A 69,718-nucleotide genomic window follows, 5' to 3' on the forward strand; every position below is an offset into this window, starting at 1 on the left:
ATTTTCCCTCAAGCTGGGGAGGAAATGAGGCTGGTCCTTTCTTAAGTGTGTGATGAATCACCGCATCCTCCTTGGGAACCAGCTTTACCCTGCACGTTATCTTTACTGAAATCCTGCTGAAGTCCTAGTACGTAAATATGTTGAATGACTCATTATTTACCTGTAAACAAGAGACGACTCTCTGGCTCCCCCAGGAGACCATTGAGAGTCATCGTAACCGAAGGAGAAAGTGACACCAGCAGGATGATGAAAAGGGATTTCAGTCTCTGAAGCTAGAAACCAGCTCTAGGACATGTCACCTGGGTAGCTGGAAAGGAGATAAAAGCAGATCAGAGCTCAAGAGATTTAGGTCTTCAGGGTATTCAAAGTAAAAAAGGCTCAGCTCTGAGCGAAGGAAGCCATTCTGACAGCCAACCAAGGGATCTGCATCCTCTTCATCCCTGGCCCACAGGATCTGAGACCTGGACAGGCAGAGTCAACTAGTGAACTGATCAAAGTTGGACTCTGTATTCCCTGTGCCTCTAATGACCTCCCTAGATCTCATTTAAGCTCCAAATGCAACATGAGGTAGAGGAAACATCTTGGGGACGTGGAATCAAACAGACCTGGGTTCAAATCAGAGCTCTACTCCTTGCTGGTTTAGGAAGCCCTGATCTTCAATTTTCTCATCTGTAAGATTAAGAGAAGGATTAGGATACCTCCAAATGGTTGAAAGATGCATGTTGCCTGATGCAGACAACTCTTACAAGTGTGGGCTGGGTTTTGGACTCGAGGGAAAGCCTGTGCCTGCAGCAGGCTGGGAGATTTACAGTGGGATGGGATGAAGGGTGGGGGCTGAGGGAATGACACACGAGAAGCATTGCCAAGCCATCGATTCATAATAGCTGAGGATGAGAATTGGCTAAGCAGCTGGTAGAACCTCATTCTATTGAAATGAGACATAAGACCCCAAGATGCCTGGAGGACAGCCAACGTGTCCCAGCCAACCTCCTCTTCCCTCTTCCTTTGCCATGCCCTGTCATCTGAAGATTCATTTTCAAGACAATTATCCTCTTTGGATTGGCTGTGATGGAGTGCCTTAAGGTGAGTACCTAGGAAAGGAAGAAATAGAAGTGAGCTAACAGGGAGAAGGAGCCTGAGACAAATCAAGCATCTGTGTCCCATCACCATTTCATCAGGGTCTAGTGATGTAATATCTTTGTTATTATTCCTGATGCCGCAGTCACACAATTCAAAGTCAGCGTTGGGGTTCTAGCTTCCAACAGAGCATCAGCTGCAACACTGTATTTGTGGGAGAGTATTGGGTTTTTTTTAATCTTTCCACATTTAATGAATCCTTTTATAATATTTACATAATGGTAAATCAAGTGGTAAGTGTAGCATGCATTCTGTGAACATTTAGAACATATGAAAAATTGCTATCGCCAACTAGTTGTTCACTCTCAGTTTTTAGAAGTTCATTGAGAGGACTCAATATAATATGTACACATGTCAGGATTGGAGGGAGTGAGCCCAAAATGGACACATGCCCACAGGCACACACGCAGCCTCTTTTCTCCTTTTCTTTCCCTTTCTGTCCTTCATGTCTGCCCCTGGGATTTTTATTGAGCGAGTGAAGGGAGGGAGGCGGAGGGTGGCCCCAGATACAGGGCGAAGGGAGCATTCTTGCTCTTGATGAGACCACGTCATCCCTCCATTTGGCTGGCAGGCTTTCACACCAGCTAAGGCTGTGTGGGTCCTGCACAGCCCATGAGAACCGACGTAACTCATCCCCTGCATTGGCTCAGTGTCATCACCATGCATGGAGAGCAACGTGGTCTTCCTCCCGAGAGATGGCACAACAGACTGGAGGGCGAAGAGACATGTCAGCCAGATCGGGGGAGCCAGCTGGCTCCTGACTCTCTGATGGTTGTCGCAACTCAGTAGCTTGGAGCAACTTCCATATGGCTTGTGCCTTAGAAAAATAGCTCCTCACTCTCTGTCCCCATCTGTAATATCGCTTATTCATTCAATTCATTCAAGTCATTCATATATTGAAATATGGATGAGAATATGATTCCTCTACTCTGTTACAGCTGTGGGAGGAACGACCATATCTCTGGCCCAGATGAGGAGATGTCCGCCAGACAAGCTGAACTGAAGGCTGGCTTGAACTACGCTCTGCTGTCTCCTTGCCCTTCTGGGCACTTTCTTAGGTGGGTGCCTGCCTCTCCGGCAAGCCTCCCCTCAAATCCTTTTGGTACCATGTTGGGTTTCTCTCTCCTCACTAGATTCTTAATGAATCACTACTGACAGGATAAAGCTTTATACGTGAAGAGAATGACAATAAATTTAACTCTTCTCTTTTTAATTTTAAAACTGAAATCTAACCCTAAATGATGAATTTGGAAGACACCTGCAGGGTCTATCTGTTCCTCTGTGAAAGAGCTAAAAATTACTTTGGCTACGGGAAAGGGAGGAGGGTCAGCCAAGGAGGGGTTCCTGCATTTTCCTGATCTCTCTTTCTCTGTGTCCTGGCCTCTATACCCTGATCAGTAAAAGAAATGAGAGACAGGTGTAGAATCAGAAGCTCAGAGGTTCTTGCAGAGGAGAGTTATGCTAATTTCCAGGGTGAGGAGAGCCAGGTCCTGGGTCCCTACATGTCACTCATACCAGACCGGTAAGGAGAAATGGCTTGTGGGGGTGCCTGGGTGGCTCAGTCATTAGGTGTCTGCCTTTGGCTCGGGTCGTGATCCCAAGGTCCTGGGATCGAGCCCTGCATCGGGCTCCCTGCTCGGCGGGAAGCCTGCTCTCCCTCTCCCTCTCCCCCTGCGTGTGTTCCGTCTCTCGCTGTCTCTCTCTGTCAAATAAATAAATAAAATCTTAAAAAAAAAAAAAAAAGAAAGAAATGGCTTGTGGTAAGCAGAGTAATGCCCCTGCCAAGTCGTCAACATCCCCAATTCCCAGAACCTGTGAGTCTGTTGGGTTACATAGCAAAGGGAAATTAGGGTTGAAGATGGAATTAAGGTTTCTAATCAGCTTTGTTTAAAATAGGGACGCTATCGGGGCGCCTGGGTGGCTCAGTTGGTTAAGCATCTGCCTTCGGCTCAGGTCGTGATCCTGGAGTCCTGGGATCGAGCCCCGCATCGGGCTCCGTGCTCAGTGGGGAGCCTGCTTCTCCCTCTGCCCTCTTCCCTCTCGTGCTCTCTGTCTCTCATTCTCTCTCTCTCAAATAAATAAATAAAATCTTTAAAAAAAAAATAGGGACACTATCTTGGATTACCCAGGTGTGCTCAATGTAAGCCCAAGAATCCTTAACTATGGAAGGGGAAAACAGAAGAGAGAGAAAGATGTGGTGGCAGAAACAGAGTCAGAGAGATCTGTTTCTGGCTTTGAAAGGCAGAAGGGAGTCATGAGCCAAGGAGTGCGGATGACCTCTAGAAGCTACAAAAGGCAGGGAAATTATTCTCTCCTAGAACCTCCAGAAGGGAACACAACTGGGCTGTGACCTAAATGATGTTAGCTTAGCAAAACCTGTGTCAAACTTCTGAACTATAGAACTGTAAGACAGTACATGTGTGTTGTTTTAAGCCATAAAGTTTGTAGTAATTCATTATAGCAGCAATGGAGAACAAATACATGGCTCGACAATGCATCTTGACAGAGAGACCTGAAATAGTCTCTCAGGAACCCCAAGGCACTCAGGATAGATTAGGAATAGCCATGCTCTCATTCATGTGAAAACATCAAGCCTGAAGAGACCTTCTGGTTGAAATATGAAAGACATAGAGCATCGTGCATGGATCAATAGGGACTGAAGGACAGACAGACACACCTAAGAGGCAGCAGGTATAAGTGGGGACAGAGGCTGAAAAGCAGTATAAATGAGAATTCTGAAGAAAAGATAAACAATGACCAAAGACCAAGTACCCTCCCTGCCAATCCCTTGACACTTCCTAAGCTCCCCACAGAACCAGGAAGATAAGGAGAAAAGCATTGTCTGAGAAACCTGAGAAACCCCTGAATGAACCACGTGTACCCCAATGGGATGGGAACTTAAAAACAAAATGATACTAATTATAGAAAATAAAATTATTTTGCCTACCCAATATCTGAAGCCACAAATTTCATATCCACTGACATGCATGTTAAATCCAACAGTAAGTAGGGGCTATGGAAAACACACAAAAAAATAAGATGTGATACTTGCCTTCCATTAACTTATTATCCATTAAGTGAAAGGTGGGAAAGTCATTCAGATAGCAAAGGCTAAAGGAGTCTGGGGACTTCTGCTTCCCACCGTGATGAAGAAACTGGTATCCAGTTAGTCCTCTGTCTTCGTTTCCTTGAGCCACTGTAACCAAGTACCGCACCCTGTGTGGCTTAAAACAACAGAAATGTATTGTCTCACAGTTTTGGAGTCTAGAAGTCCAAAAGGAAGGTGATAGCAGGGCCGTGCTCGCTCTGAAACCTGGAGGGGAATTCTTTCTCCCCTGTTCCTACGTCTGTTGAGTTGCTGGCAATGTTTGGCATGCCTCAGTTTGTAGGTACGGAACTCCAGCTCGGCCTCTGTCGTCTCCTCACGTGGCCGTCTTCCTACAAGGACACCAATCATATCAGATTAGGAGCCCAAGGGACTCCAGTATGACCTCATCCTAACCCAACTAATTACATCTGCAATGACCCTATATCCAGTGAAAAGATCTTTCAAAAACCTTGGAAAAACTTAAATAACCCACCACCAGGAGACACACACTACAAGAAATGTTAAAGATTATCTTTCAGGCAAAATTAAAAAAAAAAAAAAGTCCAGAGGGAGTTGGTACGACAGCTGTTGGGAAGAGGTGGGGGGCTACGATATAAAAGGGGGAAAAAAAGCTTGGATGTATAGCACTGACCAGTATCATGAATATAAATCTCTCCTCCATGGCCAGACTCAAGCTATCAACAGTTGAACAACGAGGTCAGGATATTTCTGAATATATAACAGCTGGGTCTCATGAGCTGCTATAAGCCAGCTACAGAAGATTACTGATGGAATATCAATAGTAAATATGTGATAAATATAAAAATGACACTTTTAATTTTTAAGATATTTTTTTAAATAGCTGATTTTCTACTTCCAACCAAAATGAAGTAAGGGACAAAATATATAAAACAATAGTGGTTAAGATGTTAGACATCATGCAAGGAAGGACAGGAAAAGTCAGGTGAGTTTTATAATTGCCTTAGCTGCTCCTTTAAGAGAGTTTCCAGGCTGTGGCACACCGAGGGGAAACCCAGGTAGAGACCAGCGAACCCCTTGAGCTGAGAGAGGAGAGAGCTGCCCAAAAAGAGAATTTTAGAAATCTTTAGATCTTTAGTATTTAGCAGAGTGCCGATCAGAGCACGGATGCGAGGAAACTATCTGAGGCTGGAAAAACCACCACTCAAAAGGATTAAAGAGAACAGTGACTGGATTTCACATAGGGCCAGAAATAGTGCATATTCTCACCAGCCAGACTAGAAAACCTTAAAATTCACAGAGTATTGTGTAGAGTACTCGAAGTGCTTTGCCTCAGGCAGGGAAAATAATTATCCCTAGCCTAAATGCTGGTCCGGTCCCACCTAACAAATATTTAAAGGCAGACACAAAAGGATCAGATTGTTTCCAAGGAAGCTAACTGTGTTCTAAAATAGAGCCCAAGAATATTTATAGGAATATAAAAGTCCCAACACAAAAGTAAAATTCAGTGTGTGGCATGCCATAAAAAATTACCCGGCTTGCAAAGAAGCCGAAAAATATAATTCATAGTGGGAAAAAAATGAATCCATCAGAACTAACCCAGAACTGACACAGATACGAGAATTATAAGACAAAGACCTTAGCATGATTATTATAAGTGTATCCCATATGTTCAAGAGGCTAGAGGAAAGATGTTAAATATAGACATCGAAGATATTTTTTAAAACCCCCAAGTCGAATTCTTAGAGAGGAAAACTACAATGTCTGAAATGAAAAAAAAAAAATTACCCTGGATTAGATCAATGCTCTATGAGACACTGCAGAAAAAACTATTTGTGAACTCAAAAGCATAGCATTAAAAACGAACCAGAATGAAATCCACAGGGAAAAGGAATTTTTGAAAAATAAACAGACCATCAGTGAGGTATAGGACAACTTCAAATGGCCTAATACACTTGTTGTTGGAGCCCCACAGGAGGAGAGGGATGGAAAAAAGGGGAAAAAATTAGAAGAAATCATGACTGAAAAGTTTCCCCATTTGATAAAACTCTAAACCCTCAGATCCAAGAAGCCTGACAAAACCCAAGCACCACACATACACACACGCATACACGCACACACCCCAAAGAAGACCACAGTCACATTGCTCAAAACTATTGTTAGAGAGATCTTAAAAGCAGCCAGGGAATAAAGACATGGTTTGTACAGGGGAACAAGATTAAGGAGGCAGAAGTTTTCTTGACAAACACAATGCAAGAGGGAAGAGAGTAGAGCAACACTTTCAGGGGAATAGAAAAACGGCGTCAATCTGTGATTCTATACCAAGTGAAAAGCTTTATAGAATCTTTCTTAAACATGTTTGTTCTTTTGCCAAACTTCCACTCAGGATGCCAGCTACCTTTTCCTCCTCTTTCCACAGCCACTCCCATCCTCATTACTGCCCCAGACAGTTCAGCTCTTGAAGAGCACGGCCAGCAAAACCAAAGTGGAACAGTGGGTCAGCCCTGCTGGGAAAGCAGTTCCATCATAGCCTCGTTTTACGTAAGCTTCATTGTATCTGAGGTCACCCTCTCTCCTACACCCCCTCACTGAAAGTGACTCATAAAGTAGACAAAGTGAGTCTCTATCTAGGGAGAACTCTGCTAGTTAGAAAATAAGATTCTTCTCCCTGGTGGTACCCACAAAAACTGGTAAAATTACAAAGATCGTTGGGGAGGGTGGTGATCAGTGTAATTTAGGGCTCAGATCTTGCAGTTACAGTGTCCCAATTCAGCGGAGGAAAGTCCAAGCAAAAGACAGGGGTTTTCATGAGATATCAGGCCTGATTTGGGAGTCCTTGACACAGAGATAAGGGTTGAAATGTTTGGAATGGATGAGATGTCCAAAGTGTAGGAAAAGAACGAAGGTCCAAAAACAAGAATGGATGAAAATCCATACACTTTTGGGCAAAGGAAGGAAAAAAAGCTTGAGAAAGAAAGAAGGTAGTCCTAGAAATAAGAAGAGAAGTGGGGTGGCAGCTGGGAGCTAAGTGGAGACGATGACCAAAAAGAGAGGGTGAGAATATTTAAAAGGCCATAAAAAGATCAATAAAATCTGGAGTGTGTGAAATCACTGGTATTGTTGATGGGAGGCGGTGAGAGCCACGGATGTGGCGCACTCTTGTGACAAATGGCAGGTGGGTGGAGAGACCAGAGGGGAGTTAAGGGGGACAGTAGGGTTGAGGCAAGTCTTTTTTCCCAAGGAAATTGCAATCTGGTTTTTGTTCAAAAGGCAAGAAGAGGAAATCTGCAAAGACAGGAAAATGAAAGATGCCAAAGAGAGAAGGTAATTGGGAAACAAGGGAAGCAGGAAGAAATTAATTCTTGGGCACTGAGAGAGGGGGAAGTTCTTCCTCTGAAAGAGGAGAAAAGAAATTTTGAAAAATGTCGCAAGGATAGACTTGCAGTGAGGAGGGCCAAGAGGCATATTGAAAGATGCCGACTCTAACTTGTGATCAGGGAAAGGTGAATTTAAAACAAACAAACAAACAAACACCATTTCACTCATCAGGTTGGCACAATTAAAAGAATCAATAATCTCTGATGTTGGTGAGCATGTGGGGAAATACATACTCAGTTTACACAGCTGGAGTGGAAGTGGCAACAGTCTTTGTGGAGGGTAATCTGGCAATGTTTATTAAAAATGTACATAACAGGGGTGCCTGGGTGGCTCAGTCGGTTAAGCGACTGCCTTCGGCTCAGGTCATGATCCTGGGGTCCTGGGATCGAGCCCCACGTCCGGCTCCCTGCTCAGTGGGGAGCCTGCTTCTCCCTCTCCCTCTGCCTGCCGCTCTGCCTACTTGTGCTCTCTATCTCTCTGTCAAATAAATAGATAAAAATCTTTATAAAAAAAAAATGTACATAACATTTACTGAACAATTCTCTTCAAAGAAACAATTCCATAAAAATACATGTACATGCAGGCAGTCAATTTTGCTAGGATTTATGTTATGGCATTGTTTATAAATGGCAACGTGTAGGAAACACATAAATACCCATCAGTAAACGGATGGAAAATAACTATCCATAACATACCGTACTAGGCAGCGGTACTGTTGAATGAAATAAAGCAATTTGTGGTACCATGGAAATATTCCCAAGATATGCTGTTAAGTAGAAAAAACCAAGTTGCCAAATAATATGTATAAAATAATACGATTTATATCAAAACATATTCGCAAACACATACACAAAGCAGTTTATGTATATGTGTGTGTACATGGGCTCACTCATTCATTCTGCCAGTCCTCACTGAGTGCCTGCTATCCATTCCCACGTGGCTTATTTTAGTAAGAGATGCAAATAAAGAGAGAAAAAAGGGGCTGGAAAAATGCACACCAGATTGATACTAATAGTTATTTCTGAAAAATAAAGCAGCAAAAAATGTCAAGAGAGCCTTTGTCTGATTTGCAGTGTTTGTATTTTTGGAGCTAGATGTATTTGTATAACACTATTGAGTACCATCCACTGCGCCCGGTCTCACTCCCCTTATTTTGAGCAGGTAACTAAATGAATTAAAGTCATTAGGCTCGAACCCCATCTTCTTTTCTTCAGTCCATAGTAAATGCCTATTGAGAAAAGCATCTAAAACGGTGCCAGAATAGTTCAGACTCATAGAAAGTCAGGAGGTCCATCTGCAGATGTATAAGTGACAGAAACAAGGAATGGCATGAGTGAATGGTCCAAGACAGGGAGAGAGAGAATATGTGGATTGGAAACTCTGAAAGAAAAGATGCTGAGAACGAACTGTCTTGTAAGATAAAGGCACATTCAGTGCTTGGCCCGAGGGTTGTGGGATCTAAGACCTTGTAGGGTTAAGGAATCCAGAGACTGAGCTCCTACCGGGATGTGGGGCAGGGCGGGGGGGGAAGCGGAGGCGCTCTGGAGATAGCGTAGATCAGCTACTGAATCATTCTAGGAGGTGATATGGGTCAGCAGAGGAATCGAAGCTATCCGTTTCAAGAGGGGTGTGGACTTCAAATAATGAGGAGCGAGGAGCGCAGGAAGGGTGGGAGAAATGCCCCAAGCGTACTCAGTCCGGGCCGCCACCCTCCCCGACCCCTCCTTCGGTGCCCGCATTGGAGAGCTCCCAAGGGGAGAGAGAAGCACGAGGAGCAGTATCGAAAGAGAACTAGACAGGGCGAAGGTGCCGGTTCAGAAAAAAAGGTGAGAGAAAAAGACAACTATGTACCACCGAGTAGACACGAGCTGCGTAAAGTCAATAGCAACGGGACGAGCCCGGTGCTACCAACAGGATGGAGTGGGGACCAGGTCACAACGCAGCGCTGGTGGAAGCCGGCGCGCGGAACTCCGGGGGTGTGGCTCCCAGGATCACGGAAACCTTGGCAGGTGGCAAAAAGGACAGCCACTCAGAGGAAAGTCAGAAGGAGAACCGGGGCGTCCGGTTGCGGTCACTCCCAGAGCAAGGTGTTCCAAAGAGGGAAAATGAGGCTTTGGATGGGAGAAGCCAATGCACATGCACACACACATGCACCTCTTCTCTCCTACGCACACCCTAAGATTCCAACATAAGACTTGTGGTGAGTCACATCAATAGCAACGATTATTTGACCTGTCAGGGGTGTTTACTCCTGACTGCACTACTAAGATCAGTGAGGATGTGACAAAGCCTCACTTAGAACTCTGCTTAGAGGGCGCCTGGGTGGCTCAGTTGGTTAAGCGACTGCCTTCGGCTCAGGTCATGATCCTGGAGTCCTGGGATCTAGTCCCGCATCGGGCTCCCTGCTCAGCGGGGGGTCTGCTTCTCCCTCTGACCCTCCCCCCTCTCATGTGCTCTCTCTCATTCTCTCTCTCTCAAATAAATAAATAAAATCTTTAAAAAAAAAAAAGAACTCCGCTTAGAATCTTCCAGCGCTCTGTTCGAAGGCGGGTCCTCCATTATAACGGAGCTTCTCTCACTGGAGCAAGTTGAGACAGAAGCAAATTGGGAAGGTTTCGGGAAAGTGAAGAGTTACTGAAGAAAGCGTCTTATGAAAAACAATAAGCTGCATATGCAAATTGAAATGACAAAGAAATTCCCAAAACAAGTTTTAAAATTAGTGGATTAAAGAGATAGAAGGCACGGGCAATTTCTTTTTTCTAACAGAGAACCTGCTATTCTGTTCAGGTGCAATCTAGTGGTTTCCATGTATCATCGCCCTGAAAGTAAACCTGCATCATCCTATTCCAAGTCACTAGTAAGGGCATGGAGGCTTGGAGAGACTAAATCACCTGCCCAAGGTCACACAACACGGGAATCATCTGGGTTCGGTCTAATGCTTACCGACCACAAAGCTCGTGTGCTTAAGCTACTACACTACATTATTCCTCACCGGAGAGTGAGACAGCCAGGATTCACATTGCTGTGTGCAGAGAAACATGCCCTTCACCCTGACTATCTATTTGTGTTTACGCTTCCTCAGGCCCTGTTGTTAGTGTTGAAATGTTTAACAGCTCTATCCTGACGAAGACCCTATGCTCCAGGGGCTTTGATTATCAACCCCACTCCACAGATAAGAAAGCTGAGGAACAGATAAGTTACATAATTCTGCCCACGACCGCAAGATTAGCGGGTCCTTGAGCCAAGAGGCCAGCCCAAGGTCGTCTGGCACCAAAGCTTCAATGATGGTGGTGTGCCCGTTATCAAGGTAAATGCTTGCTTTTGCTTCCCGCTGTGGAGACAGAAACAAGAGAAAGCTCAGATGGGAGGCAAGAGATGAAATACTTTTAATTTTCCTCTTCCCAAGAGTGTTGAACAAGCAAAAAACAAAACAAGATTTTTTTCCTGTGGGCATATGCAGTTGCAGTGTTAAGAATTTCAAATATTTGGGGCGCCTGGGTGGCTCAGTCGTTGGGCGTCTGCCTTCGGCTCAGGTCATGATCCCAGGGTCCTGGGATCGAGCCCCGCATCGGGCTCCCTGCTGCACGGGAAGCCTGCTTCTCCCTCTCCCATTCCACCTGCTTGTATTCCCTCTCTCGCTGTGTCTCTCTCTGTCAAATAAATAAATAAAATCTTAAAAAAAAAAAAAAAAGAATCTCAAATATTTGAAAGACAAGGGGAATTTCACAAAAATTGGGACTTTCAGGAAATGACTCTTTGGATTAGAGTCTCCAAGGGAAGCCAGATACACACAAAGGAAGAGTGTTGTGAAGAGATCAGGGAATATGAGAAAGAGAGAAAAAAGTCCAGAGTTGAATCAGACTACAAAAATACTACTACCACTAATAAACATCTATTGAGTACTTATTTAAGGAAGCATAAGATGCAGCTAGAAGTCAGTAAAAGATATGCCCAGGGCCCAAGTAGGGCCTAGGGATATGCACTTCGATAAAGAACCTTCCTCTACCTTTTTCTCGTAAGCTAGAGGTCTCCTAAAGACACCATTACTTCATTTGATCACAGTAGTAAAAAACAGTGAGCGTAGTAGCTAAGTATGTCTGCGGAGACTTACTCATGAACGTATCTATATCTGAAGCATATTTGCTTATATTTCAAATATCTCTCTACCCATAAGGACGTAAATATTACATTTAATATGACCCAATGGTTGATGGAAGCAAGATGAACAATGAATAACTAGGAGCTCCTGCATGGCAAGGGTGTGGTCTTTGGAGGTTTAATGTTCCATCCTTTGCTAAGGAGTTGAAAAGTACACGGAGTTAAGGTGAAGTGAGGACCCCTAATGGATGCATAAGGTCATTGTCAGGAATACCGTCTTCCTCCTCCATCGCTCCTCTGCACCACCCCTCAGGTCCTTGGTGAAGTAGCTGAGGCAAGTTCCGCATTAGAAGGCTGTGTCACCATGTGGGACACACACACACACACACACACACCCTGAGAGAGAAAGGGAGAGCTGGCTTCCCCACGGTTCATAAAAGCCCTAGTTGTGGCCACTCCCTCTAGGCCTAATGAAACTATAATTAAGGAAGAAACAAACGTGAAGCAGAAGTCACCCCTATTGTGGTATTTTCACTAACAGCAGAGGCTTGTCTAGATCAGGTGAACTCCCATATTTCTTCCGAACAATGTCCCCATGTCCAAGGAAAGTGAAGGATAAGAAGACAAGGATAAAGAAAGAAGCTGGTACAGAACAACTGGTGTTCATTGGAATGAAAAACCGAGAAGGAAGGAATAGAGAGATATTTGTCATGTGTGTGTGCCATACTACTTAGAAATGGCACATGTCCAACATTTCTATACATTACATATCTAATGTTGTGAGAACATGAGAATCTGTTAGAGAGACCAGAAAGCAAATAAAGAAAGTAAAGAAATTAAGTGTAGAGAGGTAAGGAGCTTGTGAGACATTGGCTGTATTCTTTTTTTTTTTTTTTTAAAGATTTTATTTATTTATTTGAGAGAGAGAGAATGAGAGAGAGCACATGAGAGGGGGGAGGGTCAGAGGGAGAAGCAGACTCCCTGCCGAGCAGGGAGCCCGATGCGGGACTCGATCCAGGGACTCCAGGATCATGACCTGAGCCGAAGGCAGTCGCTTAACCAACTGAGCCACCCAGGCGCCCCGACATTGGCTGTATTCTTAAGATGTGCTCAATATAAGTAAGTTAGTGACTTCTGACACACATACAACTAGATAAAATGTTGCCTGAATGTACCAAATACAGATAGAAAGGGATGGGGGGGGGACGGAAGGATGGAAGGAAGGAAGGAGGGAAGGGGGGATTGATGGGAAGGAAGGATACGAAGGAAGGAGGGAGGGAGAGAGAGAGGGAGGGAGGGAGGGAGGAGGGGAAGGAGGAATGGGGGAGGGGAGGAAGGAAGCAAGAAAGCCGCAGGTGCAAATGAGACTGACCACACCAGCAGAGGGCAGAGGGCCAGGCCTGAGGAGCAGTTTCCAACTAAAGGCAGGGCAGCAGACCCAGGCATACAGGTGAAAGTCTGGGGAGTATGAATGATTATGAGGATCTCATTAAAGGAGTGGACTGGTCAACAGGGCTTATAAGAGGGAGGGCACTTGGCTTCTAACTTGGGTAATTATCACAAAGCATCAACTATTCTCTCTAGGATAAATAAACAAAACAATTACTGTCATTTTAAACCCTTGAATTGTTTATCTGTAAAAATAAAATCATCTCTTTAGTTGATTATATTGGGAATGTTGGTCTAGGTAAGTCCATCTATGAGCCCGTATCATTAATTCCCACAATGGGAGGTCTCATGGTTCACTAAGGTCAATCCATTATATTTATGGATGAAAATAAGGAGTCCTAAAGTTGTTCAGTAATTTTCATTACTCGACACCCATAACTTGGTAGTGGTGGAGCCAGGACTTGAACCCAAGCATTCACAGACTGAGAAACTAGGACCTGAGAACCTAAGATAAGGGGTATTTGGAATAGGAGTGGATGTCAGCGAGGAAAGAAAAGTATTCCTCCCTGGAAGGAAGCTTTGGCTACAAAGAGGCATATGAAGGGACTCACAAAATGTCCCAGAAGTACACAGAGAGAGAGATCAGTTGGTCAGTGGTAGAAGACAACTTCAAAGAAGCCAGCTTTACCCAGTTTTATGAGAGTGAGGGCTTAACTCCCTTAAAAAACATTGCATAGATGGACAGGAAGGAAGTAATAGAGGAAGGACATCTCCAGGAGATCTGCTTTGTTGACCACCAAACGATTTCTATGTGGCACCACACCCCTTCATGAGGTCATCGTGGCCCAAGATGCAATCCTAAGTTTTCCAGGCTCATAAATTCATACCAGCACAGAAAGGGCAAATCAGTCTCTCATGGTCTATCCAAGTTCAAAGGTTGCTTGACGACCTAGAATAAACAGTTTATAAATTTAAAATTCAATAATGAAAAATAAAATTGTCACAGGTTCTGGGGACATGCTCTTTAGCCCCAGCACATAGTTTCCTTGGGAGAAGGAAGGCCTTATAGGAAGGCAGATGATAACTGGAAGGTCATGTGGGGAGTACAGGGGGCTCAAATGGTTTATTGTATCCCATTCGGTTAATCAGGTGCATCTACTTGAACAAGAGGAATTCTCCTGCATTAAGGACCACTCATTCATTCCTTCCTCCATTCATCCAGCATATAACTTTTATATTATCCACTCAGATCACAGTGACATCCTCTTGTCTATCTTCTCAGTCCATAGAATGGCCCCCCTACACTTCCCTTCACCATTTGGGAAGGGACACCTCACCAGAGTGTTGTGGGATAGTCTTCACAGATGAATATTTAGTTCCCTTATCCCTTCTCTTAACTGAGCCCAATACTCCCACATAATTATATTATTATTTATAAAATTCTCTACTATTTATTTTTGTACCTCTAAACAATATTCACAACGGACACATCCTTACATCTTTATTTCTTTATCCCTTAAAAATCCATACCATCTCTTGACTCCTTACTTCATAATGTGATGTCATTGGTATCCTAAATTTCATCTTTGTTTCTTTTCCTTCCTTCCATGCATGAAATTTGTCATCTATAATTTTACTTATACATTGTCAAGGTTGACACCATTTACATTCTATTCTGTAGCATGACCAAGTATTATGTGCTTTGTCTATAAAGTTGACTCTGAAAGCTGAAAAGATAAAATGGTGTTTCTGTTATCATGACTTCACAAATAATTATTTTTCAAAGTCATAGAGGTATAACTACAGTTATTCTCTTGTATAACTTTTATTGGTTTTACTGGAATTAGAATTCTGTTTTTTTTTAATTAGTTGATAAATTATCATATTTTCAATTTATTTTCCCATGCTCTCTACCAGGTAAATTATTCTATTGTGGCAAAAAGTGCTCCCCAATATCTGTTCTCCACTCTTCTATTCTAATAAACCAAAATTAAATTTAGTCGGGCATATGAGGGGTGTCTGGGTGGCTCAGTCAGTTAAGTGTCCAAACTCATGACCTCAGCTCAGGTCTTGATCTCAGGGTTGTGAGTTCAAGTACTGCATTGGGCTCCACACTGGGCATAGAGCCTACTTTAAAAAAAAAAATGTAGTTGTGCATTTGGAAATTTGGAATTAAAAAAGCACTTTTTCCAGATTTGCTTATAGCTAGGCATAGCCATGTGACTTAGGGATGAAAGCTCCAGTGTGGTATGCAACTTTCACTAAAAGTCCTAAAAGGAAGTTAATACATTCATTCTGTCCTCCTTCCTTTATTCTGCTCCTTGGTGCCTGAGTGGGATGCCTTTGCTCAAGTTTGGACTATTAGTGCTCTGGGGAGCACAAAGCAGAAAGCTGTTCCACGTCCTAGACACTGTGTAGCTTCTACAACCACCCTGAACAACTGACATTCAGGCTTTTATGCAAAAGAGAATAAACTTCTCTCTTGCCCAAACCACTCTGCAGCCTTTTTAACCAGCTCTCTGCTGCCTCACTCTGGGCTTCTTTTATGTAAATGAAAACGTTTTATTTGTTTGTTCAAACCATGATGATTTAATATCTCCTACCTGCAGAAGAATGCATAACCTAATTGATATAAACTCCAAAAGGACACCCTTGTTTTTGACACTTGCCTGGCTCATTTACTTCACGAGGCAGCACATGGAAGATGCTGAGCTGATTTTGGGGCACACAAGTAGGAGACAAAGCAGGACACAAAGACCGTGTGAGTGGGTCTAGTGACATTTATTCCTAATCGAATATATTTTAGAACTGAACGTCCACGTAAAACAATGGTTTCATTTAACTGACTAGGGTGTACCCCAGGGCAGGAAAAGCCGGGGGAAAAGGAAGAAAGGGGGAAGAAGAAAATAAGGCTTTTTTTTTTTTTAAGATTTTATTTATTTATTTGACAGAGAGAGACAGGGAGAGAAGGAACACAAGCAGGGGGAGTGGGAGAGGGAGAAGCAGGCTTCCTGCGGAGCAGGGAGCCCGATGTGGGGCTCGATCCCAGAACCCTGGGATCATGACCTGAGCCGAAGGCAGACGCTTAACGACTGAGCCCCCCAGGTGTCCCGGAAAATAAGGCTTTTAACATAAAATGTTTTGTGTAGCCAATATTTGATCCCGAAGACCCTAAATTTACAGAAAAGCTCAAGGCAGAAGCACATCTGATCAATCGTTCCACCTGTCCAACCCAAATTCTTTGGTCTTTAAGTTCTGGACCTAACTTTCTAATAATTTTATACATTCATTTTTCCATATCTAAGATTGTCCCGTTAAATACCCACAATTTACTATGCTGGTTCTCTCATCTTTACTCTTTTCAAAACTCTGTCCCTTCCTTCCTGCCCACTGTTATCAAGACCCCCAGAGCTCTTGCGTGAACCAGAAATGTGTCCTCTCCCCATTCCTGGGTCATATTCCTATAAAGACTCAGTGGGAGTGGGGGTGAGCAGAAAATCACTTAGCCACAGGGATGCAGTACAGGGAGGAGACAATGGCAGTCTGGTGGATAAATGGCTCACACACAGATGCTCAGATAAATCTGTAATCAAAAGGAAATCTGAATGCTTGGCCAAGGGGAAGTAAATTGCCTGAGGTCAACCCTTTGTTGGTGTCTTTGATCTTCTTCAGAGATGGGTCAGTCCTACGACCCACCCCCAAGCTCAGATGCTGTGCACATGATTTGCTTGCTTTCCTGTGTCTGTCTAGGGCTTTGGGATTTTGATAACTCTTGCATTCAAGAAGCTTGGATTAGAAGAACGGAGAACAATAATACTTAGCACTTATACACTACATATACACCACTTCTATGTTTTTTCACATATATTATCTCATTTAATCCTCATAACGACCCTGAAAGACAACCAGCTGGTTATTTTCTTTTCTTTTCAATAATTTATCATTTTTAAAACAAAATTTACCATATATTCAGTTTGTGATGGGCATGTCCGATGTACATGTTTAGTTTTTACCAGACTCCCAATACCTAGACCATACTTTACAGTTGAGGAAACCAACGTGCCCAATTAGTAGTGCTTCTAGTATAAATAAATTGATAAAGATTTTTTTAATGATAATACGTACAGCTGATGGGCTTATACAACAGTATGGTATTTCTGGAGGGCAATTTGCTATACATATATAAAGTCCTAAAAAAAGCAAATACCCTTGAGTCAGCAATTCCACTTCAAGGAATGTGATCTAAGAAAATCATCAGATATTTAGCATCCCAGGCGCAAGAATGTCCATTGCAGAGCTGTTTATAATTGTCAAAAACAATACCGAGAAAAGCTAAATGTTCAACCAGAGGATGTCAGAAGATACATCAGGGTACACCAAATTGACTAATTTCCATATTTCAAAACTTGTCTTAGGAGATTATTTAATGATACAGAAAATAATTATATTGGCACGGAAAACCACTTATTGCTAAGTGAAAAAACATATAGCTTTTAGCTTAAGACATTAGACTGAAAAAAATCATTGACCTTTCCTTATTCTAAAAAAAACCCAAAAAACAAAAACAAAGCAATGAACTATTGAAGTATAGGTTTTGGTAAAGATGCCTAAAAGGAAAGAAATTAATGTGATTGCTGGATAGTGAAAGGGAAATAGCAAAACAAGACTTTATTTGTTTCTGAGAGATCAAAACTAGCTATGGCCAAAGTGATACAGAAATCAGAGCAGAGAGAGACACACCTTGGTACAGGTAGCAGAGAAAGCAGCAAGTGAGGGCCATTTTTCAGGGTTCCCTCCATCCACAGGGACATAGTCAGAACACGAGAAAGAACCCAACACAGTTGGTTGAAGAATTATATGTTCAATGGCTACTGGGTCAGAGTCTCTTTCTGACCGCCATATGTATGAGTATGTGTAGAGTACACGTCTATAAGGTGAAGCTGGAAAACACGTCTTTCGAAGGAATTAAACTGTTAACCAAAAGGGGCAGTGGCTTCCAGAGAAGAGGTTGCCAGCTTGCTTATCTGAGAGCAATGCCTTCCAGTGCACCCACCATGCCCACAAGCAGAGAGCGTGCGGTCAGTCTTCTCATGCAGGGAAAAAGCCACCACTTTGCAGAAAACATGAGTCAGTTATAGGTAATAATCAACACTTTTTTTTTCATAAACGTGGTTGGGAAACATTATCAGCAGACATTTGGTTTCAAAAAGAAAGCAGCTGTGGTAAAGAGAATGCTATCACTTTAACAAACCATTTTGTTATCCTCTTGGGACTCTGGGAAAATGACATTTCCCAGTCCCCTGGGGTTGAGAGGGGGCCAAATGACTGGTTCTGAAGAGTGGAATGTGAGCAGAAGCAGGTTTGGCCCCAAACTCCAAATCTCCAACACACGATCCTCCTCTCTCTCACCTTTTGTGTCAGCCTTGGGAAGCCTTGGGCCCTGGCGTCCTGGATCCCTGAGTAACATCTCTTAGGAGAGCCACCCCGGGGAGCTTCCTGACCAGGAAAATGTGCAATGGCCTTCATGTGAAAAGAAAACAAAACAAAACGACTTTTATTGGATTGAGGTATTAAAAGCTAGAGGACTGTTTCATTAATTACCCTTACTTATGTAGTAACATAAAAGGGAAAGACCAAGGTAATCCAACGGAATATGGACTTTGGGGAACAGAGATAGTTCAGGGAAAAGACAAGGACATTAATTTAATTCCAAGTGTCTTTTTTCTTTTCAGAAAAATCTGAGGACATATTGTGCTCATTGATTAGGAAAAAAGATATAGTCAAAACAAACAACAAAGAATAAGAAAGAGTTTGTGGTTGTTAAAAAGGATTGCTTATATGAAAATTTCAGGAGAAAAACTGGAAAAATATAGACCCCAAACAAGCAAACACCCAAAACAGGTGGATAACATGAGGGGAAAAGGTAAGCAATAACGGGTAGATGTTTTTGACATATTTTCATCAAGTGGACATTATCTCAGCTTAAATGAATGATCCCCACGACCCAAGGGAAATTTGGTGACTCCTGCATAATAGTGACAAGGTGGACTATGCCTGAAACCCAGAGAATTCCCCAGGATGTGTTCCTCTGTCTGATATTTCTAGGTAACAAAAACTGCAGCCACCCAGTGAAGCTGGGACCCCATAGACTCAGCCCCTCTGCCTCTGGGAATGAAGTCGTGATTCATCCCAAGAAAGAACTCTGTCCTGCTGAAGTGCCAGTAGAGATTGAGGGAAAGTGGAATGGAAGAAGAAGGTCACGATGACTGTGAATGCAGATCTCGTGACCAGCTACAGAAGCCAGGATCATGGCCGATGTGTTTTGTGTTCTTTCATGCTTTCTCTACCTGCCTTCCCTGAAACATACACATTATAGGAGGAGCCCACTGACGGTGGCTAACACTGGAGGTTTCAGGTGCGTCCAATTCAAACTTCTGTTCAATCTCCTGGCCTCCTAATACAACTCAGATATCTGCTTTCTCTGATCCTGTGATACCAGCATCCACACAAACAATCTGTTTCCTCCATGTACCAGCCGAGGACGTCAGGGACACATTAGCTGTTGTCGCCAACAGATTCCAAACTTCATAGTCACACAGGCATGGTAGAAGTTTAGTTCTTGCTTTTGTAAAGTCCTCAGTGGTTGTTTCTGGTTCACCGGAGTCACCTCTCCAAGGAGTAATTCAAAGACTGAGGAGTGGCTATTTTTTCCCACCTGCCTTTTTTAAAAAGGTAGCTTCCAAGATCCTTCCACTCATCTGTATCAAGTCGGTAAAGAGAAAAGAGATAGATATGCATACCTGTCTACTAAGCTTCTTGACCTGGAGGTGACCGCAGGTTATCTGTATGTGCAGACACTGCGGAAGACTCGTCACATGGCTTCCCCTGGAATCTCGGTCTCTCTCTCTCCATCTTCCCTGTCCTCACATCTTCCAGCTTCACTGTGTCTTATCTATTTCCATATCCTCTTCCTTCTATCTCACATTCCACGTGAAAATCTCCAAGTAGATCTCCAGGCAAAGTTATATGGTGATTTTTACATTTTTTGGGGAAAAGGAATGGAGGCCTTCATTAACAGATGATAATCATTATCTAAAGAAAAGTAACTCAGGGTCATTGCATCCTTTCCTTCAAGATACTACCAATGCCTTCTGTAGGAACCTTGTTTGCTTACGCTTCTGCTTCAATTAGCAGGTTAGAAAGAAAGTGATCCTTTAACATCTCAAATAAGACAGAAATCTTTGTTCATGGATTTTCCCACAAGACTCTTGGAAAGGAGACATAAGGTCCTGCCCCAGGGAGAATAATAATTATGACCACGATACTCCTTCTCTTTTTAGGTAGAATAGGAGCCTATGAAGGACCCAGGCTCAGGCGGCCACCGATGGGCCACAGATGCCTCTGCGTCATTTCCCACCAGTCACTGAGGAAGCCCGTGGACCCGAACTGGTAGAGGGGTCCACTGCATCTCCTTCGACTGCTACATTTTATTGAGAAGAAAGGAAGTTCGATCCCCTTGACGGCTCTTTTTTCATTAGTGTTCAGAAATTTCCATCCAATTGCTATTTGAAAAACAATTAAACACAAGCCCCTAAACATCCCTCCCTTTATAATGTAAAGCAGTTCAGCCCCACTCCCACCCCTATATCCAAATTTACATATGCATACAATACTCTGCCAAAAAAAAAAAGTGGGGGGATGGCAGTCAACCCCACAAGCGACAAGCGCTGGACTGACTGGGCACGTGGCAGCATCCTGCCTACCTGAGCACGCACGCTGCCCTCGCTAACCCCCCAGAGCTAACCAACATATTTCCTCCAAACAAAACCAAACAACTTTCCCCAAGGAGAATATTCTAAGCAGCTGCTAAGAGGAAAAAAACAGAAACATTCCCTATCTTATGATACTAACTTCTATTGCTTGAATGTTGTCTCTCTGCCAACCAGTTTCTTAGCAGCCTTTTTTTTTTTTAATTATTCAATGGCATTTAACAGATGGAAAAACCCTAGATCACAGAGAAAGGCACACATCATAATCATACACAAACTTATCAGTCTCAACAAAAACAGTCTTAAAGGCCTTAATCATTTATTTACAAAGACATGAAAATGTTTTCCTTGGGAAAAATAGGCTAAGTGACGTAACTGAAGAATACACTTATCAGTAACAAAGAAGATTAAGTAGGAATAGACACATAGTAAAATAACTTCAATATAATTAATGTAAACTACAGAAATTCCCCATTTTAAGTAGCAATGAATCCACCATTCTCTCCACTATCACTACTACTTAAAAAAAAGAAAGAAAGAAGAAAGAAAGAAAGAAAAAGAAAAAAAGAAAAGTGTTCGGAAGGAGAGTTGCTTTGTAAATACGCGGACAGAATAAAATTTTGTCAATCTTCTCCTGGGTGTTCTGAGTCTAAGGCATTCACCCAAGAAGCTCTCCTAATATCTTAAATTTTTGAGTCAAACAAGAAAAGAAAAAGAAGAGCAAACCTCAATTTTTGGTTTTTCATCCCTTGAACTATTAGCGATTTGTGAAAAGCTATTGCAGGTTATTGGACGTAAGAGTCTGTAATACTCCCTGCCTTGCTGGTTTATTTGAAATCCACTACAAGACGTGTAGATTCTCATAGGAAACTTCATCTGCCGTGATTATTCGTCTTCAGAATGAATTGTCGAAAATCAGAATGTGTTTGCTATGCCTTTTGCTAGTTAGCTACCTCACTCGATTCCTACCAAATTCAAATGAAAGAAAATGATGGCTTTTGGAGGCCATTAGGAATAATTATCCCTTCTACAATCTATAATTTGATCAGGGATAATTATGTGATGTAACAATAGAATAATTAGACTTGCTTCTCTATCTGTGTTTGTGTGTGGCCTCGTCACGCCATGTTTGCTAAATTATATTTTTATATGACCTATTAAACTTCATCAACTTTACAAATGTCATGGCTACAAAAGATATAAATAATTGCAATGTATGTGATACTCAAGATTGTATTTTACTGTCCTTCTTTAATACTAGGAAAATTAATCCAATACAAGCTTTTATACCAAATTATTTCAATGGGCTAGACACTGACGGGAGATAAATGACCAAGCCTGACATGGAAATCATTATGGAGCCCACAGTCCTGGGGAAGAGAAAGACATTCTCAAAAATGACACAAATAAGTACATATTTACAAACAAGGGTAAATATGATGAAAGAAAAGCACAGACCCTGTGAGTATAATAGGATTTCAGAAGTTTTTCCTGAAACAGCAATCTGTGAGCTGAGGTGTTTTTTTAACTGTAGTAAAATATATGTAACTTAATATTTATCATTTTAAGCACAATTCAGTGGCATTAAATACATTCACAATGCTATGTGATTACCACCGCTATCTATATCCAAACATTTTTTCATCTTCCCCAACAAAAAGTCTGTACCTGTTAAACAATAACCCCTTCTCCTCTCATCCCTCCCAGCCTCGGGCAGCCTCTATTCTGTTTTTCTGTCTTTATGAATTTGTCTATTCTAGATACCTTATAAAACTAGAAGTGTACAGTATGTGTCCTTCTGGATCTGGCTTATTTCACTACACATAATATTTTCAAGGTCCATCCTTGTAGCATATATCAAAATATGGTTCCTTTTTCTGGTTGAATAATATTCCATTGTGTGTATACACCAGTTTTTGTTTATCCATTCATCAACAGGTGCTTGGATTGTTCCCACACTTTGGCTATTGTGAATAATGCTTCTATGCACATGGGTGTACAAATATCTAGTCCAGTGCCTGCTTTCAACTCTTTTGGATATATACCCATGCGTGAAGTTGCTGGGTCACATGGTGATTCCATGTTTAACTTTTCTAGAAAACCAACAAAATGTTTTCCATGGCTGCTGCACTATTTTACACCCCCATCAGTGATACCCGAGGGTTCCAATTTGTCCACATCCTCACCAATACTTGTTATTGTCCATTTTCTAAATTCTAGCCATCCTAGTAAATGTGAAGTGGTGTCACATTGTGGTTTTGATTTGCATTTCCCTGAGAAGACAGGCTGAGCATCTTTTCATGTGCTTATTGGCCATCTGTGTGTCTTCTTTGGAGAAAAAAAGTTCTTAATTTTGATGAAGTCCAATTTCTCTGTTTTTTGTTTTCATGCTTGTGCTTTTGGTGTCATGTCTATGAAATCATTGCCAAATCCCATGTCATGAAGTTTTTCCTCATTGTTTTCTTTCAAGATTTTTATAGTTCTAGCTCTTAAGTTTAGGTCTTTGATCCAGTTTGAGTTAATTTTTGTATCTACTGTAAGATAGGGTTCAACTTCAGTCTTTTGCATGTAGATACCTAGTTTTTTCAGTACCACTTGTTGAAAAGATTGTCCTTTCCTCCTTCACTGGTCTTGGCACACTTGCTGATAATCAGTTGACCATAGATGAGAGGATTTATTTCTGGGCTGTGAGCTGAGATTTTAAGAATAAACAAGAGGTAACTAGATGACAAAGAGAGAAAGTCCCTCTAGGTAGAAAGATTAGTTTGAGCAAAAGTATGCTTTTCTTTTCAAGAAATGTAAGCATTAATATGTCATTTTTCTATTCCTCTTCACATACTACACTAAATTAGTCTGGTATTTAGAATCTCCACTGGGGGGAATCCTGAATTATTTACTCTACTCTGGGGTCTCTAAGAGAATAATACAGGGTGGCACTAAATCCATTTTCCTTCTTCATCTTATAACCAACGTGAGTTATTAATATGCCACTTTTTTCTTCAAGTATCCAACAGGTAGCAGGGATTCAGAAAAGCACAACTGAGAAGGCCAAACATTAATCCTCATAGATAGTACAGAACAAAATTGCAGGGAGGAAAAACCTAATTATCTAATAATTAGTGAAGCCCACCTTGCCTGTAATAAAATCAGTAATTACACTATTATGGAGGACAGTGTCAGCAAAGCTGCTTCTGGGCAATAAAAAGATTGGGGGAGGGTGGAAAGGTGAAATTGGTATTGTCAGTAGAGATTTAATGAGATTTAATATGGGAGATTTCTATAATTTACACTAGTTTTATTCAACAGTTTATGTGTCAAATATCTGTACATCGTTAATCTACCTTGAATGGAATGAACGACTATAATCCAGTTAAGGAATGTACTCTATCTTCCAATACAGAAATAAACAATTTCGTGTTTTAATTTAAAATGATTAAAGTCTTTAAGCCTATATTTTGTTTGAATTTGAATGTGACCATACCACGATTTTTAAAAAAATCATCTCCCACCTTCACACTGCATCCTCTTGAGTTTATAATAAATAAAAAGGGAGCTCATTTCTAAGTTTTATCTCTTTTCATGACTGCTACTTTAGCTACACAAAGACTCAGATGAAGCCTGAAAGTTATTGCTTACAAGAGCCTAATCAACTTTGTAGACAAGTCAACATCTTCTTCCCATCTCTCCTTGAGTTATGAGGGTGTGGGGAGGTGGGAAACTGGGGAAGAATGGCAATTTTCAATTTTCTCCTTCCAGTTGTGTGTGTGAAGGGGTATGTATTTCAATTTCATGGTTTAAATATATCAAAATTATATATATGTTATATATATTATATATTATTATATATTATATATATGTCACTGAAAGTTCCATTTTCATTTGAGAAATTAAAGGGTCAAGTTCCTCCAAATACTGTCTCATTTATATAAATATATTTTTTAAAGATTTTATTTATTTATTTATTTGACAGAGAGATAGAGAGCACAAGTAGGCAGAGAGGCAGGCAGAGGGAGAGGGAAAAGCAGACTCTCCACTGAGCACGGAGCCCGACACGGGGCTCGATCCCAGGACCCTGGGATCATGACCTGAGCCGAAGGCAGCCACTTAACCGACTGAGCCACCCAGGCGCCCCTAAATATTTTTAGACATGCAAAAGACAACAGTTCGTTTCAGTGTATTATAAAATGTGGAAGAGACTTTCTCTTACTTGCTGCATGGAGAAATTTCACAGCATACTTATTCCACTGACTTACCATAGAAGTTGGTCTAGACTATTGTGCTTATTAGGACATTGTACTAGGCTTGACATCTGTCACTTTAATAATCCTTTCTATATTTTAATGCATGTTTGTGATCTTTTATCCATGTTTCCTTGGATAAATGAAATATATCCATTTACTTTTAGCTTTTATCTATGATTTAGAAGGTTAACACTCTATTTTAAAGATAATCTTACATGATTATCTTGAAACATTAAAGTTCTTTTTGACTAATTATGCCAACAATAACTATTGACTTCTTTTGATGGGCATCAAGTAAATTAACACCAATGATATCCACATCTTTGCTATTTCCCTTTCATATTTTGCAGGCTGCTAATTTGGAGTTAAAAATCTCCTTTAAAAAAGAAAGTCTTATTATGTTTACATTAAGTATTTTACTTCTGTTGCCATAATTACCCTCAATTACTGAATTTTCCTGTTGTTATTAGTGTTGTGCAGGTTTATATTTTGTATTTTATTTGTCCTACAATTTTAGATAGTTTCAGTGATTATAAACACTTTTTCTCAATCACAACCTCCCTAATGAAGAAAGCAATTGCTTATTCATCTCTTAATTATTCAGAGTACATTTGTTGTCTGTCTTACTGGAAAACAGCCTCAAGTGGTAAATGTTCCAAGAATTTGCAGATCTGAGAATGACCCCAGCTTGATGTTTAAAAAGAATAAGCCTTTGGCTGGGGATATAATGTTTGAGTCTATACCCAATATAGATATATGAAGCTAAAGGTAACAAAACCCACAGTTACAGATGTTTATTTTTCTCATGTAACAAAAAGTGTACATCGTTGCTGGCTTTGGCTCAGCTGCCAATGTGGATGCTGACGCTCCAGCCATCATGTCTGTGGTAGGCAGAATAATGGAGGGTCCCCCCAAAATATCCACATCCTAATCCCTGGAAGTAGGATGTTATGTTAGTTTACATAGTGATGGGGAGTTAAGTCTGCAAGATAGAATTAAGGTTGCTAATCACCTGACTTTGAGGTAGAGAGATTTTCCTGGGTTATCTGAGTGGACCCACTATTACCACAACTGGAAGAGGGAGACAGAAGAGAGTCAGCAAAAGAATTCAGCCCCACATTTACTGGCTTTGAGTTTAGAGAATATCAGTTAAGGAATGCAGTGGCCCCTAGAAGTTGTACTAAAAAAGGCAAGGAAACAGATTCTCCCCAGAGCCTAGATAAGGAACACAGCCCTGCTACAACTTGATTTCTTTTTTTAAGATTTTATTTATTTGAGAGAGAGAGAACACGAGCAGAGGAGGGGAGGAGGGGCAGAGGGAGAGGGAGAAGCAGACTCCTCACTGAGCAGGGAGCCTGAAGTACGGCTTGATCCCAAGACCCTGGGATCATGACCTGAGCTGAAGGCAGACGCCTAATGGACTGAACCACCCAGGGGCCCCTCACCTTGATTTTTTTTTTAAGCCCAGTTTAGACCCATTTTGGACTTCTGGCCCAACTTCAGAACTGTAAGATAATATATTTGTGTTGTTTTCAGCCACTGAGTTTTTTTATGGCATTGACATCCCTATACAATGTCCAAGGGAGGATTTCAAAGTGGGACAAAGGGGAAAGAGCCACATCGGTCAAATCTCTGTCTCTTTATAGAAATCCAAAAGTTTTCTCAGAAGTGCTGCCAGCAGAATTCTATTTTCTTCTCAAGACCCAGAGTCAGGCCTGGTATTCACCCCTAACTGTAAGAAAGACCAGGAGGACAATTATTTAGCCCCTCACCTCAACACTGGGGTGGGGCTAAGGAGAAGAGCCGGGAATGGTCTTTGAGAAACTGATCAAGAGCGTTTTACACTTTTCTTCTGAAAACTCTGAAGGTATTATGCCATTACCTTCTCATTAATCAGTGCCCCAGAGAAGAAATATGAAGGGATCTTGATTTTAACTATTGTTAAATATAAATTCTGTGCATGTATAACCTTATAAGTTATTCACTGGAAAACCTCCTCCAGAATGTATGTTGGCATTGATTTCTGCTTTTCAGTTTTGCTTAAAAGATGGCAAAATCTCTAAAATTTCAGTCTCACAATTTTTTTTATTTAATTCAACTATTTAATAAATATTTATTAAATACTTAATATGTGCCAGATGCCAAAATAAATTTTGTTAATTTTGTCTTTTTTTTCTCTCTTGTGTATTTGATCTTTCCCATTCTGGAATTATTGTTATTTCAAGGTTCAAATTTCCTACCATATTTTCCAAACCTTTTACCATCTCTGCTATTTAAAAACTAATCAATTTATGTCTCATATCTTGAGTCTTCCAGGTTCATGTTATATTTCACTGTTTGTTTTTTCCAGAGTTTTGTCATTTTTTTTTTCTTTCTGCATGACTAGGATTTTATTTTGGCTATTGTGCTTTTCTTTTTTTTTTTTTTTAACTCCCTTTTTATTCCAACATTTTAAAATAGTTTTTGTGTCTGCTTTTAACTCAGCAAGAATATAAGGTGAAAACATGTTCTTTAAACTCTTACACTGTTATTCCTTTTCCACTTTTCCTCAGATTTCTTAAAAGGCTCAAGTTTTGTTGGTGGTGTTGTTTACTCATTCTTGATATTGACTTGTTTCCTTTGTTGGTGCTTAAAGGTCTAATGTGAGACGTTCCCGTATAAATGGAGAAAGAGAGAGATTTCATCTATGACACGGCACATCTAGCAGCCCAAGAACCAGAAAATGCTTCAGCCATGCTGGAGGCAGATCTTACAGTAACACAGATCACCCTTCCAATTTGGGAGGATGCAGGTGTCTTCAGAGAACACTATCCGGGACCAGAGTGAGAGGACAAGACTGCATTTGACTGGAAGAACAGACGAGGGGATCATCTGCTCCATGTCGCGGATCATCACATCTCCTGTATGGATCTGAAGAATGAAGACGAAGCAGACAAAGGAAGGAGCAGTGTGGTGTGGAGCGCTTATCAACCCTGTCCTGCCCATGTGGACTGCCCCAATTCCCATTAAAATGTAGAATATTTTCAACTCTGATTGTTTATATGAATAACTGCGGAGGATTCGTTATTTTTCTTTTGAGATGATGTCATAGTTATTTTAGGGATAGGAAGCTCTTAGCATTTCCATTCACTACAGTGACTTCCTAGGAATCACCTTTGAGCATTAAAAATATGTATTAACTATGATGGCCTGGGAGGAAAATACCAGCAAAGATGCCCTACAAAAAGCTTCTGTTTTATAGATTGCAGGAAAAGATGTACATAACTGTGATCATCTTTGCTCATTTGTGGCAGCGCCTGCTGGCTGCCTGTCCAGTGTTCTTTCTCTTCTCCTCTCTCACAAACAGAACTTGAATTTTGTTTGGTGCAGCATGCATTTCCCTGTCCCTTTCAGTCAGGGGTGCTCATACAACACAGCCCCGGCCAATAACATACAAGGAGAGGGCAGTGGGTGGGGCTTCCAGAAAGGTTCTTTAAAGGTGCTAATTCAGCCAAAGCTCTGCTCTTGGTTTTGTGTCCATCTTCGTATTCGGGACTGAAGCGCTGCTGACGTGCTGAGAACCAGAGAACAAGGCATCGCCTGAAAGAGAGAATGGCAGGAACCTAAGTCTTGTTGACCTGGATCACCCGATTTGTTTAAACCACTGCTGTACGATTTTGCATTTGTTCTGTACAACTCTGCTTCCGCCTCATGCAGCTGAAGTCAATCTCTGAGAAAACATTCCGTTATGAGAGAAGAGCCCTCCTTTTTCTCTCTTTGCACTAATACTTCTGAATGTCTTTTGGTTATTGCTTGGTTAAAGTAATGTCAAAGTTAAGGCTCGCATGGGGAAACTTTGAAGATCACTCACTTTCAGTGAGCATCCAGGATATCAATCACCATTGGTCTAAAATTCAGTTGCAAAAGCTGTACTGTAGGAAAACCCTAGAACACTCTAGAAAGTCTCTGAACAGAGGGAAAAAAAAAGGTTGAGTTGTACAAATGGGCACTTGACATTTTTATTGGGCAAATATCTGGAGACCAGACACCAGCTTTTGGGAAATAAGACTGCACTTAGAGGCCACAGGACCTCGAGACAGTTCAGGGAAGTGCCTGAGCCCCGGTGAGGTTGTGTATCTGGAGTCTTTAACTAATGTTTTGGGGTAAGAGATGTGGGGGCTTAGCAAATTCCTTTACTGATTTTTACTCGAATGATAATCATGGAAATTACTTATAAAGCTCTTTGTTCATAATAACATCAGCTTGCATTAGTCGTTCTAAAGGGAAATAAGGAAGAAGGAAGAAATGGACCATCCTTGGGGATTGAAAGATGTTGAAGAGAAAAGCCTGAGAAGGGGCAAAAACAGAAAAAGAAAAGAGGCAGAATCAAAGGCCCCTCCCAAGCCACCTGGAGTTGTGTACTCTGGAGCTTCTTTTGGCTGCAAATTTACATTATAGATGGTTGTGTCTCAAGATAATGAATTCTGTGAGCCACAGACTTTATTAGGTTCTGCCCCTCAGCACAGAACAAGTGTAAATATTATTATTTTTTATTCACTTATTCTAAAACACTTCTAAGTACCCAAGGTGTGCCAGGCACTGAACAACTTATAGCAAAAATTTATGTTCAGCTTTACAAAGGGATTCATTACTTTGCTTTTTAATAGCTCAGATGGCAGCATAACTTAACAATGCATTCTGTGCTACCCACCTACCTTTAAAACTTGGTTTAACACATAGGAGATGATGATACAGGGCCAATTGTAATCACATATTTAAACCTCATTCCTTCCAGAGTACAATGGAGCTTTCTTTGAAGACTGGATGCCTCTCAAATGTTATCAACAAAAGAAAAATACTCATTACATAAGCCTTGGACAACAAAAACTTAATTTCATATTATAGGCACCTAATGGGCCGTGTAAACAATGAGATATATCAGACAATAGAAAAGAAGAGATATTTTTCCTATAATGTCAATATATGACGCACTGCAAATTACTACTGGAATTTCTGGGGTTTATAAAGTAACTGCTGTTTTTGCTTTGTTGATACTTTTAACGTAATTTAATCCTATGGTTCTTCTAAAAAAGTTTCCAGTTTACCCAAAGCTTTCTGGCAGTCATGTTGTTACTGTAACTGGGATCATGAGTTATATAATATCGCATACAATGTAAATGCAGGTTTCTTCACAAAAGTGTTTCAAGGCCTTGGAGATAACTGATTTGGAAATGAAATGAAGGCAGCTCTCTACCGCTGAATTTCAGAGCGAGGGGAAGAAACAAGATAGAATGAGATTCACCGGTGCAAGTGGACGTATTAAAGATGCCCAAATGCAGACTCATTCAACATCATTAGGCTTATTAATTGACTGCAGATATCGAGAGTGAACAATCCCTCTGCCAAGTGGGGACTAGTTCAGTGGCCTGTTTCCATCACTCATTCAGCCAATTCATTAAAGCCTGTTTTTTCTCCCAGGTGCCTCCTAATGAGTTTGTTTTGTTTATTGTGCTTGTTGGCTCACAGATCTCTTTCACATTTTTCCTTGGTTTCTGAATGCTCCTTAAGTACCAGTTTTGATCAGCCCATTTCCAGCTAGTGCTTTACCTCGTCTTGGATAAATGAAGTAAGTGGGAGAGTAAGAAGCGGCACGGTGATATGGGGAGGGGGAAAGGCCCGAGGGAATTCCACCAGATGCCTGTGTTCCTTGAAAGAACCAGCAGGTGGTAGCAACACGTCGTGGGAAGGCCCCAGCTTAGGGCTGTAGGACCGGAACAATAGACCCCAAATCCCGTCCTCGTTGGAGAAGAGGCTAGGGGTGGGCGGAAACATTTTTCCTCGCGGCGGCCCCTCGGTTCCTCAAACCTTCCAGGCACCAGCTGAGTACCTCCCAACGCCTCAGATCCCTGTGCTCTCCCCGGGGAGTGGGCAGAGGGAGGAGGCACCCAGAGGTGCATGACTTGCCCGGGCAATGCAAAGCCAGGCACCTACATATGGACTTCCCCGTTCAGACCCAGGCTTCCCAGGCCTTTGGGGAGGGTGGAGTCAGAAGCCCCAACGTTGACCAAGATCCAGGGTCACGAAGAGGCAGAAGAGTTTAAGGCTAGATCAGAGACACTTTCATAACCCAGATGACCCCCCTCCCTGCTGCTTACCCATCCCCACCCCACCCCCGTACCCTCTGAGATTTCTCAGTTTGGCTTTCCCTCCACCCCCTTCTTTTCCTTCTTTCTCTTCTTCACAGCTCACGCCCACCTTAGTTTAAACCTGAGTGGGAACGAAAACAGTGGGTTTAGTTCCTAGAGTTGAAGCAGAAAAGCAGGGGTGGGGAGAGGGCGCGGGTGTCCGGACCGGCTGCTGCGCCGCCCTGCCCTGCCCTGCCCCGCCGTGCCCCGCGCATCGGCCGCCCGCCTGTGCGCTTTCCCTCCCGGGGAGCGGAGCCCGCGCCCGGCCCGAGGGTTCGAACACCTCTCCCCGCCGCCTGGCAGCCCGCCCCCTCCAGGCCCCTCGCGCGAGCCTCCCTCCGTGCCCGCCCCGCGCGGTGGGGAGGAGGAGGCGCCCGCGCCCCAGCGCACAGGCGGGCCCAGGGCGAGCCCCGCGCCTCCACCCCGCTCTCCCCCGCGCGGGGCGCCGCGCGTCGCCGCCCAGGCCGGGAGGGAGGGCTCGGCTCCCCGGAAGAGGGGAGAGGGAGGGAGGGCGGCCGCAGGGGCCGGAGAGGGGCGGGCCGGGCGGGGAGGGACGCGGAGGGGGCGGGCCGGGCTGAGCTCGCCCCTGCCGCCGCTCCAGAGCCGAGCAGCGGGCGGCGGGCCCCGCGACCGAGCGCGGCGACGGCGAGCGCGACGCGGGCCCCGCACGATCCCCGGGCGCCCCGCCTCCAGAGCAATCCCTGCCGCCAGCCACCGCCCCCCGGCCGCCCCGGAACCCCAGAGACGCGCCGCGGCGAGCGGACCCGGGCCGCGAGGAGCGGGGTCCCCGCACCGGAGCGTAGACGCGGGCGGCGCGGCTCCATCGCGGGGCCTCGGGGGGCGCAGACCTGCGGAGCCTGCGGCCGGCGGAAGGTGAGCCCCGGGGTGCCAGGCGGTGTTGGGGGGTGTGGGGGCGGTGTGCCTGGGGACAGAGGCATCAAGGTTTGCGAAAGTAGAGGGGCCCTCCAGACTGGGCCTCTGCAGATCCCCGGGGGCCTCCTGGGGTAGTACTGAGTATCCTTCCCCAAGGCGACGGTGGGTTCGTGAGGGGTGCGAAACTGGCCACCCCGGCTCCCCGACCTCTGGCCGGCCATCATTGACACCCCCATTACCCTTGCTGCTGCGATCCCCCACTGTGTCTCCAGAGACACTGCTCTTCTCTGGCCTGCAGTGGGGGGGGGGGTCCTGATATAGGGGTCCTTGCCAAGGCCGGACTCCCAGCGTTCTGAAAAGGATTGCCCACCCTTCTGACTCCAGTGGCATCTCCAATCCCCGCGGAGCTGGGAGGAGCAAGGAGGGTGATCCCACACCTGCCCCCAGCTCCCCCACCCCCGTTACCACCCATAAGCCTTAGAGTGGAAACAAGGCTTGGTTTATGCCCCCCAGCCATAACCCCCAAGTTGCAACCAAAGTCGGCTGCCTGCTGCTGCCCCAGCTCCACCCCCTCGCTTTACATCTGGGTGCTTGGCCCTACCTGCCCTACACCCCCATCCACCAATCTTGGCTGTCTGGCATCCTCTCTCCTCCCATCCCTGGGGGAGCTGGCTGGGGCCCAGCGTAGCCGATGTTGTAATGTCCCTGGCAGTGCCCATGGAGAGAAGCGGCTGGGCCTGTTCCCAATAAGTTAACCAGGGCCAGGCCCTCCACCCGCCAGGAGAACTTGACTCAGGTTCTAGAAGGGGAGATGCTGGCTGGGTGGGAAGGAGCTGTGACAATGTTGGCGGTGCAGGGAAACGTCCAGGTAATGGGCGTTGCAGGACTGAGACTTGTCATTTGTTCCTGGTGCCTTTCAGAGGGGCCACTTGCTTCTCTTGGGGCAATGGACCTTTTTTCCTGGCAGGAAGATTAGGGTGGGGGGCTTCTGTGTAGCGACCTAGTGGCCGAGAGAGGAGGACTCCTTTGGAGTCTATTGGTTCCTTTGGGGTGCAGAAAGGGGGCTGGCAGAGAGCCCTGTGTCCCCAGCGTGCCTGGGAGCACCAGGCAGCAGTGGTCTGAGCATGGGAAGGGCAGGAACATTCCTCCTCGGGGCCCGCTGCTCTCCCAGCTCATCACCATCGCCCGAGCTGGGGGGGGCCCTGAGTCCTGTGTCCACACTGCACTGCCCGCTAGCAGGAAGGGGGATGGCGGGGTTTGGGGTTTGGGGCAGCCTCGGGTTTCCCTTTCTCTGCTTCCCTGTTCAGCTCCCTCTCCCAGCCCAGATGTTTCTGCAGCAGCAACTCCTGGGGCAGAGAGCAGTTGACAGGCTGGCTAGGGGAAGAGTAGGGACAGAGCCGGGGTGAGGAGAAGGGCTCATGGGCGTCAGTCACCCGTATGAGGAGCACTCAGGGTCTGCTCTGGCGTGCATGCTCACACACACACACACACACACACACACACACACCCCTCCCAGCTCGCGTGCTGCTCCATACCCATCTCACCTCACGCACATTCCCTTACATACTCTCACACTTGCTCCCACGGGCACTGGTCCTGGCTCTTGGGGGCTTCTACAACCTTCCACTTACTCATCTCTCATGGACACGTACTGACTGTCCCAACACCCTCCCTCGTGCCCTTTCCCAAAGCCACGCATATCCCCGGTCAGTGCACCGCGAGCGCCGCTCATGCGAAGTGGCTGCCTGCCACTCCCAGATACTGCCTGCATCTTAAAAGCCTCCCCCAGCTCCACAGCCTGGCAGTGGGAGGCACATTCGTCTGCATCTGCGTGCTCTGGGGGACATTCCTGGCGGCTGGAGGCCTCAAGGGACACAGGACTCTCCTCTGCTAGGTGATCCACAAATTGGCTTCTCGAACCAGGGCAGCAGGGGCCAGAAGCACCGGAGGACGGCCACCCCCTCACTGTCTGCTCTGGATGCCGCTGTAAGGGCTGATGGGAGCCTTTTCGAGGCGGGCGGACAGAGCTCCAAGAGACAGAGACCATCTCCAAGGTGGAGATTAAAGGGTAGCAGCATTAAGCTGAGCAAGGATTATATTGGAATTTCCTGGGCGTTTAACAGCTGCAGAACAGGACGGAGGACAGGGCCCATGGTGCTGACCCCTCCCACGCTGACCCCGTGGCTGACAGGTGTGAGGGCCAGCTCAGCAGCCACACCACACGTTAACCATCAGCCCCTTTGCCCTTGGGACCTCCCTCGTCCCGCTGGGCCCTGCAGGCTGCTTCGCCTCTCTGAATGTTCCTGCCCGGGCTCACTTTGCAGTGATGCCCTCGTCATGTGTCCCCAGCCCCCCTGGTGCCCCTCGACCCTTTAGAGCCAAAGTCCTTTGCTTGACGCTGAGTAAGAGAAGCATGGTATCATCAGTGGGGCCATTTGAACTTCTTCAGAGAGAAGCTTAAAGAAAATCCAGGGATAAAAGTTATTCTGCTCATTCATTCCCAACTCCTACTGCCTCTTTATCTCCACTTTCTCCTTATAGATAAAAATTTCTAGATTGTTTTGAAACCTAGAGAGAGGAGGGAGGGGAGGGTAAAATGTAAACATACGCTATGCTAGTCTAGGTTTTAAAAATATTTCCCCCTTTTTTTTTGTTTAGATGATAATTATGAGATTTTGTTTTAATTGTAAAAATAAGATACGCTCGTTGTAACAAGAAAACCCATTCAAATATATGTAAGACAAAATTAATAATCCCCTCTCTGCCAATCCTTCATTTCTCCCTCCTACAGTAACCAGTTTTAATGGCCAGTACATTTTTCTGGCATTCCTTCCTCCAAGCTTATTTGGCTTGTATTACTTAATTTTTTTAAAAACTCATTTTGTGGATCGAGGTGCATAAACTATTTTAAACCATCTCTGTTCATAAAATTGTCATATTTAACATTTCAATTTGAGGACAGTTAATTTTTTAAATTCCTACAGATTTACTCATTTAATTTATTTTTAAATCTTTCATTCTTATAGATAACAGAACTCAGAAGCTATGATGTATAAGCTAAGAGTCTACACATCTTTAATCTTTGCCAGTTTCTGGAAACAAAACACAATTTTGATGCCTACGGACTGTCATATTTTTATAAAGCAAAGAAATGTAGCAGACTTGTGGATGCAGTGTCTCTACTGTAGAAAAAAGATGTAAAGTGATATATGTAGAAAAGAAGCTGAGAAAAAAAACGTGAAGTCATAGAATGCAATTTTTGTCATCTGAAATTTTGTCAAATCAGTCTTATTTTCTGAGCTACCATTTTCCATCCACATTTCTGCTGCTTCTGGTGTGTTATATTTTTAAAACCATATACACATCTGAAGTTTGAATGTTTTCCTGATTGAAGTAAGTCTTCGGCTGTTCCTGGGTGAGAGGATTTCTGAACACTGACCAATGCCTTTCGCAGGCTGGAGAAGACAGAGGAATCCAAAGCAGGCCTGTCCCCCTCTGTGTTGCAGGAGGGACGCACTTGGCTGCTTCCAGGACGCGCTCCTAGACTAAGCTTAGACAGATGTCCTAGTCCTCAACCATTGAAGGCACCTTTGAAAATCAAGTTCTAACTCCTGCTTGTTCAGTATTCCAGGCATGTGGATGGAGCTACATGTTCTTGTCACTTACGTTTCTGCCTTTGAAACTTGTTTCCAAAAAATCTGCAGGAGTAGGAATTAGCTGGCAGCAATTTCTTCCATATCTTAAAGTTTCGTCTTTTCTTGTTCTTATTCTTGTTGTAGAGGTACACCCGAGTTCTTTTTATATATATTAAAAAAATAAAAGGCTCAATATCTGATTTGTTTGACAGGCAAGAATTGACCTCACTGCCTAGTCTCACTCAACCATGGTGTTTTGTTTTGTTTTTTTCCCCTGAAGGAATTTGTTTATAACCGTCAGTCTCTGGATCTAAATCTAAAAGAGGTCCCTTCAAACAGCAAGGAACACTTCTGGGCAGTTGAAGAGCCTCAACCGTTTTTTTAACTGAATATCTTGTTTCTTGGTAAAAAAAAATTTAACAATTATGAAAGTGGCAATCTACACGCAATGTCTCCACTTAATTCTTTTCTTTCTGATGCCTCTTGAGGACAGAAGCTGAGTGGCTTTAACATGTTTCCTAACTGCTTTTGCTCTTTTCTGGATCCTCTGGAGAGAGGCCAGCTTCATGTTGTCATTAAGATGCATGCTGACGCTATGCATACACACCCTGCCGCAGCCACAAGCTGCTGTGTTGCTTGTATTGTGGGTCATCAAAGCAAATTCTCTGCCATTCCTCATCTTCTAGAATGTTCCATAGAGCACAGGGGATAGGATCTGCAGTACATATCTTCCCTCTTGGTTTGCTGTCTCTCAAGAAAAAAAAAAAAATTCATTGAGATGCATCCAAAGTGTTTATTATTCCTTCTCCATGATTATCTGTCTAGTTATAAGTTTAGGAAGATGCAGTGCTTACCGTCTCCTTTTTGTACAGATTCCAGAATCCATCCATCTTCTGACTGAAAGAGGCTATTTTAGAGCATATCTGCTGGGCAAATGATAGAATAGCTTTCATTGTTTGAAGACATTTTTCTGGCATTTTCAGTTCTTGATAACAGCATTCCTAAAGACCCTATGGCTCTTGGCGTGTCAAGCATGTCTCCAACGTAAGCCACTGAGCGTTTGGGGGATGCATACAACACCTATGACTTCAGGATATTTATTCAACAGCCATTGGTGATGGGGCCATGCTTTGTTACTTCACGATCTCCCTGTTCTTCTTTGAAACATTTCATCTGTGAATGATTCTAGCAGCATTCGGGACAGTATTGGCAAAGAACCTCTGTTACTTAGGAATCGTTTGCCATGTAGAAATGCTTCCCTTTTTCTGGCCTTATGGAGATACAGTTGACGTATAACATTGTGCAAGTTTAAGGTGGACAACCTGGTGATTTGGAAATGCTTCTTGCTTGCCTCCATACACTATCAGTTAAACTCTGTCTCGCAAGTAGGGTTCTGGTGGCATGAAAGGTGCGTTTCAGTGGACAGCGGCCTGATGCCCATTATACATCAGCCCACCAGCTGTAACATCAGCGCCTTTTCGTGATAACCGCATACAGGTTCATCTCGCAATAGAGCCTGTGTTACCAGGAAAAGTTAGATTAGCAGGAACCTAGTTATGATTTTCTGATTGATCGAAGTCAAATAGTGTCATAGTTTGGTTTCAGCTTCATCGAGAAACGTGCAGTTTTCAGGAGTGCTGCGGGTCACGTGGCGACAGCTCTCATGGTAGAAACAGATTCCAGGTCCCAACTGCTGTCTTTCCTCTCTCTCTCTCTCAGGTTCATGTCTTTGAACAACCTGTCTCTTATTTTCTTCTCAACAGAAATAAATGGAATGGACTGCTCTGGTCCATGCAACTCACAGACTTTTGAGACTCAGTCACAGGGGGAGAGATGGGCCACCACTAATCTCTAGACTGATGAACAAAGGAAGGTCTGAGCCCGTTTGTCTTCACTGTGGCCCTGGAGGCAGCCGTGCCCCCACAGTCATATGCCTGTGAGCCAGAGGGGGTGCTTGTGTATGGATGGCCTTCTTAAATTAACCAGCGGGGACCATACTTGACACTCTTCTGCACGGACTACTTTCACTTGGGAAATCCTTTTCATAATCAGTGCATAAGCAGTAGCCCTCACTCTTTTTTAAGGTTGTGCCATAATTTATTAAATATCTTCCCGTTGACGGACAGTTGCTTTCCAGTCTTTTCCCTTACAAACAATTCTGCAGCAAATATCCTTGTTTGAACATCTCTGCCATCAGACCTAAGGATGCAGTACCTGAAGGACAAACTCTTAGAAGTGAAGCTGCTAGACAGACATCACCGACTGTCCCTCTAAGAAGATACACCAGTTTGAAAATCATAAGCCCCGTGAATATAGAGAGCCCAGCTCTCATACCTTCTTCAACCCAGTGCATTATTAATCTCATAGGACAAGATGGCACTGTTGTTTCCACATTCTGTCCTTTCATTGTGAGCAGACTAGAAGCATTTTTTCACATCCATCCATTTATTTTTCTGTAAGCCATAGAGGAAATGTGCCCCTTGTGGAGAGAGGACCATTGCTGACAAAATGCAGGCATGCCAGACCCACATAGCTCTACCCTTTCTCTGTGCTGGCTCACTTATCAGATGGAATCTTTGCCCCTATGTTCTTCTCGCTCCTGTTCTCCCATCTTCCCTTGCGTCATACTCCACAGCTCTCTTCCGTGGTCCCTCTCACTCCGCTGCCTCTCTGTACTGTCCAGCGTGTCCAGGTCTGATGTGGGTCAGGAGGTGTTGGGGAGGGGGGATCGTGTGTCCCCAGGGAAGGAGTAGTTTCTACTCTGCTTGTTTTAATGAGAAGACTCTTCTGACTTCCAATACAGGGTGGCTCTAGGAGGAGGAGGGAGAGTAAGTGAAGAGAAAGAACTGAAATAGCTCCTTCCAGAAGAAAAGGGTAAGATTGGCCCAGAACTCGCCGAGGCTCTAAGAGGGAGGGGCTGTAAGAAGTGCTCAGAGATGCGGCACCTGCAGGGAGGGAGGGAGTGACTAGCACGTGGCCCTCTAAGATGGTGGACTTGGCACAGGTCAGGAGAGGGTCTGCTCCCGACAGGCCCTTACCGTGTGGTTGGTGGTTTGCGAGCTGTCTGTGTAGCAGTGTAGTTACCTGCCACCTTGTTCTTCTGGTCCTGTGTGTCTCCCTAGGAAGCAAGCTTGGCTGCACACCCAGTCTTACAAAGCAGCAGCCCTGCCTGGGAGCAGGGTGGTGGCCAGGGCAATGGTGGGAGCCCCGAAGACGCCCCATGGCTGCTGAGGGGGCTGCCCGGTCAGGGAGCGGAGTGGCGGGCATGGTGTGCAGTCTCTGGGTCCTGGTGCTGGGGTCCTCAGTTCTGGCACTGGAAGGTAAGAGGGAGGGGGGACTGGAGAATCCCTAGCTGCCAGCACGGGTGGGGAATGGGAAGGACTCAGAAAAGGCAGAAAAGAGGGAAGACATCAAGAAGGGGAAAGGAATGGGGAGGGTTCCAGGGAAAGGCTCCTGACACAGAGCTGTGCCCCTGCTGGTGAATTAAAAGGACCAGGGAGGGAAAATTCCTGTTTTCCTCCTGGGGTGGGGCGAGGGTTAGCAGTCCTTGCTGGGGGCTTGGCTGCTGAGTGTCCCTTCTTATCTCCCGCCAGAGGTACTGCTGGACACCACTGGAGAGACGTCTGAAATTGGCTGGCTCACCTACCCGCCAGGTGGGGTGAGTGTCACTCTTTTATTCCCCACCTGCTGCGCCTCCCCACTCCGGCTCCTTGTGTGGGATTTGGGAAGGAAGCCCCGGGTAGAGCCGAATGGAGTTAAGACCCCTTCCCCCAGACAAGCAGGACTTTGGGGTCTACTTACCCGGCTTTGCCAGCTTAACAGGGTCTCCCCGCCCTCCCTGCAGTGGGATGAAGTGAGCGTTCTGGACGACCAGCGACGCCTGACTCGGACCTTCGAGGCATGCCACGTGGCAGGGGCCCCGCCAGGCACCTGGCAGGACAACTGGCTGCAGACACACTTTGTGGAGCGACGAGGCGCGCAGAGGGCACACATCCGACTGCACTTCTCCGTGCGGGCGTGCGCCAGCCTGGGCGTGGCCGGGGGCACCTGCCGGGAGACCTTCACCCTTTACTACCGCCAGGCCGAGGAGCCCGATGGCCCCGACAGCATTTCCGCCTGGCACCTCAAACGCTGGACCAAGGTGGACACCATTGCCGCGGACGAGAGCTTCCCCGCCTCCTCGGCGTGGGCGGTGGGCCTGCGCGGGGCCGGGCAGCAGCGCGCCGGGCTGCAGCTCAACGTCAAAGAGAGGAGCTTCGGCCCCCTCACCCAGCGCGGCTTCTACGTGGCCTTCCAGGACACGGGGGCCTGCCTGGCCCTCGTGGCGGTCAAGCTCTTCTCCTACACCTGCCCGTCCGTCCTCCGCGCCTTCGCCTCCTTCCCTGACACGCAGGCCAGTGGGGCCGGGGGCGCCTCCCTGGTGGCAGCCGTGGGCACCTGTGTGGCTCACGCAGAGCCAGAGGAGGATGGAAGTGGGGGCCAGGCAGGGGGTAGCCCCCCCAGGCTGCACTGCAATGGGGAGGGCAGGTGGATGGTAGCGGTTGGGGGCTGCCGCTGTCAGCCGGGGCACCAACCAGCCCGTGGAGACAAGGCCTGCCAAGGTGAGGTTCTGCTCCTGTGCACTTGCCCAAGATCTCCCCATCTGGCCCCCAACCTTGGGACACCTCTCCTGAACACCCCAAACTTCCTTTTGTCTCCAAAAGGTCCCGAATAAGCTATCTTAGGAAAGGACTCTCGTTTTCTCCAGATCTATTTTCTAAAGCACACAAATTTGGTGTCATATGCTCATCTCAAATTTCTAGAACCTTCTGGAGACTTCCACAGCCATTGCTGAGCATCCTAGGGCTGCAGGCCTGAGAAGTGAGAGATCAAAAGGAGTTAAACTCCTGGGTTATTTTGGGATGTGTCCTCTGTCCCTATTTGCCGTCTAGTTAGGAAAGGATCATCACTGTGCCAGGTGACCAGGATGCGGGTAGGAGCAGGCAGTGGAGACCAGCTAAGGGGAATCCTTCTGCTGCAGGGTGGAGGCTGCAAAAGGCATCTGCACAGGGAAGTCATACAATCAAGCCAGACGCCTCTATCTGGTGCTTGGCTTGCCCATAGCCCCCACTGCACCTCACTTTTTCCATCAGCAGAAATGCAGTTCTACCCCAGTAATCTCTGCCTGAGGGAAGGAAAGAGGGAAGAAGGGAAGAGAGGGGGTAGGTCTCAGGACGATAGGAGAAAGAGCCCCGGGGAACAGAAGGCTGGGGGCATGTCTGTGTGCTGGCGTGGTGGGGCGCAGGAGGCGGTGGATGGAGCGAGTCTAATGTCTCTGCCCCATTCTGTCCCCCTAGGCTGCCCTGAGGGGTCCTACAAGGCCTTGGCTGGGAACGCGCCCTGCTCACCGTGCCCTGCCCGCAGCTATGCCCCCGATCCTGCAGCCCCTGTTTGCCCCTGCCGTGAGGGCTTCTACAGGGCCAGTTCAGACCCCCCAGAGGCCCCCTGCACCGGTGAGTCCCCCACCAGCCCCAGGGGTGCAAATGGGACTGGGGGGCAGGCAGAGAAGGGGAGGCTGAGGGCAACACAGTGGGGCTGGTTCACATTTGCAGTGACTTTCCTCCTGTTCATTTTCTCCCTCCACTCTCCTGCTTCTCGCCCTGACCCCATCCACACCGGCCCACCTCCTGCCTCTCCTCCCACGTGCCTCCGCTGCTTTCTGGTCCCCACCCCATGTTCTCCGTCTCCTCCCCTCTGGGCCACCCCCCTCCCCTGCCTCCTTCCTTCCTCCATCATCCCCACCCCTCCTCCTTCACCTCGACTCCCACCGCTCCGTCCTTTCCTGGCCCTTCTCGCTGCCCCCACCGGCTTCTCCAGGCCCTCCGTCGGCTCCCCGGGAGCTTTGGTTCGAGGTGCAAGGCTCAGCACTCATGCTGCACTGGCGCCTGCCTCAGGAGCTGGGGGGACGAGGGGACCTGCTCTTCAATGTCGTGTGCAAGGAATGTGGAGGCCACCAGGAGCCAGGCACGGGCACCGGGGGCGCTTGTCGCCGCTGCAGGGATGAGGTGCACTTCGACCCCCGCCAGAGGGGCCTGACCGAGAGCCGAGTGTTAGTTGGGGGGCTCCGGGCACATGTGCCCTACATCTTGGAGGTGCAGGCTGTGAATGGGGTGTCAGAGCTCAGCCCCGACCCTCCCCAGGCTGCCGCCATCAACGTCAGCACCAGCCACGCAGGTGAGCCTTCCGCTCTGCCTGATGCCTTACCTTGCCTCCTTAGAAGCCCCTCCCCCACTCCTGCTGCCAGGACCCTGGAAGCCCCCCCCACTGACCGCCCCCCGCCCCCAGTTCCCTCTGCAGTCCCTGCGCTGCACCAGGTGAGCCGGGCCTCCAACAGCATCACGGTGTCCTGGCCACAGCCGGACCAGGCCAACGGGAACATCCTGGACTATCAGCTCCGCTACTACGACCAGGTGGGGAGGTGGGGGGTGTCCAGCAGGGCTGCTGGGAGCGCGCGGTGCCCCACAGTGGGGCTAGAGATGGGGGAGGTGGGCCAGGAAGCCTGAGGGTGATGGGGCAAGGCTCAGGAGCTGGGGCTGGGCAGCAGGGAGTGAATGGCTGTCACCCCCAGGCAGAAGATGAATCCCACTCCTTCACCCTGACCAGCGAGACTAACACGGCCACCGTGACACAGCTGAGCCCTGGCCACATCTATGGCTTCCAAGTGCGGGCGCGGACTGCCGCAGGCCACGGCCCCTATGGCGGCAAGGTCTATTTCCAGACGCTGCCTCAAGGTGAGAGGACGCCTGGATGAGGAGGGGAAGCACCGGGGGGTAGGGAGGAGAGGCCCAGGGCCCACCCCCCAGGCCTTGAACCCTGGTCCAGCACCCTCCAACTAGAGGCCGTGTGGGACAGGAGGCTGTGAGGAGAGTCTCCTGGCTGACCAGCTGGCCTTTGGGTCTGTGGGTGGGCGTGAGTGGGCGCATGGGGGGGGGTGGAGGTGCACGCGCTTGTGAGGCCTTGCCCACGTGTGATCCTGGCTGGCTGCCTCCTCAGGTGAGCTGTCCACCCAGCTCCCAGAGAGACTCTCCTTGGTGATCGGGTCCATCCTGGGGGCCTTGGCCTTCCTCCTGCTGGCGGCCATTACCGTGCTGGCTGTTGTCTTCAAGAGGTGGGGCCCCTCCCAGCCGTGTCCCCACCCCACTCACCCCGCCTCACCACCCCACGTCCTGGCAGCCCCAAAGCCCACTGCCGAAACCACGTCCAGGGCCCACCTCCCACCACCGGGCCCCTTCCCCTGGGCCCATGCGAGGCAGGCAGGAGGCACCCAGCAGCCCTCACTCCACAGATCCGTGGCTGGAGAGTGGCCTGCATGGGGGCCGAAGGGGGGGGGGATGAGAGTGTCATTGCAGGACTCTGGTTTGTCCCCAGGAAGCGGCGTGGGACAGGCTACACAGAGCAGCTGCAGCAGTCCAGCAGTCCAGGTGTGGGGGTGGGGGGGCTGGGGGGCTGGGGGCTGAGCACAGCAGGAAGCCTAGTTTCCCCGAGGTCCAGGGGAACCCCTCGGCCCTGCCGGTGTGAGTAAGAGGGCATGCTTGGGGTGTGGGGGCGGCCTGGTCCCGTACCACACCCTCATCATGCACCCTATTTGCCTACAGGGCTTGGGGTGAAGTATTACATCGACCCTTCCACATATGAGGACCCCTGCCAGGCCATCCGAGAATTTACCAGGGAGGTGGATCCTGCATATATCAAGATCGAGGAGGTCATTGGGGCAGGTGTGCAGGGTCAGAGGAAGGGGACCGGAGGGACTGGAGCCCCCGTGAGCCTTCCCCGGCAGGGGCCCCTCTCTACGCAGGGCATGACACCGCGAGCCCAAGGTCCCTCCTCAATACCCTCCCTCCTACACCTGTTCTCCCAGGCTCCTTTGGAGAAGTACGCAGGGGCCGCCTGCAGCCCCGGGGACGGCGGGAGCAGGCCGTGGCCATCCAGGCCCTGTGGGCTGGAGGTGCTGAGAGCCTACAGATGACCTTTCTGGGCCAGGCTGCAGTGCTGGGCCAGTTCCAGCACCCCAACATCCTGCGGCTGGAGGGCGTGGTCACCAAGAGCCGGCCCCTCATGGTGCTGACGGAGCTCATGGAGCTGGGCCCCCTGGACAGCTTCCTCAGGGTCAGTGCTGGCCTGGGGGCGGACGGGGGGGCCTTGGGTCCAGGGGCGTCTGCAGTTCTCAACTGTCCCAGAGACAGGAGACAGAGCCCTGCATCTGTGCTGCCCCACCTCCGCTGGTCTTCAGCCTTCCTTCCCAGGCCATTCTCTGACTGCCTAAGCCGCTCTCCCTCTCCTGCTCATGGCCACGGCGCAGTGTGCACAGGTTCCCCGCCCGGCTGCTGGGGGCTGACCTCTGCCCCCCGCCCCCCAGCAGCAGCGGGAGGGCCAGTTCAGCAGCCTGCAGCTGGTGGCCATGCAGCGGGGGGTAGCGGCTGCCATGCAGTACCTGTCCAGCTTCGCCTTCGTGCACCGCGCGCTCTCCGCCCACAGCGTGCTGGTGAATAGCCACCTGGTGTGCAAAGTGGCTCGTCTTGGCCACAGTCCTCAGGTGAGAGCACATCTCGGGGGCTCAGCCTTTTCCAGAGCGTGCTGGCGGATGAGCCGGGCTCCGGGGAGCGAACCACCGGGGGGGTGTGTCGTGGTGTCTGAGGGAATGGAGCCCGCGTGGGCTCCCTCCGGGAGCGCACCCTGGGCGGACATCGGAGCACATAGGAGTTGCTCAATAAACGTGACCACTGCTGTAATTACTGCTATCGTTCCTTCTAACCCCATGCCTCAGGGCCCAAGTTGCATGCTTCGCTGGGCAGCCCCAGAGGTCATTGCCCACGGAAAACACACCACCTCCAGTGACGTGTGGAGCTTTGGGATAGTGATGTGGGAAGTGATGAGTTATGGAGAGCGGCCCTACTGGGACATGAGTGACCAGGAGGTGAGCTCTTGACCTAGACATTGCTGATACCCCACCCCCATGCTTCCAACCCACCAGCCTCACAAGCTCCTACATTCTTAGCTTCTCTTCTCTAATCCACTGAGATTTTAAGTGGTCTTGGCTTCCATATTTTTAAGTTCCTTCCCCACTCCGACTGCATGCTCCACCTGATCCCAGCCCACCCGCTGACCTGACAGACAGAATACACCTTTCCGCCAGCAATAGCTTCCCATCACCATGTTCTTCTACTAACCCCCAGGTACTAAATGCAATAGAGCAGGAGTTCCGGCTTCCCCCACCTCCAGGCTGTCCTCCTGGACTACATCTGCTTATGCTAGACACTTGGCAGAAGGACCATACCCAGCGGCCTCATTTTGACCAGCTGGTGGCTGCGTTTGACAAGATGATCCGAAAGCCAGACACTCTGCAGGCTGACGGGGGCCCCGGGGACAGGTCTGGAGATTGGGGCTGGAGCCCGGGACAAGCAGGGAGGGTAGATGCAAACCGGAAAGCAAACTGAGGAGAGGGGGCTAAGAGGAAGGGGAAATGTTGACACTCCCCCCCCCCCCCTTCCCGCACTTAGACCCTCCCAGGCCCTTCTGAACCCTGTGGCTCTGGACTTTCCTTCTCTGGACTCACCCCAGGCCTGGCTTTCGGCCATCGGACTGGAGTGCTACCAAGACAACTTCTCCAAGTTTGGTCTCTGCACCTTCAGTGATGTGGTTCAGCTCAGCCTGGAGTAAGCGGGGAGAGGCGGGTGGGGGTTCCGCTGGGCTCCAGGCTCGGGGTCCTGCCGGGGATCTTAGAGAAGCTGGCGCAGACTTGACGCACTCCTTCCCCACCACCAGAGACCTGCCCGCCCTGGGCATCACACTGGCTGGCCACCAGAAGAAGCTGTCGCACCATATCCAGCTCCTGCAGCGGCACCTGAGGGAGCTGGGCTCACTGGAGGTCTGAGGCCTGGGTGGGCAGCTGTGAGTGGACGATGCCTGTGTCCCAGCCCCGGACACAGGTCCAAGGAGTGACCGTGCAACACTAGAGCCCGTCTCCGTCTTGGCCTCGGCGAGAGGCACTCATCACACTACACCCAACCCTCTGGACACTTCACTCCCTAGTCCTCCGCCCTCCTCCGCCCTCCCCCCGCATTAAAGGGAAAGAAGAAACTTTGCAAGTTGGAGGTGTGGTGAGACCTCAGTCTGCAAGGAAGGGCTGGGAAGGCCTTGGAGGAGGAGCTCAGGGCCATTGGCAGCAGGCGACACCACCAGCTGAAGGCACAAGGGCGCAGAGCAGGAAGGACTTTATTGGAAGGTAGAAGGTGGCAAGACTGAACCAGCTTCACCCCACCCCCAAAGCGGTACCTGTCCCCCTCACTCACGCTTTCCACAAGCCTCCCCGCCAACTGCCCGGAGCACCCTGGGAAGGGCTCTCCCCTTCCCACCGGAACACTGGGGTAGAGACGGCAAGCCCGTCCTTAAAGTGCTTTGCTCTCACAGTGCAGAGTACTTCCGTAAGGCCGAAGAGCCACGCAGCCTGGTCCCCCTACTGGCACCAGCCCTGTGCGCGGGGTGAGGCGAGGGCCACCTCCCTCCTTGGTTTCCGTTCGCCCCAGAGCTGAGCGAGTAGTGGAACCTGGGGCCGTTACTCCCAGCCTGCGTTCCTCAGAGTGCATTCTGCTGCCCCCCCTGGACCTGGGAGATCAGACCTCTAGGTGTCTTGGTGGGGTCTTCCGATACCCCCAGGAAAAGGAGAGCAGCCGCCGGGGCAGCGCGTGCTCAGATCTGATACTCCCAGCCTTCCCCATCTTCTAGAGCCCTGTTGGTCAGCCCCCTCAGTTCCCTCCTCAGGGTGCCTTGCCGCAGCCTCTCCCAGTTGGTGCTGCTGTGGGAGGTACTGCGAGACACCGAGGGGGTAGAGAGGGGCAGGTGGGGGCTGAAGGGGTGGCCCAGCTGCAGTTTTTCTGAGGCTTTGTCCAAGTCGTTGGAGCCCTGGCTGTGGAAGGCCTGCACATAGCGCCGCGCTCGCTGCCGGTTGAGATCCTGTCTGTCCTCCACCCTGTGGAGCGGGAGGCCATGAGAGGCGGCCGGGCATGGAAGGGCTGGTACCGGGCCCTGCCTATGTCCTGCGCTCACCCCCTCCCGCCATGACTGGCCTTTTTCCTCGGGTGTGGCTGGTGCAGGCACAGGGGCTCCAGCCCCTCAGCTGCAGCCCCAAGCACCTCATGGGGCCCCTCCCTTAGCAGCAGGGATCCGGTGTAGGGACCCCAGGCCAGTGGGCAAGGGGCCCAGGGAGCTGGCAGCCTGCACAGGGCCCCTGGGAGCGGGAGGTCGTCTGAGCAGAGGGGCGCCGGGCCCTGCACCGGTCACTCACCGCAGAAACCAGCGGTCCCCCAGCCCATACTCGCGCCCGCAGATCCCCGAGCGAGGCCACAGGCAGCGAGGCAGCTTCCGCTCCAGCATCACCGTGGTGGCCACCACCTGTGTGTGGGGACAGGTGGGGCCGTCAGAGGTTGGGTACAGACTGAGAGAGAGAGGGGTGGGGACAGGAAAGGGTGCTGGGCAGAGGAAGGACCGTTTAGCAATCGCTAGGAAAGGCAGGAGCTCATGGTCTCCAAGAAGGGACAAACGACACCCCCAAGCTGGGGGGAGGGTGGTGGTGTCAGCTTGGCTGACCCTCTTCTGTGGGAGAGAGTCAATGGGACATGAGCCCCGCAATTCTCTGCCCCGCAGCCTGACATCCATACTGATCCTGCAGGAGGTTGAGAGGACTCGCTCCAAGGAGACAGGAAGGAGGGCAAAGCAAACAGAAAGGGATCCTCAGGGCCACAGGATATTTTGACCCTACCGACATAAAGGCCATTTAAAAATGCTAACATCCTACTGAGAAATCTAATATCAATACACTTGCATGGAAAACATATTTTCCTGAGGAAACCCCATTTAGCCAATTTAGGGCCTTTTAACTCTGTTTTCTACACAGCACAGCTAGGTGCCATTCAATTTAGGTGATTTTCATTTTTAATTCTGTTGAGAGAAATTATTTTCTAAAGTATATTTTCAAATGATTTGATTCATTGAACAGTCTTCTGTCTCCATCACGATGATCTGACTGAAGATTATTTCTGCTACTCTGGGAAATTTTTGTAGCATTTTTTTAAAACCCATCCAATTTTTCTGGGTCCGATTTTACAGACTAATTTACTAAATGTCCTTTTAGTCCCCATTAGCTTTATTTCTTGTTGGTTGATTTCTCGTGGACTCTTCTAGAAAAGCCTGAGGTTTTGGTTTTTGAGAAAACTATGAGGAATTCTTTTCTAAAACTGCTCCGTTTTAGTGCCAGCCCCGCACTTTTGGACACTCCGCATCATTCTGTGTACTGCGCACTGACCATGTAGACACATGTCGGGTCAAAATATCCTGCTTCCGGGGGAGCTCAGCCCTGTCCCGGGCTGGGAGGGAACGACCTGCAGCAACCATCCCGGCCGCCAGGGGGCTCACCTGCGCCCTCCAGAGCTCATCTCTCTCGTGGGCCACCCGCCAGTGAGTATCACCCATCATGGCGATGAGGAGGTTGAGCATGAGCAGTGTGGCGATGATGGCGAAGGCAGCGTAGGTGATGCTGTACATGAAGGGCAGATCCACGTCGTAGTTGGCAGGCCCATCGATGACGGTGAGGAACAGCTCGAAGGTGCTGAACAGTGCCATGGGGTAATTGTAGAAGTGGCCCAGCTCGTCGGCGTCCTCTGTCTGGAAGATGATATAGAAGGCTGCTCCACCCAAGGGGATGGAGAGTTACCATGGCAACCATACACGGGACTGGACCGCAGCCAGCTCTTTGCTGCCCAGTTCAGTCCCGCTTCCCTCATCTCCAGTCTCCCCATCAGGCCCTCCATGGCTCCGTACTTTGGGTTCTGATATTCCCTTATTTTCAGGATGGCTTATCCTGATCCCAAGACCCACGTCGCCATAACACTCCCGGCTTTGTCTCCCCTCTGAGGGACGTTCCATCCTCAGACACTACAGCCTTGTATCTTGGCCTTCCCTCCCACCTCCCCCCAGGTTTATCCACAGCCATTCTGGGCTCTCTGGGCTCCTCTAACCTCTCCCCGCCAGGGCCCCATCCCAGACAGATGATTTACCTGAGGCAAAGCCCAGGATGACCACGGCCATCAGCCAGCAGAACCGCATCAGGTCACCAAAAATCATCTAAAGGGAGGAGGAGAAGGAAAATACCTCCACACGGGTCCCCTGAGCAGTTGCCCCTTGCAGCTTCTCGCACGTCTAGCCCCGTGAAGCCCAGCAGCTCCACCCTCCAGGATTAGACACTCTGGCTGCACGTCAGACCTACTTGGCCTGTTTGGGTACGGCCCTTGAATAAGAATGGTTTTTACATTTTTAAAGCATTGAGAAAACAAAAAGGAGGAAAAGAACATGCAGTAGAGACCATATATGGCTCGCAAAGCCTGCGAATCTGTCATCTGGCCCTTTACGAAAATGTTTGCAGCAGCCCCTGCTCTAGGACCTCTCTCTAGAAAGATTGGGGGGAGGCACAGACCTTCTGGATCATGATGGTGAAAGGGCCCAACATCTGGAATCCTCGGGCAAAGTACATGACATTGCACCAGCCCAGCACCAGCGCGAAGGACATGGGCACCACCTCCCCGTTGGCGTTCGTGAGCCGCATCACCATGGTCACCAGCACCATGCAGGCGTAGGTGATGCTGAGGGTGGGGAGCAGACGGGGTGTGAGAGGAGACTGGGGACGTCCTGGGGACGTAAGAGCAGGAGCGACTGAGGGACGCAACACCCACACACTCAGATTTGGCCTTCGCAAGTTCAATACACAGGGCCACGCACATCACTGGAGAAGGCTCTCTGGAGTTAATTTTCTCCAGGGACTGTCCAGGGGTCAGGAATCCAGGGAGTGAGGGAAGGGATCAGGGGAGAGAAAGGAGACTCACATGAGGACGTGAAACGGCCCCCCAAGGATGGTCTGTCCAAAGAAGCGAGTGACCCCCACCCTGAAGATGTCTGGAATCTGGAGAGGGGCCAAGAAGACACTAAGGCACTTGCAGCCTGGGGCTCAGGCTGGATCCCTGGGGCAAGAGCCTCACCCTAATCCTGCCCATGCCTCACCTCTGCAAGCAGAATGATCACAGCTCCGATGACGGTCACCAGCTCCCCCACCAGGCGGATGTCATCCTTGGGGGTCACGTAGGCCTCCTGAGAGGGAAACGGTCAGAACACTCAGGGCTTCCATACATCTGCCCTGCCTGCCTCTGGGCACAAGTCAGCGTCCAGTGTGTAGAGTCACTGGCCCTGTCAGATTCTTTATAACCTGTTAGGTTTGGCTACCTCAGACTCTGCTCTTTGAGCGCAGGTGTGTTTCCACCTGTATGTTGCGTCTGTGCCTAAGTATTTGGGAGCTGGGCACGGGGAGAAATGGGGGTTGTCAAACAGGAACGTGACGCAGGTGTGAGAAAGGGCAGAGGGCTGACTCCTGCCCTGAAGCTCTGCTGCTCCTCGGACGTCACCTGAAACAGCTTCTGCTGTAGGAGGGTGTTGTCCCGGGGACTGGTGTGGTTACTGGTCCTGAGCTTTAGCGGGCGGTAGACACAGCACATCGTGAAGCAGATGATGTACAGAAGGTAGATGGCGCCCAGCACGCAGAAGTATGGCCGCCCGTATCTCTTCCACTTGAGGCTCACCAGCTCTTTCACTGGTGTCTGGTCGAGGATCTGGCGAGCCTTCGGCAGAAAGGAAAGAGAGCAAGCAGCTCGGAGACCCGGACTTCCCTCCCCGGCTGCTTTCCCACCCAACCACCCATACCTCCCGCTTCTTGGTGGTGATGATAAGTTCCAGCAGAGACTGCTCGTCCCCTGAGGAGTCAATCTCCGTGAGGTCGTAGAGAGTGGACGTCAGCGGTCCGTACGTCCACTGGATGTGCTTCCGCTTCTGCATCAGGTGCTGGAACATCTGGGAGGACACAGCGGGGAGTCGGAGGGTCAGTGGGAGAAGCGGCCGCGGGAACCACGCCACCCAAGAGGGCCGCTGCCCGCTCCTCGGCACTAACGGGCAGTCAGCGATCCCCACGCCTCTGGTGCGTGAACCTCCTTCTGTTTCTGCTTCTCCTTCTTTCCCACAGACCCTCTAAAGATCGGAGAGAAGAGGACAGGCCAAGGGAACAGCACTTCGGGGCACCAGAGCAGAGCTCCAGGAGCGCCGTTCTCCAAGCCCCCGGGCAGGGAGGCTGCGCGGTTAGCGGTGGAGTGCGCGGTAAGGGACGCCGCCCTGTGGGGCGCTCGGGAAGAAGGGTCTTTAGGAGGACGCCGTAGGGCCAGGGCAGCGTCCCTCACCACAGTGTTGCCCTCCACTCCGGCCAGCTTGAAGGGGGTGAGACCCTGGTGATTGGGCACGAGGTCCAGGGACTGCAGGTGGTCCCCGCGCCCGTCGTAGGAGAGCAGCAGGTTGTACATCTGGCAGGCAAAGGTCTTGTTGGGCTGGAGGATGAGGATGTGCAGCACGGTGTTTCCTGCGGGCGGGACGCGGTGTCGCGTGGCCATTGCACCCAAGGCCCCGCCGCTGCCCTGCCCACCCGGGGCCCTGCCCTCACGGCCCCCGGCATCCCGGCTCCCCTCCCGACCCCAGCTCTTACCCAGGGAGTCCTGGGCCCGGATGTCAGCTCCGTGCTCAATGAGCAGCCTCACGATCTCCTCACTGCCCACGCAGGCAGCAAAAGACAAAGGGTGCTCCCCTGTGGACACAGAGGGCGCCGTGGCGTGAGTGCCCGATGGGACGGGCAGTGTCCCTGAGCGACCGCCTCCTTGCCCCCCACGTCTCAGCTCTGGGCTTGGTGACACTTGTCAGCAGAACCGGAGGCAGGGATGGAGCAAGCACCGTGGGGAGAACCGGCTCTGGCCTTAAGCCCTGTAAGGCCTGACCCCTTCCAGCTTTCCCAGGGCCAGAGCCCGCCTCAGCCCCCCTGCCTTTGCTCTTGCCCGCCTCCCCGCGCCCCCTTCCTCCCAGCCCTGGCCCTGCTCCCACCGAAGTAGATGAGGTTGCGGGGGCTGCGGCGGAAAGCTGTGCCTGTAGCTCTTGCAGAGACGCTGGCGCCGTGGGCAAGCAGGGCTCGCACCAAGTTCACGTTCTGGTTCACGATGGCTATGTGCAGTGCAGTCTGACCTGGCCCAGAGACAGCTCTCAGTCACGGGGTGTGGCCCCAGGATCCTGCAGGGGTCCCTCCCTTATCTACACCCTGTGCTGCTCACCAGGGCAGCCCGAGGTGGGGAGCAGGGGAGGAGGCCCTGGGCTGGCAGGGTCCCCGGGGAAGCCAGCTGCTCCCTTCTCTTCCTGCTCTAGGCCCCTTGCATCTCAGGGGGCTGGTGCTCTAATGGTGTGCAGTGAGGATGATGAGGAAAAAGGGAGATGGAGAGGGCGCCTGGGTGGCTCAGTCGTTAAGCGTCTGCCTTCGGCTCAGGTCATGATCCCAGGGTCCTGGGATCAAGTCCCACATCGGGCTTCCCGCTCTGCGGGAAGCCTGCTTCTCCCTCTCCCACTCCCCCTGCTTGTGTTCCTGCTCTCGCTATGTCTCTCTCTGTTAAATAAATAAAATCTTTAAAAAAAAAAAAGGGGGGGGGAGATGGAGAGAAGCATGGAAACTAGGGGTCTCAGATGCCCTCTTTGGGTTTCCCCAAATTATCCGCCACAGAGACTGACTTGAAATATCCAGCAGGTCACCCCTTCCCTCCATCCTGGGCCCCTCGGCCCCTCACCCTCATACAGCTCAGATGTCATGGGCTCGAAGACCAGCTCGGGAGCGGCCTCCATCAGCACTATGGCGGCCTCCAGGTTGTCATAGAGGGCTGCTACGTGCAGTGCCGTCTCCCCCATGGCTCCTGGCATTGACAGAAAGAAGAGTCATATGGCCTCTCTGGACTTGGGGGATGGTGACAATAGGGACTTGGCGGCCCACAGCTGAAGGTGCTGGGCTATCCCGGGAGCCACGTGTGTGGGTCTGGCAGGTGCGGAGGGCTCTGCCTCTTACCTCTCTGGTGCACCTCACACGCCTCGTACTTGAGTAGCTTGTTGAGAGCCTGGACATTGTTCTCCTTGGCAGCTAGAAGGAGAGGAGACTCCCAGATCCTACAAGGGAAAGGGATCAGAAAGGTGGCAACGGTGAGCATGCCCAGTTGTGCAATGAGGGGTGATGTCTTGGCTCCGTCACATACAAACATGTGCACCTCAGCGGCATTGAACTTGATCCAGGGAAGTGAGGCCATCGGGTGCAAAGGGCTGTCTGATTTTTTTTCTTGACCAGTTAGTTAACCCAAACCAACTATTCCCCCTTTCTGCTTGTGGAGGAGAGCATCAGCACTGGTTTCCTATCCCCTGGGTGCTGGGACCAGAATGAGTGTGAACTTGTCATCTATGCATATCGAGCATGGAGGGGAGGAGTTTTACGTAAGTATTCATTCACCTCCTGACCTACTGACCTCTGGAGCAACCCTGTTTAGCTTCACTAAGTGCCCTGTGATTACCCCCCAAGATAAGCCTTGTTTTCATGGACTAAGGGTACAAGGAACTCCCCCCTCGTATTTGTGAAGGAAGTCAACATGCAGAGGCTAGCAGATTTCCTCCAGTGGTGTGATGCTCTCCTTTCTAGACCTTCTCAGCAAAGCCTCTTGATCCTGGCACTTTCCTCCTGACAACAGCCTCCTCAGAGCTCCATCACAAAGCAACAGTGGATCCTTTTTGTTCTGACCCCTAAGTCAGAGTATACTCTCTTCCTACTTCCTGTCTGCTTCTCCCTTGTTTTAGGCGCCCCCCCCCAAAAAAAAATCATTTTCTCTGACTCACCGGATCCTCTCTTGAGTTTTATTCCTACAATGAACTAAAAACCTAGATTATAATCACAACTTAGCCCAACTAAGACCCATGGGGCCCCCTTTATTCAATTTCTCTCTTGGCCCAAAGCCATGGTCTTTCTACGGGAGCTAAATGAAATAACCCCATTGAGCCATAGATGGCCCACTATGTGAATGGGAGCTCACACACTGAAGGACTGGTGGCAGGAAATCAACTCCAAGAGCTGGGATTGGGGCGGCGGGGGGGGGGGGGGCGGTCAGGAGAGGAGGAATGAGCACAAGACTCACATCTCCCCAAATGTGGGCCCCAGCTCCCCACCCCCCATGCCACGTGGGCAGCCACCAGGCCCTGTCACTTCAACATTCAGTGTTCTCTCCCCACCCAATCCCTACCTCCTTGTCCCTGCTGACCCTCATCAGTTCATGTCTTCATTCGCTATTCTGCCCCTCGTTAGCAAAATAGTCCAACTACGGTTTCCCTGTGCCCTATTTACCCCCGGCCCATCTTTCTCCATGCTGCCAAGGTGCCCCCTCTAAATGGCAGTACCAACGTGGCGTAGGAAAGTCCGCCCTCAAATGCCCACAGAAAAGGAATACAGAGGTCCTTTCTAGACTCTGTGCACCCGCCTTTCCGTTCTCTCCTCCTCCCATTCACTCCCTATGCCTGATGCTCTGGCCTCACCACCCCCGAACACCCTAGTCTCCCAATGACTGCCGCACGCTCCTTCCACCTGGAACCCAGCGCCTCAATCTCATCCTGTTCATTGTCTGTTCTGAGACCCCAGTGCCTAGGACTGTGCTCCGCTTGTGGTAGACACTGTCCCACGATCTGCAGAATGAATGAATTTGTAGCAGTGCCAGAAGGTAGTTTGGCTTTTACTGCCCCTCCTTATTATCCCCATTGGCCACCCCTGAAGCCAACCTCAGGCAAACATATAATCTAAGTAAAAACCAGTATGCTTGATATATAAACACAGCTGCAAAGAAAATTTTCTACACCCCCTTCACCACCACCGCCGCCGCCTTTCCGACAATTTGCCCAAACCCCTCCTCTATAAATATTCAAGAGCCAGCTCTATTCCCCAACACACACATGCACGCACACGCACCGTCCCCAGGAAGTTTTCCATACTATCCTCCGGCCCTTTATTTTTGCATCTTTCACTGTGTGTTGTGATTATACTGTCTCTTCCTCTATACTAGGGGTGCTTAAGGGCAGAGGTCAGTCACTTTCTCATCTTTATATCCTTTCTCTGCCCTCCTTCAATTAGCTTCTGGCTTTATGCCCTATTTGGACTAAAGTTAACGGCAAAGTTAGAATGGATCCAAGGGGGCTTCTTACCCAAGTGCAGAATTCTGCTCCCTGCTCCCTAAGATATGAGTGGGGAGGCTAGTTGGTAGCCTGCCTACAGACACCCCTTTTGGTCCTTACACATCTCCGAAGCCCACAAATGTCCCCCACAAGCCTCCATTCCTACGTGCTCTTTTTCTTGCCTTGCTGACTGCCCTAGTGACCTGGGGAATGAGGAGTCACTGTCCGTCTGGGCTTGCCAAATAAATATGCAGATGCTCCATTAGATTTTAATTTTAGATATGCAAGCAATAATTTTTTAATATAACTATGTTCCACGTGATATTTGGGACGTACTTACACTAACACCTTATTCACCATTTATATGAAATTCAGATTTAACTCCGTGTCCTGTACTTTATCTGGCAACCCCAGTCAGACTACACTCTGGGTGAAGAATCACCTTATGACCCAACCCAGCAAAGTGTGTAGAGAACTGGTCTCTTCTGGGTGGCAAACTCCAGAATCCAGTAAAAAAGGGGGCAGCATATGTATGAATGGTTCTGAGGGGGATCAGAGAAATTGCTTGTAATAGCATCAGGGGGCCACCAGGGGACAGCAGAGAAAGCCCTCGGTCACGTTCTTGGCAGGCTGACCCCCCAAAACCTGACTACTCTTGGGACCCATAAAAAAGGCACAAGAGCAGACTCATCCAAAGATCCCTGTGCCTGAGATACGAGCGCCTTCTACCATAGCAACCCAGCACAGAAGTTTAGATCTGGAGCAAAATCTATGCATCTTCACCAGGTCTCTGCCACACACCTCCCTAGGGCAGGAAGAGGAGGAGATACTGATAAAAAAAAAATGTTCTGGTTTGAATGGTTAAATTATACTCGTTCTCTTCCAGGGGAAAATTTTACTTCATTTAGTAGAATACTTAACATTACTGCCAGAATCTCTGATTCACAAATGGTGGTTTGGAGCTGTGGGTCTCAACCAGGGGTGAGCCCCTTTCCCCTCCCCCAAGGAATTCAGCAATGTCCAGAGACATTTTTGGTTGTCACAATGGGGGTGGGGTGGAGGGGTGCTCCTGGCATCCGGTGGGTAGAGGTCAGGGATGCTACTGAGAAGCATCTTACACAGGGCAGTCTCCTGTAACAAAGAATTATTCTGTCCAACATGTCCATCCTGCCAAGGTAGGGAAACTCTGAGCTACAGGCAGAATTATTCATAAACCATCTTTTTAAAAAGAGGATTCTTCACATTAAAAATAATGAGAAATTCCCTATGTGTGTTTTCTTACAAATGGTTAAATATTTAGCTAGGAGAGAAATGAAAAGATAAAGCCTTTTAAGCACTCACTGATTAAGTAGCAAAAAGAAATCACAAAGAAAATCTGAAATTATAGCACTGTGGATGTAGAATGTTTTATTTCGCTGATCATTAATTATAAAAACGAGTGGTTTAGTTTAATGTTAAACTGGTAGAAATTGTACTACAAACCCTTGCCCATTTTTTTGACAGTACATAAATCCCTGTCCTTCCCCCTGAAATTCCCTCTGGGCCACCACATGAGCATCTCTCCCTTCCTTTCTCCCTGTTCCCTGCACTCTGTCCTCTCCTCTCCTCCTCCTTCTGACGGATGTGTACATGTCTATGTGCGCACGAGCAAAGTTTTCTATTTGGTTGCTGGAAACAAGACAGAATCCAGAGTGCCTGGGAGGAGAATTCAAATCAGAATTTTAGAGCTAGGAAGTTGCTAGAAACTGGTCTATCTGTTCACATCCCAGATGGAGAAAGAGGACTGGAGTCCCGAGGTGACCTGTCTAAACAAGTCAGAGGCAGAGGCAGAGCTGGGACCGGGACCCCCTTTGGCCATTTCTCTGTCCCTGTTCTCTGGATTGATCGGGCTTTGGAGAGGGCTGAGAGGCACAGGGGGTTGTGTCCGTGGGCACCCCTTCAGACAAGCGTACCATGTGGGAAGGAGAGGGCACACGCAAGGCAGGAGCTCAGTGTACAGCCGCCCAGGTGGATCCAGCTCTGAGAGCAGAGGTGCCCAGCCCCTCGAACTCCTGCCAACATTGGGTGTTGCCTTTTGACTCCCGTGGTTGTTTTCATCACAATAAATCCCATTTGTTAAGTGTGCTTTTCAGCTTCCAAAGCAGCATCTTCCTTATTACCCCTCTTGCTCCTTACAGTCCTGTCACACAGGCTGAATGATTCTTTCATTTTTCAGAAAAGGAAACTGAGGCAGCACAACCAAATTGCTGCGAGGAGATCACACAGAGTTAAAAGCAGAATGCTTGGCCAAGAACCTAGCCTCGGGCTCTCACCACTCAATTATGTGGTTCTTCTAGTTTTATGGCTCTTTCCAATCTTTCTCAGGGGGAGGGGGTCAGCCCAGAACCGTGACCACAGATGCAGGAAAGAGCAGTCCTGTGTGGGGAGGAGGCATGCACTGGCCGCTTGTGGGCCACTTCCCCCTAGCTCGAGCTCTTGGCGACTGGATGAGGAAGCCCAAGCTCAGGGGGAAAGTGGTTTTTTGCAGACTTGGAGTCGGGCCGTCCTTCTCAGGGCTGCAGCTCTAGCCCACGTGCCCGCAAGCATGCATCTGCGTGTATTTACTGAGGCGTGGAGTCCCAACAGACTGGAGAGCCCCAGAGCTTACTTCTCCCAGACACATCACTTCACATGTATTTATACAGGTATCTATCCAAACAGAGAAGAACTTCCAGTGATCATCACTGCCTTCCCACCGTCTAGAGGGAGGGAGAAGGTGCCAGCAACAGGGTCGGGTGTGAGCCTCTGGCTGCTGGCCAGCATACCCCACACAGGGCAGAAGCAGATACCACAGCATCCTCCTCTGTGGCCCACGGCACTTGCTTATACCCTTCTTGGTGAGGACACTCCCCAGGCTCCCTTGTCACCCAAGCAGATACATACTGGTGTGTTTTGCCTGAGAGAATGCGAGCTCCTCGAGAGCAGGGATGTTGCGTTCATTTTCTGCAAATCTAACAGAGTGCTTTATGCTCATTAAGTAGTTAATACATTGAATCTCAGGAAATAAGACAATTTGAGGTCCAGGGAGAGAGGAAGAAGAAATGGGAGAAAGGTATCGTTCAGCTTGGGTCTGACAATGTGGATTTAAGCAGAGGTGGTAGCGAGACTAAGACCCAAGACACATCTGCTAGAGAGGGAGAGGGATGCTGGGTTCCTGATCATCCTGGAGAGACCATAAAGCCTGCCCCTCTCACTGGACCATGCTCCACACCCCTGGATTCCCCCACCCCACCCAGAGGCCCCCTCTGAGCTGTTGGCACGAATTCTGACTTCATCCCTTGCTCACTCTGGGTCTGCCTTGTTCCCCAGGGGATAACATGCCAAGCCTCCCATAGGTTTGGGGTTATAGAAGGTGAGGTAGGTGCTCGTCACGTTGTTTGCTGCTTTCTGCCATCAGCCCACCTCCTCGCCCGTCAGTTCTGTCCTCACTTACACAGTCCTCTATTTATCTAGTTGCCTGCAAGTCTTCCCTAAGGCTGGCTCACTGCTCAGCCTAGGACGCTTCCCTTTCCGGCCATTTCAGTTTCCTTCCTGGGAGGGCCCACCGAGTGGGGAGTCAGTACCCCAGGCTCTGCGGGAGAAGGAGAGGGCTAAGACACTGTGGAAGCAGGCAGGGAGATCAGGAAAGGAGGGGATCCCTCCAAGTGGCGACATCAGGCCTTCCTGGACCAAGGCTGCTAGAGCAGGCCCCCTCGATGGTCTAGAGAAGAGACAGGGGCAGAGAAGACTAGTGGAAGCAGCCAGGCTGTGGTCCTTCACTCGGTCTTTGCTTTGTTGGCACACACAGCAGCTCTGCCGCCCCTTCCAAGCCCCAGGCCTTTCTGTGCTCTGTGTCTGGCTCCCCCAGCCCCGGGGTCCTGAGTGGGAAGGGAGGAGTAGAACCAGGGATGGCCTATTCTCCAACAACAGTGCCATTCTGTGCCTAAAGATGTCATCAGCCAAACATGCGCTCAGCCCTTACTCTCCCAGGCCCGGGGAGAGAGAAGTGGGTGGCTGGTGTTGAGAGTCGGGGAAGCCAGCACTCAGAAAGGAGCACGCCCCCAGCCCAGAATCCTGGGGCAAAGAGAGAAGAAACACAGGCACTCCCATCAGGCTCGGGCAGGCCTCTGCTCTCGGAGATGGAGAAAGACCCTCAGGTACAAAATCCTTGGGCTTTCCTCTATGAATTGTACGTATTATCTGCCTTGGTAGGGACCCCGGAAACGCCCCGACAGGAGCACTTCCTGCTACCGTGCCAGGTCCTGGGTGGGGAGGCCCATGGAGTCTTCCGAGAGGACATCTCCTGCGCGGAAGGCCTCAAGCTTTCCCCTCTCCTCTCTTCTCCTCTCCCTCGGGGGGGGGGGGGGGGACATCAGAGTTCAGGGACGTTTTCAGGGGCTGGAAGCAACAAGTACAATATCCTTGGGGCTCAAACTTTAGAGCCTCCTCTCCCATTCCTCGGCCTGAATGAGAGAGTGGGTGAGCACTGGTAACGTGGCCAGGCATCCACACCCCTCCCCCCAGTGGAGAGTCATGAACCCCAGGGCTGGGTCCCAGCTTTGTTCGGCTCCATGTCCGCCCAGTGCCCGGCATTCAGCAGGGCCCTGGGCAATGGCTGATGATGGTGATAATGCACAGGAAAGACAACTGCAGCGCACTTTGTCGTCTGTGGCTCCTAGTGTCTGTAGTTCCTTCCTGCCTCATTCATTCACTCCCGTATGCGTCCATGTATGTGTTACATGTGTCTGCAGGAAAGACTGCTCTAGGGGCAGGGAGTAGAGATACCGGGCATTGTCCTGACCCACCAGCACCTCTGGGGTGGTGTTTCTGTGATGCCATAATCTTTTCAAGGCCCAGCAAGGTGGCTGGCCTTTAGGGAAGTGCAAGAGGCTTGCATAATTGAATTGGATCTTAAAGATAGTAGGCACCTGTGTGGGTTCCAGCCCCCTCCGCTTCCACCAGGCATCCTGGGGAGCTAGTCCCACAGGCCAAGACCTTTGAGGCAAAATAATCCCAAGGAGCCAGGCCTGGAAGCACAGTCTGTTCAAACAGAGGTGCCAAACAAAGACTGGGGGAGGGGGGAGGAGGAGTGGGGAGGGGAAAAGGGGTGGGGAAGGGAGAAAGAGGGGGAGCTGGGAGGGCGTGAGGGGCATGCCTGGGGGGTGCAGGGGAAGCAGATTGAAGCTTACCTCTTCTGCTGCTGCAGGTTCTGCTCATCTCGGCTCTGAGCCCATGACTCCTGTCTCTGGAACCATCTACAGAATTTTCTCCACAGGCAGAGAATGAGCCCCTTCTCTTTGGGCAGCGGCAACCCCATAGAGTGTAGGGCCGGCTCCTTGGGGGGCTGAGGCCGAGGCCAGACTCCGACAGAACTCAGCCTTGGGGCCACATCAGCCCCCCCAAGGGCTGGCCTGCCCTCTCCCTGTAGGGGTCCCGTCTCCTAGTCTCCTACCTCTCGGGGTCCCTGCGGAGTCTCCCTGAGGAGCCAGAGCGGGACTGCAGAGGGCTCTGAGGTTCTTACACTTGGCAGAGCTGGGACTCCCTCCTGCTGGCTCCTCCTCAGGAGCTCCTCCTGGGAGTGAGCAGGACCTGTGCAGACACTCCCTCCCTCCTCCCAAATTACCTGAGATTTAAAGAGACAGGCCAGCAGACCGGCCTTCAAGCTGCAGCCTGGCTTTAACTCCTTCCCCACCTGGGTCTCTCTCCCTGCCCCAGGGGCCAGTCCAGGAAGGGGAGGCCTTCAAAGAGTTGAGGCGTCTCCCTTGGACTTTGGGACACCTGGTGACCTTTTATAGAAAGACCTGGACAAGTCAGACTAGCCTGACTGAACGTGAGGGAGGAGGGGAGGAGTCAGGCAGGCCTCGGGATTGAGGGGCCCCCTGGGGAGGGGGTAGCACCTCTGTCCCAGGGTCTTTTCTGGGCCTTTCTCTCCTGGAGATTTAGCTTTCCTTCACGCTTCCAGCTTAATCTCTAGCCTGGCCCAGAATAGGTATATAAACACAGTGTGGATCAGCAAACTTTTTCTATAAAGGGCCAGATAGTACATGTAAATATATTAAGCTTGGCAAACCACATAGAGGCATATAGTCTCTGACACACATGCTTTGTTTTGTTTGTTTTGTTTTGATAACCCTTCAAAGATGCACCATCCATTCTTAGCTCCACGGCCAGGGCATAAAGTGAAGCTGTGGGCAGGATTTGGCCCCCTGGACTTCACAGACCCCTACCCTGGAATTCTAGAACCCTTCCCTAACACGGCATATATGTACTGGGTTACCAAATAAAATACAGGACGTCCAATTAAATTTGAATTTCAGATAAACAACAAAGATTTTTTTTAGTATAAATATGCCTCCGATATTGCAGGTATGTTCTCTTGCAACGTCTGGTGGGGGAGCCTCTATTCACCTCCTATTGCCTGCTGGGCCCAGCTGAATGTTCCCATGTAAACTCACATCCAACTTGCAAGGCAGGTATTATTGTCCACACTCTACAGATTAAAAAGCAAAAAAAAAGAACAAAGCCCAAAGTGGTAAAGTAAATCACCCAAGGCACACAGCCAGTTCGTGGTGGTGGCCAGATTCAGACCCACTCCCATGTATCCAGTGGGTACATGGAGGCCCAAGGGGGGGGGGCGCGTGGTGGCTTGCACAGTCACAGGGAAGAACGATGCCCATCCTGGTCCCACCGCATCGAACTCTGACAGGAGCAAGCTGTCATGGTCAGCTAGTTCGGCCTTCCTGCTGGAAAGAGACCAAAGCCTTGGCTGATGTGCGGTCCCATGGCACAGCAGGGGCCTGCGGCCTGGGTGTCTGGGCAGTTAGAGTCACAGGTATATGTGGGTCACTCCCTAGCTGCAGAGTCTGTTTTTTACCACCTGTCTCTGATTCAGAGAGCTGGAGGACAAAGTGAGGAGAGAGAGAGAGAGAGAGAGAGTGTGTGGTATGTGCACGTGTGCATGGGTGTGTATGTGTAGGGGAGAGAGGGAGGCTGAGGGGCAGGGGTGGGGTGTGTCTGTGGGCAGGGTATAGAACGGCTGCCCTCAAATCTAGAAGGAAAGCCACACTCCTGTCTCCCCTGTTGGGCCTGAGGCCAGGCCATAGAGCCCTGAGCAAACAGTGCAATTCAATTAGCTGCCTTCCCCACCCACCCAAGGGTCAGTGGGTTCAGGTTGGGTGGTGGGGGGGAGGCACTGGGACCCAAACCAGGACCTTTGTGCCCATTAAACCAGTGTGTGTCTGCCTGCTGACCCGCCCACCTTCTCTTTACTGCTGGGCTCCAGGCAAAGACCCCAGTTCAGTCCCAGGTCGGAAAGGGAATAAGGCAATGTGATATTTGTCCTGTGGAGGAGGGAGCCTGTGGGAGGACGGTCATTCCCAACTTTCTTTTCCTTCCTCCACTTCCTCCACCTGGTGCTGCCTCGGCATGGGGCACCGTGACTTATGGGAAACTGAGAAGAGATTCAAAATGGGCATGGAGGGCTGGGAGGGGCGGGGGCAGATGGCTGGATTCAAGCTTCTGCCAACAGTGTCCTCTCCATGCTTGGAGCCAACATCCTGTGCTTGGACGACGGGGAAGGCGGGCCTCGGGTTGGCTGTCGCTGTCCACACAGGTCCTCTCACATCTGAAAGCCACATCCCTTGTTCCTCCACGGGGCTGCTGGCTCTGAGGGGACAGGGAGGATGCCCTGGTGCTCCTCCTGTCTTGAGGAGCCTTGCACGGCTCCCCAGCCCACTCCGAGTCCATGCTGGGCAGCACCTCCTCATGGGGGAGGACTCGGTTGCAATGCCTGACAAGTATGCAAATACAGGAGGCTGTGGGTCCAGGGGCTGAGGAGGTGAGAGGGAGGCTGGGCACGGCTACTGAGGTCCTCAGGCAGAGGGGCAGTGGTCTACCAGGGTATGACGGGCCCCCGGTGACGGCCACGCTGGCGGGGCTGGGTGGCCGGGAGTGATGTGTGTATCAGTGCGGGCAGGACGGAAGCACAGCCCTGCGGGGGACACAGACGCTGCATGCGGCTGACTTCTGCATTTCCAGCATGGTTTCCCAGCCGGGCCACTACTGCTCTTTTGAAACGAGTAATTCTTTTTTGGGGATGGTTGCATTGCGGGATGGCTAGCTGCCACCCACCAAGTGACAGTAGTATCCCCTTTCCTCAGTTGTGATGACCAAAAATGTCTTCAGACATTGCCAGATGTTCCTTGGGGACCAAAATCACTCTCCACAGAAAACCACTGATTTAGGGCAAAAAAGCATATACATTTCTTCTTTTCTGGTTTTGTCCCGCTTTTTGTTTGTTCTATATCTATGTTTCCCTCTGTTTTTCCTCTCTCGTTGGCTCTCTTTGCAATTGTATCCGCTCCCTCGGTCTTAGACTGTGCTAGCCTGTGTGGGGTTTGTGTGCATGCGTATGTTAGGTGTGCGTGTGTATGCGTGCATGTGTGTGGTATGTGATGTGGGGTGTGTGTGTGTGTGTGTGTGTGTGTGGTCTATAATGTGGGATATGTATGTATCTGTGTCCATGACTCTGAATGATCTCTCTGGAACCCTCGGTTTCTTTTTCTTATTTTGATCTCTGTTCTTTGTTTCCTTGTCCGGCTGGCTGCCGTCACCCCATCCCTGCTCCCCACGCCCTTTGGGAGGGTGTTTCCTTCGCTCTGCCAGTGTGGTGTGTGGTATGTGGTGTGCATAGGGCTGCCGACAAAGGAAAAACAGGAGAGAGGCTGTGAGGATGGAGCCAGCACAGGGCAGCGAGGTCAAAACCGCTGCTCACTCAGCTTGGAGTTTGTTCCAGTCACTGGGTTCACAAGCCCTGTGTGCCAGCTCATAAAGCCTGCATGGAAGTGGGTGTCGGGTCAGCAGGTGAACATGGGTGTGCACCCCCCCCCAACACACACACACACAAGCATGCGCTGAGCACTACCCAGGGACGCTGCGGATGGTGGACTGCTGAGCCGCCTGACTGGGAGCTGGGCTCTATCCAGGGCCAGATCGGGGGCTACCTGGGGGGCAGTTTGTGCTCGAAACCCTCCAAGGTCCTTTTCAACTCAAACATCCTATGATTCCAAACGAAGAGGAGTCACCTGAGTTCCTTCAGCTTTCATAGGTCAGGAGGTCTACACTGTTACAGAAGGGTCACATACTTTCACCCAAAATGTGACCTTCGTCCCCAGCCCCCTTTCCTTGTCCCTGTTGCTACCCGTGGCTCCATCCCTTTGCCCTCATTTCCTGCACCCTCCAGCCCGGGCCGGCCTATGTGCTCACACCATCAGGGACGCTGGGCAGGAGCTCCAGCCTCTCTCTGCTTGCTTGACAACATCTGGTCAAGGCCCAGGGGAACACGATTGGGGCGCTGAGCTGGTGGCAGAAACGGGGCCCGGGAGAAAGGACAGAGGCTGCGACAAATGGCATCTTGCTGCTGGCTCCACCTCCTCGGATAGGCATGGGCACAGTATTTGGCATGTATTTATGCTTGGAATATTTATGTCAAATGGACCAATGTGTCATAGCAAGATTTTAGAGCAGCTCTGCTGTGTGTGTGTACGTGAGTCTGTGTTACTGGTCTGTAGATTTTTAAATTCACAGGTATTGGTTCAGTTCTCCTGGACCCTGATCTCTTTGTAGAATATGCCTGAAGGGCATAGGTGGGCTGTGGGAAGGAGGGGAGGATCCTTCTTGACCCATGCCCATGTCCCTCCACTGTCAGCCATTCTCCCCTCCCCTTCCATCCCCCCTCAAATGGAAGATTTTCTGAGTCAACCTTGAGAGTTCTCCTTGGGCCGGCACCTCCTCAGAGCATCTTGTCTCCTAAACCCCCCATCTGGAAGGTGAAGCTTTAGAAGGAGCCCCGACGAGCTCTGCCCCAACCTCCTGCTCCTTCCTCCCCAGACCCTGAGGTCTATCCCTCCCAAACCTGGACCCCTCTGCTCAGCCACCTGCCCCACCTTCTTTCGCCCCACCTTACCTGGAACTTAGACATTCCTCTCCAGCAGGTGCTTCAGCCAGCCACAAAAGAGGCTGAAGGGTGTGCAGCCCCCAAAGACTTTTCCAAAGATGCCAAATGTGCCATGAGGCTGGTTTCTGGAAGAGGTGAAAGAGAGCAAGATGTGTAACCCGGATGGCTGCATTCCAACCACAGTTGGACCAGAAATCACTATGGGACCTTGGCCAAGTCACTTACCTTTGAGATTCCCAATCTGCAAAAATAAGGACTCCTCCGTTCTCAAGTTTTCCTATTCCTTTCCACACTCCACTCCCCCAGACAGCCTCCCTCAGCTCTAGGTGCAGACAGGATGGAGCTCAGAGCAACCTCCTATCTCTCAAGTGGAATGTGTCTGTCTTTCCCTCTGCATCATTGAAGCAGATGTTCTACCAAGCAGAGGAGAGAGAGAGAAGCTCAGCAGGCAGGACTTGGGGCCCCATGGCTTCTGATCACCCTCTAGCCTTATAAATGGCAGGATCCCATGACCCCCGAAGTTCTAAGTGGGGAGAGGCTAAAGCTCCCCGACCAGGACAATTCCCAGAGCGCTGACAGCCAGAGACAAGGTTGTGATCATCTGCCAAGGCAGGAAGGGGCCGGCTCTCCACTCCACTCCATTGCACTCTGGGCAGTGTTTTCCATGCTGGGCTCGGGGTGTGTGCGGAGGGAGCCGTGGGTCCACTGGACCCAGAGTAAACAGCATTGGTTTGGGCTCAGGAGAAAGGGTCTAGCCATTATCCCAAACTGGATCACTGTTATTTAAAACCCCAACCAAAAGTATGTGCTCAAACTGGAAGCCATAGCCTTCTCCACAGCGGCCCTCGGTGGCAGCCCTTTATCAGCGATCTGCCCCCAGACTTGTCCCCACCTGCACTTCTTATTCTTCCTCTGTCCCCACCCCAACAAACTCAGTGAAAGGGCAACGGGCCATGATAAGAACTCTTTCAAATTCTATTTATTTAGCTGAAGCACTCACGCAGACACCCCAGCGCCTTCGTCATAAAAAACAAGCAAAATGCCAGACTTGTTCTCAAAGTAGGGGCAATTGTTCAACGCATACATACAGGCGCATGCACACCGGGAGGGGAAGGTGGGAGCAAGCAGTCTGCTTTCTCCTGAGAGCCCCGGGTGAGGACTCAGGGAGCAGCTGGGAAGGAGCAGAACAGGGGAGGCAGAAATGGCTGGGGCTCGGGTGCAGGACTCTGGGAGGCAGACCCGGGCAGGAGCTGGGGCTCCTCTTCCCAAAGCTGGGCTTGGATGGACTGCAGCGAGGAGAATGGGAGGCCTCCCCCCATGGCAAGGCAGGTTCTGGGGCAGATACCTGAGCAGGGCGTGGTGGGAGGCTGAGAGCTAGGTGGAGAGGCAGGGGCCAGGGGGCCAGCAGGTACAAGGGAGGGACTGAAGCCAAGCAGAGCGTTCTGCAGAAGGCTGTTGGGCTATTCCAGACCTACCCTAGGCACCAAGGGCCTGAGGTCGTTGGTCAGGCACTACAGCAAGAGACACCGGGAAATTAGGAAATGCAAAGATCTTCGCTGTCATGAGCCTCCCCCACCAGCCGCGCCCACAAGGCATGGGCTTCCCGCCATGGTGCCCGCCGTGTGTGGGACCCTGTGTGCATGGCATTGTGGCTGGTACCGGTATGTGCATGGGAGCGCTTGGTGGAATCTCCTGATAGGGATCGGCTCACAGGCCCTGGGGAATCAGCACTGCCATCCACATGCTGTGCCCTGAGGACAGTTCTCAAGCCACCGAGTCCCCTCCCTGATCCCTCCCCCTTCTCCTGGCCTTGCTGAGATTCCCAACTCCAAGAGCTGACTTTGATGTGTCCCCAAGCTACAGGGAAGTCCAAGAACCATGACGCACTCAGGGCTGGGCCTAAAATCCTTACACACAGACCAGAGTACAGGAGACATCAGAGCACAGGCTGCCTGTCGGAGTCTACGTGGAAAGTGCTAGCGTGTGATTCGAGGTTGTGTGCCCATTGTCGAGGGAGGCTGATGGATGTATTAAAATGCTTACTGGCTAGGTATGCAAGTGCCATGAGCTAGTATCTCGCCTGGGTGCCTCTGCGTTCTACCCTCCGTGTCAGCCCTCACTGCAGGCTGGGTGTAGAGGGTGGCGCCCCTCCCACCTGGGTCGGATTTGCCCATCTGTCCACACAGGCGAGCGAGGGAGCCATTGTGGGGATAGGTCTCTCCAGGGGCCCAGAAGTCCTGCTCTGCATTGGTGAGATCTGTGACCTCAATCCTACAATCTCTCCAAGAATCAGCTTCCTTATCAGTAAAATGAGGATAGAAATCTTACCCTATTTACTCCACAGGGTTGCTCTCTGGGTTAGAGAAGATAATGGGCGCAGAAGACTTTACGTGCCCCACAGTGTCGCATGAATGCAAGTCATTTGCTTTATCATCTTTGCTTGGGTGGGAGTATTTGAAATTGAAACATCCAGGAAATAGCTTTCTAGTAGAAACATTAGACTCTCTTGTTTTAGGGGCCGTGAATCTTGTAGGGGAAGGAGCAAGGGCCTTGAGACCAAATACATTTGGGTTGCAGGTCAGACTCTGCTAATTACTAGTTGAGCTTGGGTAAATTAGGCCACCCACTCCGAGCTTCAGTTTCCCTGTCCACAAAATGAGCAGTCATGCTCATGTGACCTTAGGCAAGGAGCTGCCCCGCTTTGGGCTCTCACGGCCTGTCTATAAAAGGCTGACAGGAGTTGGCGCGCAGGCTCCTTGTGAGCCCGCGTGAGGCTCCTGGCCCACAGGAAACGCACAGTGAGAGCCTCTGTTCCTAGTCCTTCATCCCTCTCTTCCGTTGCTGTTTTTGTGTCCTGAAGCCCTTTCAGTAACCAGCTTACCCTCCGGGGGGGCAAATCCCCCTCCCCCCTCCATGGGACCAGTGCAGCCCCGACCTCGGGTGGTTGCCACCTGCACAGAGTGGGTTTCTGTACCGTCCATCCCACAGACCTCACCCCTTGTCCCTCCCAGAGACAGTTCCATCGAACTGAGCAGGGATGAAATAGGGTCTGTGGCATTTCCTTTACACCAGCCCTCAGAACCACGTCAATCCTGCCCCATTTCAGCAAGAGGCCTCACATTAATTATCTGGCTCATAGACTCCAGCTCATCCCTTGAAGCTTAACTCAAAATCACATTGTCTCTTGTCCTGCCTCTGCCAGGGCTGGTCCCGCCTCCTCTGTGCTCTAGTCCCTTCTTCATGCCCCATCTGAAGGATAGGACTGCATTAACACTGTCCCCTTACCTGCCTGTCTCCCCCAGTTGGCAGAGCCTCACAGGAAGAGGTTAGAGCACATCACATCTTCTTTCTCCCCATCAGAGCACCTGGTATAGAGTATATGTTGAATTGTGTTTTATGGAGAATGATCTGTGCCAAGGAAACTGCAAGGTATTTAGTGGGTACATTTCCATTCCTGGGCCCGAAGGCAAAGGTGGGTCAGTGTGCAAGAGAGGGGCCCCGAAAGTGACAGGGGAACAAGGGGGCGTGGCAGGGAACCCTGCATGTGTATGTATGTGTGTGTGTCCTGGGAGGAGGGGGTGTGTTTGTCAATCCCCAGCCCACACATAGAGAAAATGACTTCTGCCCTTGGAGGATTCATTAGCCTGCAGAAGGTGGGGAAGGAGGAGCCCCTGGGATGGAGGGGAGGGTGTGGTATGTGAGGCGAAGCATCTGGGGCAGCAGCCATTCCCTCCAGCCCACCCTCCTACCCTGAGCACCACCTCCCCGGCTGGCTGGGGACCCCGGGGGAGGGGTCCCCCTGACCTAAGGCCTAGAGGATGCTGGGACAGAGGCCACAGGGCCTGGGTGCTATCTTCTTGCCTACCAGGTTCACACGAGGAGGGAGAGAGAAGGTGAAGAGGCAGACTGGGCAAAGGAAGAACAATTTGCCACTGTCCTCTCTGGACCTGGTTTATGTGGGGTGAGCAGGTGTCGGAGTCTGGGAGTGATGTTCTCTGACCCAGGGTGGAGGCAGTCTTTAAGGACTCGGACAGGGGTCACCTAGTGGATCCACAGTCACCGAGTTCTCTCTCTCTCCCTTACCTTCTTGTTTCTGAATCAGAAGGAGGTGCTCCATTAGGGTTAAGGAACAGCAGAGGGAGTGAGAGCATCAGAGAAGTGAACTAGGGGAAGGCAGAGATACTGCCATGACAACTGGTAACCTCCGGACAATCTCAGTGACCCACGTGCTTCCACGTGCGTGCTGCTATTACCACGACCGTGGCAGGACAGGCGATCAGCTAATACTACGGCAGAGTCGGGGAACTGCAACTGGGTTTTACCTGCACCTGTCGTCCCTAAAGGGCTCCACAGCCTGGTCAGGAAGCAGTTAGGGAAGCCCGTCCAGCAGCAGGAAGGGAAGGAGAAGGAAGCACGGCTGGAGGGAGATCGGCCCTTTGAGAACCATCGCCGGGAACGCGCGCATGCGCAAGTCTCCCGTGACCGGAGCCGAGCACTGCCTGGGCGAGTGGGGACCCACGCTCGGTCCCTCCAGCTGCAGCCTGGCTTGCACAAGCCTTGCTCCCTCGGGCCCGTGGCCATAATTGCTGCCTCCTCAGCGCCAGGGTTAACAAAGAAGTGGCACAAACAAAGGCAGGTGTGTCCAGTCCTGCCCCGGGTGGCTCCTGCCTGGCTGCCCCCCCTCTTCCCTGGCAGAGACAGGGGGCCACGTTACCCGGCCTCTCCTGTTGGTGTGACACCGGTCAAAGTATTTCTTTCCTTGCACATTTCTCATTTTTCCTTCATTAGCCTTTAAGAATGGGCTTGGCCAGAAGTCAAGGATTACTGACACCCCGTCAAGCATTTTCTCAGCTGTCCACTGAGTGATCT

The 69,718-nt window shown here is 49.6% G+C and overlaps 2 protein-coding genes across 4 annotated transcripts; one reads left to right on the forward strand and one right to left on the reverse strand.

Moving 5' to 3' along the window:
* Positions 1-31,777: 31,777 nt before the first annotated feature.
* Positions 31,778-46,156, forward strand: EPHB6 (EPH receptor B6). Of its 2 annotated transcripts, XM_044920139.1 has the most exons (20): positions 31,778-32,116; positions 35,143-35,509; positions 35,623-36,155; positions 38,555-38,625; positions 38,874-39,071; positions 39,345-39,409; positions 39,596-40,352; positions 41,088-41,243; positions 41,608-41,964; positions 42,076-42,200; positions 42,359-42,521; positions 42,784-42,898; positions 43,159-43,211; positions 43,386-43,505; positions 43,649-43,896; positions 44,147-44,323; positions 44,555-44,704; positions 44,964-45,157; positions 45,288-45,443; positions 45,553-46,156. In XM_044920139.1, the coding sequence occupies exons 5-20, from the start codon at positions 38,972-38,974 to the stop codon at positions 45,659-45,661; spliced, it is 3,045 nt and encodes a 1,014-aa protein (XP_044776074.1). In that variant the 5' UTR covers positions 31,778-32,116; positions 35,143-35,509; positions 35,623-36,155; positions 38,555-38,625; positions 38,874-38,971; the 3' UTR covers positions 45,662-46,156. The 2 variants fall into 2 exon arrangements, with proteins under 2 accessions (XP_044776074.1, XP_021548623.1); XM_021692948.2 differs by having other exon boundaries at positions 31,779-32,116; positions 35,143-36,155; positions 44,150-44,323; positions 45,553-46,155.
* TRPV6 (transient receptor potential cation channel subfamily V member 6) lies at positions 45,825-60,482 on the reverse strand. 2 transcript variants are annotated; one of them, XM_021692955.2, is made up of 15 exons: positions 60,084-60,482; positions 52,745-52,842; positions 52,473-52,595; positions 51,745-51,882; positions 51,356-51,454; positions 51,057-51,232; positions 50,530-50,676; positions 50,235-50,447; positions 49,837-49,923; positions 49,662-49,738; positions 49,256-49,421; positions 48,840-48,906; positions 48,199-48,467; positions 47,072-47,178; positions 45,825-46,756 (listed from the first exon to the last, which is right to left on the reverse strand). In XM_021692955.2, the coding sequence occupies exons 1-15, from the start codon at positions 60,209-60,211 to the stop codon at positions 46,477-46,479; spliced, it is 2,175 nt and encodes a 724-aa protein (XP_021548630.1). In that variant the 5' UTR covers positions 60,212-60,482; the 3' UTR covers positions 45,825-46,476. The 2 variants fall into 2 exon arrangements, with proteins under 2 accessions (XP_021548630.1, XP_044776075.1); XM_044920140.1 differs by lacking the exons at positions 52,745-52,842; positions 60,084-60,482 and having other exon boundaries at positions 51,745-51,877; positions 52,473-52,532.
* Between the last annotated feature and the right edge of the window lie 9,236 nt (positions 60,483-69,718).

Source organism: Neomonachus schauinslandi, chromosome 12 (assembly GCF_002201575.2).
Source record: "Neomonachus schauinslandi chromosome 12, ASM220157v2, whole genome shotgun sequence".
Lineage (NCBI taxonomy): Eukaryota > Metazoa > Chordata > Mammalia > Carnivora > Phocidae > Neomonachus > Neomonachus schauinslandi.

Excerpts from the sequence above, each read along its gene's own strand:
- EPHB6 (XM_044920139.1), top strand. The coding sequence starts at position 38,972 with ATGGCTGCTGAGGGGGCTGCCCGGTCAGGGAGCGGAGTGGCGGGCATG. Across the intron at positions 39,410-39,595 it reads TCACCTACCCGCCAGGTGGG|TGGGATGAAGTGAGCGTTCT; the intron begins GTGAGTGTCACT and ends CCCTCCCTGCAG. Across the intron at positions 45,444-45,552 it reads GTGGTTCAGCTCAGCCTGGA|AGACCTGCCCGCCCTGGGCA; the intron begins GTAAGCGGGGAG and ends CCCCACCACCAG.
- TRPV6 (XM_021692955.2), bottom strand. The coding sequence starts at position 60,211 with ATGGGGTTGCCGCTGCCCAAAGAGAAGGGGCTCATTCTCTGCCTGTGG. Across the intron at positions 48,907-49,255 it reads TCACCATCATGATCCAGAAG|ATGATTTTTGGTGACCTGAT; the intron begins GTCTGTGCCTCC and ends TCCTCCCTTTAG. Across the intron at positions 48,468-48,839 it reads CATCCTGGGCTTTGCCTCAG|CCTTCTATATCATCTTCCAG; the intron begins GTAAATCATCTG and ends TGGGTGGAGCAG.